At 40.3% G+C, this 72,089-nt stretch overlaps 2 protein-coding genes, 1 long non-coding RNA gene and 4 pseudogenes across 4 annotated transcripts; 3 read left to right on the plus strand and 4 right to left on the minus strand.

Moving 5' to 3' along the window:
* LOC102986945 (ETS domain-containing protein Elk-4-like) overlaps positions 1 to 1,335 on the plus strand; it is a 7,354-nt pseudogene extending 6,019 nt beyond the window's left edge.
* A 7,250-nt stretch (positions 1,336 to 8,585) lies between these two features.
* Positions 8,586 to 12,355, minus strand: LOC102984682 (zinc finger protein 709-like). The gene is made up of 3 exons (XM_024134397.3): positions 12,139 to 12,355; positions 11,873 to 11,933; positions 8,586 to 11,184 (listed from the first exon to the last, which is right to left on the minus strand). The coding sequence occupies exons 1-3, from the start codon at positions 12,170 to 12,172 to the stop codon at positions 9,708 to 9,710; spliced, it is 1,572 nt and encodes a 523-aa protein (XP_023990165.1). The 5' UTR covers positions 12,173 to 12,355; the 3' UTR covers positions 8,586 to 9,707.
* LOC129391603 (uncharacterized) lies at positions 12,351 to 20,895 on the minus strand. 2 transcript variants are annotated; one of them, XR_008616026.1, is made up of 4 exons: positions 20,543 to 20,895; positions 14,153 to 14,227; positions 12,620 to 12,746; positions 12,351 to 12,414 (listed from the first exon to the last, which is right to left on the minus strand). It is a non-coding gene; the product is annotated as an uncharacterized lncRNA (long non-coding RNA). The 2 variants fall into 2 exon arrangements; XR_008616025.1 differs by lacking the exon at positions 14,153 to 14,227 and having other exon boundaries at positions 20,543 to 20,791.
* A 599-nt stretch (positions 20,896 to 21,494) lies between these two features.
* On the minus strand, positions 21,495 to 30,240 carry LOC102987222 (ETS domain-containing protein Elk-4-like; annotated as a pseudogene).
* LOC102987511 (zinc finger protein 709-like) lies at positions 30,165 to 42,059 on the plus strand (annotated as a pseudogene).
* A 7,791-nt stretch (positions 42,060 to 49,850) lies between these two features.
* On the plus strand, positions 49,851 to 69,468 carry LOC102987790 (zinc finger protein 791-like). Its single transcript, XM_024134121.3, is given in 4 exon segments — positions 49,851 to 49,940; positions 64,958 to 65,084; positions 65,300 to 65,360; positions 67,587 to 69,468. Coding segments are annotated over 4 exon segments (2,001 nt in total). The 5' UTR covers positions 49,851 to 49,937; the 3' UTR covers positions 69,397 to 69,468.
* LOC112067663 (uncharacterized) lies at positions 60,711 to 60,804 on the minus strand (annotated as a pseudogene).
* Positions 69,469 to 72,089: the final 2,621 nt, after the last annotated feature.

Here is a 72,089-nt window from a genome sequence, read left to right on the forward strand (position 1 = left end):
TTTGAGGCAGAGACCCTGAGGCAGCCCCGCAAGTGGCCTCGTTCATTGCTCTTAACAATGCCATCACCCTGTGGCAGTTCCTCCTTCAGCCCCTAAAGGAGGCTCAGAACGATCACATGATCTGCTGGACCTCTAATGAAGGGCAGTTCAAGCATTTGCAGGCAGAAGAGGTGGCTTGTCTCTGAGGGATTCAAAAGAACAAGCCTAACATGAATTATGACAAACACAGCAGATCCCTCAGATACTATTATATGAAGAATATCATTGAAAACGTGAGGGGTCAGAAGTCTGTGTACAAGTTTGTCTCGCACGCAGAGATTCCGAATACGGTTCCTATGCCAGTGGGCAGGCTTGAGGGAGACTGAAGCTTTACGCATCAGTGAATTCAGCCGCGAGAGATCCAAAGATGAGGAGAATGGAGGAAAAAAGAAGCCACCGCAGCCTGGTGCCAAGACCCCTAGCTGCAGTGACTACAGATACTCTGGCTTATATTCTTCATTTACCCTCAGATCTTTGAACTCCTCCAATAGGAAGCTTTTCAAATCTATAAAGGTTGAGAATCCAGCTGGGAAATTGGCAGAGAAAAATTCCCCTCAGGAGCCAACACCATCTGTTACCAAATTTGTAACATCTTCCAAAAAGCCACCAGTTGAACTTCTTGCTGCCACCAGTTCAACTGACCCAAGTATTTCTCCATCTTCCAAAGAAACTACCCAAGCGCTGGAGACTTTGTCTTCCCCCAAACTGCCTTCGCGAGAAGCACCAACTTCTGCATCCAGTGCAACTGCCGGTTTTACCACCACACCTATTTCGTCCATTTGCCCTTTTCAGGAACCTCCTAGAACACCTTCACACCCACTGAGTTCCAACCCAGACATGGACCCAGACATCGACGCAGACATGGAGCCAGGATTCAGCTTTGCCAGAAAAAGACAAAACAAATAATTCATCAAGGTCCAAGAAACCCAAAGGGTTAGAGCTAGCATCATGATCACGGGCTGTGATCCAAGCCCACTGATTATTACGCTAGCATTATTTTCACAGACACCCTTCTTGACTCTGAGTTCCTTGGTCTCCAGTATCCACTTCTGGAGTACTCTCAGCCCTGTTGTTCCCCTAAGTCCAGCCAGACTGCAAGGTACTAACACACTTTTCCAGTTTCCTTCTGTGCTGAACAGTCATGGGCTCTTCACTCTGTCTAACCTGTATGGACCTTCCACCCCTGGCCCATTTTCCACAGATCTACAGAAAACAACCTATGCACTTGTGGAATGGGAGAAACAAGGAATAAACAGAGGCACATTAAACATGAATATATTTAAAGTGTGCGATTGATACTTCCACAATGATGATAATAGTCTATTGTGATTTCTGCCATTCCCCATTAAAATGCTTTTTTTAGGGTTCCCTTAAAAAAAAAGATCCACTCTCTTCATAAATTTCAATTATACAATACAGTATAAGTGTATCAGATCATCATGTTTTAATCTTTAAATGCAGTTTTATTAGTTAGTTATACTTCAATAAACCTGAGGGGAGGCAGGAAGACTTTTAAGGTATTTTCCAATTTTCAGTACAACTTTTTGTTTTTCTTCTGTCAGTGGAAATAGGAATACAATTGCCTTGAATGCTGACATTTCAAGGTTTTCTAGGCACACAGGGAACACTGATCTAAAATAAATTTCCTTCTAGTGTAAAATGTACAGCTGAAAATTTAATGCACACACCTCACAGCTTGTGGTTTGACTGAGATTTGTCCTGGCACCCAGCTAGGGCTGAGTGATTCAGACCTCCTACCAGAGCCAAGTGCTCTGGGATTCTTTAGCTTAAGTACCTAATGAGTGGGGATGGGGAGGGATGGGTGGAAGGCTCAGCGCTGTCAAGGCGCAAAGATGAAACTGGAGCCGGCCTCTTTATTACAAACCGTGAGTTCACATCTAAGTGTCTGCCTTTCTTAACAAGAAGCACAGATCCATGCCAGGCAATCCCAGGCCAGGGAAAAGTTCTGTTACAAACCTTAAGTACCAGGCGGGGACAGATTCAATCCCAGCGGCGCTAAGTGATTCTGCTGAGTCAGGCTTCCTCTCGCAGGTTGTCACTCAGGTACGAGGGGGCGGGGTATTGGGAATCTGTCCAAGCGGGAGGCCGCTGAGGCAGGTGGGTGGGGCGATGCTCCGCACAGGCGTGGATGTCCTCTTTTTCTCCAATTGCGGCTAGACAGAACTTTTCCCTGGCCTGGGATTGCCTGTGTTAAGAGGATGGCCCAGGCCAGTCCTGCCTGGAAGAAGAGGGTCTTATGTCCTCCAGGGATCAAGGGCTTGGGGTAAGGCTGTGTGGCCAGGCATGGAACTGACCCGCAGAATAGCTCTTAGTAGGGCTGGCAAGAACTCATGAAATTTCCAGAGCGCTCCCCGCCTTCCCAAAGTCAGTTTCCCCTCTCCGATTCACATCATCTAACAACTATTCGTCTCCCGTGGTGTATTTTAAACACACCCAGTATTTTCATTGTTTATCCTATTTGCGCAGAGTCGTGGATTGCATTGGGGAGGTGGGCGATCTGTGGATGTTTTACACGAGCGGAAAGCCGAGAATAACCACTTGGAAGTAGGTGTATGAAATCCCTTCTCCTTCCAATTTTTTTTCTTGGAAGAGACATCCTATGGGAAGTCATTTTGTGGAGGTTTTTTTTTTTTTTTTTCAAACTTTTCTGGACGAGCTAACCTGTGACCACTGCCCATCTCTGGGTTAGTACCCTTCAAGATTTACTCACTTATTTAAATTTCTTTTTTCAATAGTCTAAAATGTACGTAATTAATAGAGCTTGAAAGACCGTATAAAATATTTCCAAAGAGGCAAGAAGGGTAAATTTCAGGGGAAAAAAAAAATCCAGTGTTGCATTCCAGTTGTTAAGAATTTTTATTTCACAAGCTTCCCTGGTGGCGCAGTGGTTAAGAATCCATCTGCCAATGCAGGGGATATGGGTTCGAGCCCTGGTCAGGGAACTAAGATCTCACATGCCGCAGGGCAACTAAACCTGCGTGCCACAACTACTGAGCTCATGTGCCTCAAACTAGAGAGCCGGCGTGCCACAAACTACAGAGCCCATGCGCTCTGGAACCCATGTGCCACAGCTACATAGCCCATGCACCCTGGAGCCTGCATGCCACAACTAGAGAAGAAAAAAACCCGCATGCCACAACTAGAGAAGAGAAAAACCCGCATGCCACAACTAGAGAGAAGCCTGCAAGCCACAGTGAAAGATCCTGCATGCATCAACAAAGATCCCATGCAGCCAAAAATAAATAAAATAATAAGTAAATCTTAAAAAAAAAGAATTCACACTGGATAGAAACCCTATCAATGTCAGGAATATGGGAAATCCTTCACTTGTCTCTCAAGTATTCGGAGACACGAGACTGCACACTGCGTAGAAACCGTATAACTTGAAGAATGTGGGAAAGGCTTCTCTGATCTCTGGACTTCAGGAAAGGATGAAAGGATTCACTAGATAAAACATCTTGTTTTTAAACAGCCTCAGAAAGACTTCAATTGGCCCACATCCTTAGATGTGAAAACTCCCATGGAGAAGAAATATAAATGTAAGTAACATTAGATAGCTTGATGGAAAGTAATCCAAGCCTAATGTTCCAGAAAACATTCAGTATGAAAAAGTTGTTTTAAAAGTTCATAAACATGTTGTGTTTACTAGGAATCTTTCTTAAAGGGTATCCTTGGACAGTGGATTTCTGCTAATTTGAGAAATAAATATTAATGTGAGTTAATTCTGGAAGTTATCTTTAAACAGTAGTACATAAGTTATAAATGTAGTGATTTTTCGTTTAATCAAATAATAATTTGTTTCCATTTTGAAGTCTGTTGAATCCATGTGTGAGTTAAAGTGTATTTATAATATGCAGTTAGGCTTAAAATTTTATATTTTATTCATTCTCTGTTAAATGACCATTGAAAATAGCAGCTTGGTATTTGTTGGGATTTTCCTAGTGGCCTTGGATGGCAGTTCCTGGATGTCCCTCATATATTATATATAGTACCTTTTTTACTGAGAAATGTCCTTTTGGGGGGCTTGTGGATACAGGAGCTTTTTTCAGTTTTCCATTCTATTAAACACTTGGAATAAATTTTAATGCATGGCAAGGTTGTCAAAGACTACACTTTTATGTAAATTATGATTTTCCTGTTTGCTTTTTGTCTTTCCTTCTGACTGGTATTTGTTGAATAGAATTTCAATTAAGAAGAGAGACTTGCAATAGGATAAAAAAAATCTAGAGTTGGATATACTTTGCCCGTGAGTAACGTTAGGGCCTAGATTTTCGAGAATCGATCCTCTTTGTGGTTCCATGTTAGAATTTACCAACAGCTCATCTGTGTGTGATTTTAAAGCAGATGCAGAGAAGGCATTCTTCCGATTTTGGAGCCACCACACTGGGAGACAGACAGATACATAGAAGCTTCCAGGACACCATCTTCCAGCTTCTTTTCCAGATTCGGTGCCCTTGTAGTCAAGAGCATTCCCCAAACCGCCATCAACTTTTTGATTTTCATTTTCATAGAAGTGATTTTCCCCTGGTGTCCCACATGAAGATCCGTGAGAGTCTGAATTTTTTCTGGAAGGCTTCGTGTCTCCACCAAGAAAGTATTTCAGAGTTTTACGATTGGGAGTATTTTCTGATTCCACTGTTCTCTAGATTATACCTTTATAATGTCTAATTTGTGTGGGAAACACTTGATGCTGTTCACAGTGCTAGTGAATATGTTTTCCTGATTCACCATGATATTTACAATGGTGCAGCCAAAAAGAATTACATGGGAGTTTGATATTTGACTTTTAATTGGCTTTACATACCTAGTCACCCTTCCTGGCCCACAATGGATAAACACGTTAGGAAGGTTTACTCATGTTCCTTTTTCTGTGCCATTGTGTAAGAGGGTCAAACCTTTAAAACCTGTAGGCTCTACCCCTATACACCTTAAAGGGGCAACACATTAACTTTTGACAAGCCAGCTTAACCCACTTAACCTTGCCCTACTCTCCTTCAAAAGTATTTTTGTGGACTAATACTACTTCTACTAACTTAATGCATGTGTCAGCAACAGTCTTGACATCTGATCATATTTATTTTAGGTTGGGTATTAATCCTGTCTTCAAAGGGCAATGATAAAATGGAAGATAACCCATGGAAAATGCCTTTTGGGTATTGGACAGGTATTCAGCATAGGAAATTTTTAGAAGATGAGGATAAGAAATTCAAAAGTAGAAATCCCAGTATGATGTATTTAGGCACATTGGTCACAAAAGAAAAACTCTGAAACCAACTCCATGGGCACTAGCAGTAGAATCAATAATTGAAAGTGGTATAGTCTTAGAAAGGAAAAATAGCAAAAAACACGAATAGATGGTTTTTCTTCCAGTATGTAAAGAGCTCTGAGTGATTATTCTCATCCTCACAACTGGAAAAAAAACTGAACAACCAGAAGAGCAATATCTCTTCTTAGATCCATGAGAGATTGGAGATTACATGTGTTAAATGAAAGAAAAACACATGATGTGAGATCTGTGACTTTGTTTTATTTATGGATGTACTGAGGACTGTAGCCCAGGAGAGAGCCTCTCGGGTAGCTTTGAGGAACTGCTCCAAACAGTAAGTTTGAAGTTCCGTATACCAGTGATTTAGAGAAGGGGTATGTGCACTCAAGCACATATTTTTGTAATAGAAGGTTACTTTTAGTCATGAGGAAGAGATATCTTCATTGATGATTTTAGCGCTTTTCTAAGTGTAAGAAAATGCAAAATTGGGGTTCATAAAGTTTTTACTGACAATGTCTAACTATCTAAAGTCCTGTTTTTCCACTTTTCCCAGAGCACAGGGTGCCTCATTCCTGATCTCATCCCTGAATTCCTTTCATAGTGTGTTGGAAGTCAGCAACTGTATCAACTAATGGCTTACTTTTTGTAGGACTGGGTGGTGTTTATTACTTTTATTTATTTACTTGAAGCTTATTTTACTGAAGTATAGTTGATATATAGTATTATGTAAGTTATAGGTGTACAACATAGTGATTCACAATTTTATAGTCATAAAATACTGAATATATTCCCTATGTTGGACAAGATATGCTTGTAGCTTATTTATTTTATACATAATAGTTTGTACCTCTTAATTCCCTACCCGTCTTGCCTCTCCCCCTTACCCTGTCCCTACAAGTATGCACTAGTTTGTTTTCTGTATCTATGAGTCTTTGTCTTTTTTGTTATATCCTCTTTTTTTTTAATTTTTTAGATTCCACATATAAGTGATATCATACAGTATTTGTCTTTCTCTGTGTGACTTATTTCACTTAGCTTAACACCCTCTAAGTCCGTCTATGTTGTTTCAAATCACAAAATACACTCTTTTTTATGGCTGAGTAGTATTTCATTGCATATATATACCCCATCTTCTTTGTCCATTCTCCTGTTAATGGACACTTAGGTTGCTTCCATATCTTGGCAGTTGTAAATAACGCTGCTGTGAACATTGGGGGTGCATGTATGTTTTTGAATTAGTGTTTCCAGTTTTTTCTGGATATACATACCCAGGAGTGGAATTGCTGGGTCATATGGCAGTTCCATTCTTAGTTTTCTGAGAACTCTCCATACTGTTTTTCAGAGTGCCTGCAACACTTTACATTTCCACCAACAGTGTAGGAGGGTTCACTTTTCTCCACTTCCTCACCAACACTTGTTATTTGTTTTCTTTTTGGTGATAACCATCCTGACAGGTGTGAGGTGACATCTAATTGTGGTTTTAATTTGCATTACTCTGATGATTAATGACATTGAGCAACTTCTCATGTGCCTGTTGGCCATCTGAATGCCCTCTTTGGAAAAATGTATATTCGGGTCTTCTGTCTAGTTTTAAATCGATTGTCCAGTCGTGTGAACTTTTTACATGTTTTGGATATTATTAACCCCTTATCAGTCACGATTTGGAAATATTTTCTCCCATTCAGTAGGTGTTCTTTGTGTTTTGTCCATGGTTTCCTTTGCTGTGTAACAGCTTTTAAGTTTAATTTGGTTCAATTTGTTTATTTTTGCTTTTATTTCCTTTGCTTTCAAAGAAATATCCACAAAAATATTGCTATGATTCAGGTGCAAGTGTGTTCTGCCTGTCTTCTCCTCTAGAAGATTTCTGGTTTCTTGTCTTATATTTATATATTTTTTTAATTAATTAATTAATTAATTTGATTTTTGGCTGCTTTTGGGTCTTCGTTGCTGCGTGTCAGCTTTCTCTAGTTGCAGTGAGTTGGGGCTACTCTTCATTGTGGTGTGTGGGCTTCTCACTGCAGTGGCTTCTCTTGTTCTGGAGCACGGGCTCTAGGTGCAGGGGCTCAGTAGTTGTGACTCACTGGCTCTAGAGCGGAGGCTTAGTAGTTGTGGTGCACGGGCTTAGTTGCTCCGTGGGATGTGGGATCTTCCCAGACCAGGGCTTGAACCCGTGTCCCCTGAATTGGCAAGCGGATTCTTAACCACTGCCCCACCAGGGAAGCCTGCCTGTAATAATTCTTAATTGAATTCATTTTGCCCCAGTATTTGACTAGAGGTATGATCTTGTGGTCACTGGCAAGACGGCACTGAAAAAAACCCATGAGTAAACTTTTGCAGACGATTAAGAAATTAGATCCCTGACAAAACTGTAACTAAAAATAAGAAAATGGCCTGAGGATAAAATAGTTGACCTTCTATTCACAGGATAAAACAGACTCATATTGTATAATGATTAAATGAAAAAAACTGCAAGTTTTTCTGAATATTTATAAAATGGGTACTTCAATATATTCTTTGAGAAAATGAAAAACAACATGTGTTAGCTAACAAAAGCATCAAAGAGTTGGTAAAATATTTGAAATGACTACAAAAACTACTGTTTTACAAAAAAATTCAGTTTTAATTATATAAAATAAATAAAATAAAAAACATAGTGAGGGGTTATATTCAGCTACAATTAACAGGAAAAACCCACCATCTTCCTGAAGGAAGGCGCTTATTCTCACATGTAAACAATGGGTCAAGGAAGCCACTGTACAATGCAGCAGAGAAACAAACTCCCATGTCATTCTTTTTGGTGGCACCGTTGTGAATGCCGTGGTGAGTCAGGAACACATACTCACTAGCACTATTAACAGCATAGTGTTTCCTACACAAATTAGACATTATGAAGATATAATCCAGAGAAGAGTGGAATCAGAGAATATTCCCAACCATAAAACACTGGAATACTTTGACAGTGGACACAAGAGGCCTCACAGAAAAAGTTCAAACTCTGATGCATCTTTGATGTGGAAGGTATGAAGACAGCAGGGAAAACCATACATCCATAAAAATGGAAATCAAACATTTGTCGGTGGTGTTAACGATACTCTTGACTATAAGGACACAGCGTCTGGAAAATAAGCTGGAAGATGGTGTCATTGAAGCTCCTATGTATCTGCCTCTCTCCCAGTGTGAGGATTCCTGTATCTGAAGAATATCTTCTTTGTACCTGCTTTTAAATCACACACAGGTGAGCTATTGGTGAATGCTGATATGGAACCAAAAAGAGGATGGATTATGGAAAATCTAGGTCTTAATATTACTCACAGGCAAGATATCTCCAACTCTAGATTTTTTGTATTATCACAAGTCTCATAGTTTATTCACCAAATACCAGTCAGAAGGAAATACAAAGCATAATTTACATGAAACTATACTTTTTGACATCCTTCCCATACATAAAATTTATTCCAAGTGTTTAATAGAATGGAAAATGGAAAAAGGCTCCTATACTCACCACCATCAAAAAGTATCTTTCTCAGTGAAAAGGGTACTATATATAATAGATTATGAATATCCAGGAACTGCCACACTAAGCTACTAGGCATATCCCAACAAATACCAAACTGCCATTTTGCAATGGCTCATTAACTGAGAATGAATAGAACATTATAAAAATTTAAGACTAACTGCATATTAGAAATGCACTTGGGGACTTCCCTGGCAGTCCAGTGGTTAAAACTCTGTGCTCCCACTGCAGGGGGTACAGGTTTGATCACTGGTGAGGGGACTAAGATCCCACATGCCACATGGCACAGCCAATAAAAAAAAAGGAAAAAAAAGAAATACACTTAAGTTCACCCATGGATCCAACAGGGTTAAAATGGAAAGAAAAATAATCATTATCTGATTAAAGGAAAAATCACTACCTTTAAATCTTATGTACTATTGTTGAAAGACAATGTACACAATTACCTCACATTAATATTCATTTCTAAAATTAGGAGAAATCCACTGTTCAAGGATACACTTGAAGAAAGATCCTTACTAAACAACTTATTTATAAAACTTTTAAAACAACTCTTTCATATTGAAGGTTTTCTGGAACATTAGGCACGGAGTACTTTCCATTAAGTTATCTCATTTTATTTACATTTATACTTCTTCTTCATGGGAATTCTCATACATGATGGCCAACTGAAGTTGTTGCCCAGGCTGTTTACAAATGAGGTTTTATCTAGGGAATCCTTTCATCCTTTTAAACTACTGAGATCAGAAAAGCCTTTCCCATTCTCCACATTTTATATGTTTTCTATGCAGTGTGCAGTCTCATGTGTCTTCAAATGATTGAGAGATAAACGAAGGCTTTCCCACATTCCCGACATTGATAGGTTTTCTATCCAGTGTGAATTTTTTCATGCAGTTGAACGTAAGTGGAACGGAAGGTTTTCCCACATATTTTACATTCATAGGGTTTTTCTCCAGTATGGGTTCTTTCATGAACTTTGAAACCTTTTTGAGAACTAAAACGTTTACCACATTGTTTACATTGATAAGGTTTCTCTCCAGTGTGACTCCTTTCATGGGTTCGAAGAGAACTGTGGTATCTGTAGGCTTTCTCACAGTGTTTACATTGATACGGTTTCTCTCCTGTGTGAATTCTTTCATGTGTTTGAAGGCTTTCATGACAACTAAAGGCTTTTCCACATTGTGTACATACATAGGGTTTCTCTCCAGTGTGAGTTCTTCTGTGTACTCGTAAGGAACAGTAGTAACTAAAGGCTTTGCCACATTGTTTACATTGATACGGTTTCTCTCCAGTGTGAATCCTTTCATGTATTTTAAGAGAACTAGGATTAATGAATACTCTCTCACATTTTTTACATTTATAAGGTCCATCTCTAGTGTGTGTTATCATATGTTTTCGAAAGGTTTTTTGCCATGTGAAGGCTTTCCCACATTCTTTACACTTATAGGGCTTTTCTCCAGTGTGGATTCTTTCATGATTTCGAAGAGAACTGGCAGTACTCAGTACTTTAGAACATGTTTTACATACATACAGTGTCTCTCCTGTGTGATTTCTTTTGTGTATTTGGAAGGAACTGAAATAATTAAAGGCTTTACCACACTGCTTACATTCATAGGGTTTCTCTCCTCTGTGAATTCTTTCATGTATTTGAATAGTTTCAGGACTTTTAAAGGCTTTTCCACATTGTTTACATTGATAGGGTTTCTCTCCGTTGTGACTCCTTTCATGCATTCGAAGACAACTGGGATAAATGAATGCTTTCTCACATTTCTTACATTTATAAAATCCATCTCCAGTGTGTGTTACCATGTGTTGTTGAAAGCTTGTTTCCCACGTAAAGGCCTTCCCACATTCCTTACATTCATAGGGTTTTTTCCCAGTGTGATTACTTTCATGTATTTGGAAACGTTTCTGAGCACTGAATCTTTTACCACATTGCTTGCATTCATAGGGTTTCTCTCCACTGTGAATTCTTTTATGTGTTCGGAAGGATTTCTGATATGGAAATGCTTTTCCACATTGTTTACATTCATAGGGTTTCTCTCCAGTGTGACTCCTTTCATGTGTTCGAAGAGAACCAGGATAAATGAATGCTTTCCCACATTCTTTACATTTATATGGCTTTACACTATATTTTTGATACTCCCGTGTTTTGTGTTCAATGTGACATCTCATGTGTCTATTAAGGGATGAATGATCCGTGAAGACTGTTCCACATGCACTGCATTCACATGGTTTTAATCCAGGAATTTTCTTGTTCAGATTGAGAGTTGGAATAAGGTTGAAATTTTCTCCACATAAACTAATGTCTTTACTTTTACAGAATCTCTCTACCATAAAAGTTCTGTAACAAATGAGAATATTATTAATGACTTCTTTATTAATCATTTTACATTTATTATATTTATTATGAATTATAGGAACTGGTTTTCTATCATGTGTGAACAGTTAGAAATTGAATATACTGAATGTTCTCAATGGGACTTCACACTTTCTATTAAAAAGTGATATTCAAGTATAGGTTTTATTACTAATGACTGCAAGTGAACTATTTTGCAAATACTAAATATTTATATCCCATTTAAGAAAATATTTTTGGGAAACATTTTCTAAGAATAACTCAATTTGGGGCTTCCCTGGTGGCGCAGTGGTTAAGAGTCCGCCTCCCAATGCAGGGGACACAGGTTCGAGCGCTGGCCTGGGAAGATCCCACACGCCGTGGAGCAACTAAGCCTATGTGCCACAACTACTGAAGCCTGTGAGCCTAGAGCCCGTGCTCTGCAACAAGAGATGCCACCACAGTGAGAAGCCTGCGCAGCGCAACCAAGAGCAGCCCCTGCTCGCTGCAATTAGAGAAGGCCTGCACATAGCAATGAAGACCCAACGCAGCCAAAAATAAATTAAAAAAAAAAAAAAAAAAAAAAGAATAGCTCAATTTGAAGGTGGGGTTATTTATTATGTTGCTTCTTTTAAATTTTTCATATTACCGCAATTCTCATGAGACAATGCTTTGTATTTTAAGTGTGACTCACCTTAATTTTCTCCCCTGGTTTTTGTACTGATCTTCAATGTCATGATATTCCCGTTTTGCTCCTGAAATGCAGACCCAGAAAAATGATCCCAAAGTACTATAAATTATAGAAAAATTATTAGATTCTAGGTCCAGGATGAGCTCTGACCATTTCTAGTTTCTTTACCAATGTCTTCCCTTTCCACGTTCCACATCTTGTAACAATATTGACAGGTAAGAAATACTTCTTCTCTAATTGACAAAGTTAGGGAATTTCTTCATTCTTACCGACTGCAGCCAGATTCCTTAAGGTTTCCTGCATCACATCTCTGTAGAGTTTCCTCTGTGAAGGACCCAATAAAGCCCACTCCTCCAGTGTGAAGTCCACAGCCAAATCATCTATGGTCACCGAGTCCTAAAACACCGAAAATATGTGTACACCGAGATGCATGAGACTCACAGAACTAGACATTCACACTTCATTTATAGGAAGTTTGCGTATGATTCTGTTTCTCTCCTGGTTTTTGTACTGATCTTCAATGTCATGATATTCCCGTTTTGCTCCTGAAATGCAGACCCAGAAAAATGATCCCAAAGTACTATAAATTATAGAAAAATTATTAGATTCTAGGTCCAGGATGAGCTCTGACCATTTCTAGTTTCTTTACCAATGTCTTCCCTTTCCACGTTCCACATCTTGTAACAATATTGACAGGTAAGAAATACTTCTTCTCTAATTGACAAAGTTAGGGAATTTCTTCATTCTTACCGACTGCAGCCAGATTCCTTAAGGTTTCCTGCATCACATCTCTGTAGAGTTTCCTCTGTGAAGGACCCAATAAAGCCCACTCCTCCAGTGTGAAGTCCACAGCCAAATCATCTATGGTCACCGAGTCCTAAAACACCGAAAATATGTGTACACCGAGATGCATGAGACTCACAGAACTAGACATTCACACTTCATTTATAGGAAGTTTGCGTATGATTCTGTTATTTACAAAGTTATTCTATGACTTGATCATGAGAAACTTACTCTCCACACTTCCTCAATAATTTAGCAGCATTATGAAGAAATGAAAATTATTTACACATTATCATTTATATCACAATGGCAGAGCCCAGAGAATGCAGGGAAATGACAGAAATACTGTACAAATAAAACAAATATCATTTTAAGAACATCAATTTCTTGTGAAAAAAATTCTTTCATCTTCTTCCTATGATGCTCCATTTACAGCACTTCATAAGGCAGAGGATCAAGACTCATGAGGTTTCAATGAATAGAAACACTGTCAAGAACTGGAAGCTTTTTCCTAGTCCCATCATCTAACATCAGAGTCCAGGTGGCCTGGAGAAATCAAACTTTTAACAAATCCCAGCTGGCCACATTCTCCTAAAGTCCTCCAGGCCTTTAAAGAAACCAGATGCAGATGCCTGAATATATTCTTCTGGGGAACCATTGCCTTCTACTTGTGTAACAATTATCAAAGACTCTATTTTTCCTTTCTCTATATATATAATTCGATGCAGCTAGAAAATCTGGAACTTAGAGCTCACTCACGAGGAAGAAGCAATATTATATTAGACCACAAAATCCCTATACTCATGGGCCTCGGGGCTGCTTCCAGCCAAATTTTAGAACACACAGTGCAATTACATGCCAGAAAAACTCTTCTCATCACACCCTAACAGTATACCCTGGGCCTTACTGTCCTTAAGGAACAGTTTAAGAGCTATAGTTTGCAAGGGGGTTCACTGAGGTCCATAATAGTGTGATGGTGAATTTTCCCATGATTAGAAAATATGTATAGGTTTCATCAGTGGTTTTCTCCAACACAACATAAAGTCTCCATTCTGCAATTTCAGTTAAAAGTGTTGGGCATGCAGCCACACTGGCTACTGCCAGGTGAAAATCTAGTTCTGGGATTTATTAATTTAGAAGCTGTGATTCTTAATCTCACAAGAAGAGAATGAAAAAGCTTGAAATAAACAAGTCCCCATAAGAGCACTGACTTCAAAGGGCAAACCGATGTCCTAAAACTGGAAAAAAGAAAAGAAAGACGTTTTTTAAATATGACCCAAATATTCAGCTCTTAACGCCTATACCCAAAAGAGTGTGTTTCACCACAGTCTAATAAAAAGACCAAAAAGAACTAAAAGATACAACACAATATTTATGAAGCCTGGCATGACCTTCTTTAAGACAAGACTTAAGATACATATAATGAAATTAACTAAAGGAAAAGAAAGAAATAGAACATGTAAGTAACAAGAGTTTTCTAAAATTAATGATAGACAATACCTGTAGGTTCATGAAGCTCAGTGAACGGAAAACATGAAAACACAGAAATGGAGATCAAAGTATATCATATTCAAACTAGAGAAAAAATGAAGAGAATACATTGTAAGAAGCTAGAGAGAAAAATGTAAAATGCAAAAGTAATAAACTCTTGGAAAATATCACAGAACAAAATCTAGGTCACCTTGGGTTTGGTAACAAATGATCAAATATAACAACAATCACAAGATTTTATAAAAGGAAAAAAAAGTAAAATTTCACTTCATTAAAATGAAAAATGCCTCTTTCAAGAAAGAATGTAAACAGAGTGAAAATCACAAATAGGAGAAAATCCTTACAAAACATATACATGATAAATGACTGGTATTCAAAATATCTAAAGAAGTATTATTGTCAAAGTAAGAAGACAAACCACCAATGAAAAATTGGCTGAATATCTAACAAACAGCTTCCCAAAGAAGACATTCAGAAGGGAAACAGAAAATATGAAAACGTGCTCAACGTCAAATGTCAATGGGAAACTGCAAATGAAACAATGAGATATCGCTACACACTTATTTAAAGGCTAAAATGCAAAACACTCAGAAAAACAAATATTGGTGAAAAGGTGAAGAAAATCCTCATTCATTGCTGGGGGAAATGGAATTTGGTAGCCCTACAATGGAAGCCAGGAACTTTCTTTCAAAACACTACATACTGAGTAAGATCCAGCAATCACACTCCTTGCTATCTGTCCAAATGACTTCAACTCTTATAGCTCTTATGTTCACACAAAACCCAAACACAAATACCTGTAGGGGCTTTATTCATAACTGGCATAAGTTAGAGGTAAGCAAGATATCCTTCAAGAGTCAAATAAATAATGAGCGGTATAGCCATATGATGAAATACTGTTCACTGATAAAAAGAAATGAGGTAGAGCTATGAAAACACATGGAGGAAGTGTAAAAGTATATTGCTAAGTGAAAGAACCCAATCTGACAAAGCTATATATTACATGATTCCAAGTATATGACATTCTGGAAAAGACAAAAGCACGAGACAGGAAAATGATCTTTGGTTCTGCAGGATTTTGGGATTAGAGGAAGAGATGAATCAATCTGTGGAGCACAGAGGAAGTTTAGGAAAGGAAAATTACATGTGCAGAAATGATTAATACATGTTATTATACATTTGCGAAATCCATACATTATGCAACACAAAAAGTCAACGCTAATGTCACCTGCCCACTTTAATGAATCAGTATTGGTTCAGCAATTGTAACAAAAGGACCAGTCATACAAGATTTAAAGAATAATGACTACGGTGTGGATGCCGAGGCGTTATTTGGGAACTCTGTAATTTCTGATCAGCTTCCTAGTAAACCTAAAAAGAGGTGAAGTCTATTTTAAAAAAAGAGCACTGACTCATTACAGCTCATCCTGATGACTGCCTGATGTTTGGTGAGGTGTGGCGACAGTTGGTTTTGGTTCTTCATCAAGGCTGTCTCAATTAAGGGATGAAGGGCAGCAACTCTCCACTGAGCTCCATCATGTTCCAGGGTGTACTGTCATCTTTAGTCTATTCACTCCCCAGAGCTGTGCATTCAGTGAATCCCAAGCAGCTACCCAGGGAACCAAGGTGTTGGAGAGGGTGGCTCCAACAGCACCACAGCATCTTTCAAAGGACTGAAGAAAGAAATGTCATCTCTCCAAGGGAGCATAAGCCCAACGGCCAAGGTTTGGCTCCATCATATCACAAGTAGGTGTCGGTGGCTGAGCTGAGCTCCTGGGGTGCTACTTCTAGTACCAAAGCCATAATAGGTACCTGAGTGGAGTCCTCTGTTTTTAAGAGATCTCAGTATGGGGGGATAATTGCAGCTTCAATGGCATATTAATGTGAGACCTAGGACAGTGCCTTGCATCAGAAGCCTATGGAAAACTTAAGGCCCTCCTCAGAGAGCCTCCCATCACTGCTCGCAGGGCTAGAGGCCTCCTCATGACACTGATTGCCTTATAGAGCTTAAGAAACCCGAGTTCAAGTTGGGTTTGAACAAATCCCTTTGCTGTGCCAAGCTGAGACGGTGAGTGTTGTCGACCGTAACCGAGAGGGTAAGGATCTTTGTTGCAACAGATGCAGGGGCAACAGCCTCAGAGTCACTTAAAAGTTTTGGTGAGCCTTCTGGAATCTCACCACTTACAGGCTGCCTTTCCGTCTCTTCTCTTTCACTTTCGCTGAAATAACTGCTCTTTTGAAAACAGTGACTGTCTTTGGGGCTCACCTCATTCACAGGGTATAATCCTCCTCCTACTCCCCCAGTCCTCCCCTCAACACTAACGTCTGGGCAAACCCAGCCTCAGTCACACCTTCACTCTAAACACAGATAGGTTCCAGCTCAGACATCAACCCACCTTGCATCAGAAGCCTATGGAAAACTTAAGGCCCTCCTCAGAGAGCCTCCCATCACTGCTCGCAGGGCTAGAGGCCTCCTCATGACACTGATTGCCTTATAGAGCTTAAGAAACCCGAGTTCAAGTTGGGTTTGAACAAATCCCTTTGCTGTGCCAAGCTGAGACGGTGAGTGTTGTCGACCGTAACCGAGAGGGTAAGGATCTTTGTTGCAACAGATGCAGGGGCAACAGCCTCAGAGTCACTTAAAAGTTTTGGTGAGCCTTCTGGAATCTCACCACTTACAGGCTGCCTTTCCGTCTCTTCTCTTTCACTTTCGCTGAAATAACTGCTCTTTTGAAAACAGTGACTGTCTTTGGGGCTCACCTCATTCACAGGGTATAATCCTCCTCCTACTCCCCCAGTCCTCCCCTCAACACTAACGTCTGGGCAAACCCAGCCTCAGTCACACCTTCACTCTAAACACAGATAGGTTCCAGCTCAGACATCAACCCAAGACCACCGGAAGGATGGCCCCATTCTCATATTCCTGCTCCCAAAGTACAAGGGATTAACAGAAACTGCCAACTCGGAGTTCTCCGTATATACAACCCAGGCTTGGTGGGGTCAACAATGCAATACAGGGCAGCACAGGGCACAGGAAAATCTCCCCGGCAAACAGCAGCTCACAGAGCAGGAGCCTCCACACTTTCTAATCAGCCTGTCCAAGTAAGAGGCACTAGGGGAAAGGTAGGGGGTGAGGCTTAACTTTCAGTAGTGAAACAACAAATATGTGGGTCCCAAATAATCATTACTAGAATAAAAACTTTAAGAAAAATAGGCATTCGCACTGGACTGTTTTATATAAAGAAACACTAAAAAGATGATGAAGGCTTAATCAAAACTGGTTATCTGAGGGTGGCTGGCATTAAGAGCAGAGGAGTGGGGCAACATGTGGGCAGGGAGTCTTCTTAATTTCTTCCCTTAGGAATTTAATTTTAACCATTCTATATAGAAAACCACTGCAAGATTTGATCCTTTAAACAGTAATGGATATAAAAGTGTAAACCACAAAAAAAAAGAAAACTCCCTTTCTAACTAAAGGCATACAGGATATTATAGGTTTTCACTCCATTATAGTAAACGTTGGAGATATTTTCAGAAATAAGTGGCATATTACACTGTATTTTAGGTTTGCAATTAAGCCTTAAATGGACTAGGAATTTGAAAGATTGACATAAACTTTGAGGTGTTTTCCTCATATCAATTGAAAAAGAATTTGTTTCTTCTTTTCCCCCACATGCATTAAAATAGAAACTCATTTGCTTTAGGAATACTAGAGGACTTTTAATTGTTAAAGTTCTCTAGGCACAGGCACTTACAAACACTGACCTAAAAATGGAAAAGCACCTGAGAACTTAAATGCACCCATTTCACGTCTTGAGGTTCTCTTGTCTCAATGAAACAAAAATTCTACTTGACTTCACAATTTTCTTGCCTTAGATGGTATTTGCTAATCAATATAGATTTTAAAAGCCCAAGTGTTAATGGAAACTAGAATCAAAGGGCTGTAATCTTGAATGGATAAAGGAATCCAAGAAAAGAAACACAAATATTGGAATCAAAACATATAAGCAGGGCTTCCCTGGTGGTGCAGTGGTTGAGAGTCCACCTGCCGATGCAGGGGACACAGGTTCGTGCCCCGGTCCGGGAAGATCCCACATGCCGCGGAGCGGCTGGGCCCGTGAGCCATGGCCACTGAGCCTGCGCGTCCGGAACCTGTGCTCCGCAATAGGGGAGGCCACAACAGTGAGAGGCCCGCGTACCGCAAAAAACAAAAACCAAAAAAACATATAAGCAGATTGTGTCCCTACAATTTGCAAGAAAAGCCCATATTCAGAAAGTTGAACATCTTTACAGACTTGAGAGTCTAGATACGCCCGGTTGAGATAAAACTCCTGTAAATGGTCAGTCCCTCAATGAGGGCAGGGACACCTGGGCAGCCACAGGAATAAACTCTGGGAGCTCCACAAACGCAGGGAAGCTCTCCCTACCCCAGGCTTCCATTATCACAAGTCAGGAAACTCTAAGCCTGATTCAGGTTAAGGTTCTGATCCAAATGGACTCCCATATTCATAAACCCTTTGTCCACGGGACAGAACACCTCCTCCTCACAGACTTCTCAATGGGCACAAATAACACTCTGAGTGCACCTATTGTCATGGAGGGACCACTCAAATATAACATTTAAAATGCCTAGGCTAAAGGAAATCACAAGTACCACCCTGAAAGGGCAACATGTCTACACCCTTGTGAACTTGCACCCCCAGATTTCAGGGCTCTGCAGCTTCTCACAGTATAAGGACTACCATTGGTGGGTGTGAGCAGGTAGGATTGGGCAGGAGAAGGATGTCCAGGAAGATCCACTTCCCTGTGCAGGCTCAAAGGGGGCCTTAGTTTGAAGATACTGACTTCAGGCTCTGCTCCCCACTATAGGCGCTCTCGACCACCACTGATATTTTATGTGAGATACCCAGAAAGGCAAATATATAGAATCAGAAAATAGATTAGTGATTTCCTAGGCCTCGGGATGAGAAGGGAGAGTTACTGCTAATGGACATGTGGTTCATTTTGGGAGTGATGGAAATGTCTTAAAATTAGTGTGGTGATAATAGAACAAGTCTTTAAATACGGTAAGCACCAGTGATCATTTAACTACACAAACCCTGTTTGGACAATTCAGCAAAATCACTCAAACCCAATGTGTATGTGGAAATGAGAGAAGAAAATTCTCAGCCACTTTTATTAATTCACCCAGAAAACCCCAAGTATCTATTCTTTTCAGGAAAAATGTCAGTCATTTATTATTTCCAAGGCAAGTTTAATTAGTACGTAAGTAATCACATTTGAATACTTTTTGTCTCCAAGTCTAAATCCTGGCATTTCATTTGAAATCAACCAACAGTAAAGGAGAGTCCAAAAGAACTCACCTTATTCAGGGAATTTAAAAAGTGAAACAAAAATTCTTAACAACTGGAATGTAATACTGAAAAACTTTTTCCCCCTGAAATTCAACTCTCTTACCTCTTTGGAAATATTTTACATGGTCTTTCAAGCTCTATTAATTAAATACATTTTACACTATTGAAAAGAAAAACTTAAATAAGTGAATAAATCTTTTGAAGGGGAATAACCCAGGGATGGGCAGTGGTCACAGCATAGATCGTCCAGAAAAGTTTCATAAAAAACCTCGACAAAAGGACTTCCCATAGGATATCTCTTCCCAGAAAAAAAATGGGGAGGAGAAAGAATTTCATACACCTACTTCCAAGTAGTTATTCTTGGCTTTCCGCTCCTGTAAAATATACACAGACCGCGCCCCTCCCCAATGCAATCCACGACTCTGCGCAAATAGGAAAAACAATTAAAATATTGGGTTTGTATGAAATGGACCACGGAAGATGAACAGTTGACAGGCGATGTGAGTCGGAGAGGGGAAACTGACGTTGGGAAGACGGGGAATAACATGGAAATGTAATGATTTACTACAAGCCCTACAAAGAGCTACTCTGCTGGGCCGGGGTCTTTGATTTGAGACTTTGCTTCCCAAACATTTGGAAAACTCAGAGGAAAACGGGTGCCCCCTGGGCAGCAAGGAAGGGCTGGGACCCGTCAGGGAACAGGTAATCCCAGGACCGAATCCTGGAGAACGAGTCACGATTGTCACCTGAAGACGGCGTCCGAGTTCACCGCACAATCCGGGAGAGAAGAGGGGCTGCGGGCGCAGAGGCGCCGGGGCGGAAGTTCTTGCACAAAGTGACGCAACAGGACGCCTGCGGTCCCGGCTGCCGGGCCAATCCCCACGCTGCGAGCCGGAGGGGACAGAGGTACGAGCGGCGCCGCAGACCCCGCGTATCCGTAGACTCCAGCGTGGAGCGCTAGGAGGCCGTGTCAAAAAGATGGCCGGCTTCGGCCGGTTTCGACCAGTCCCTCCACGGCGGCCGCAGCCTGGGGCACCACACTCACCATTTCGAGGTTTCTTGAGTCTGAGTCCTTCCTAACGACTCTAAAGACCCATGCAGATCCGTGACACGGACGGGTCTCCAGGGGCAGTGAACCGCACACAGCCAGCGGCTCTAGACGCAATTGGAGAAAGAAAGGACGTCCACGCCGGTGCAGAGCATCGCCCCACCCACCTGCCTCAGCGGCCTCCCGCTTGGACAGATTTCCAATACCCCGCCCCCTCGTGCCTGAGTGACAACCTGCGAGAGGAAGCCTGACTCAGCAGAATCACTTAGCGTCGCTGGGTTGGACTCTGTCCCCGCCTGGCACTTAAGGTTTGTAACAGAACGTTCTGGCCTGGGATTCCCTGGCATGGAACTGTGCTTCTTGTTAAGAAAGGCAGACACTTAGATGTGAACTCACCGTTTGTAGTAAAGAGGCCGGCTCCAGTTTCATCTTTGCGCCTTGACAGCGCGGAGCCTTCCACCCATCCCTCCCCATCCCCACTCATTAGGTACTTAAGCTAAAGAATCCCTGAGCACTTGGCTTTGGTAGGAGGTCTGAATCACTCAGTCCTAGCTGGGTGCCAGGACAAATCTCAGTCAAACCACAAGCTGTGAGGTGTGTGCATTAACTTCTCAGCTGTACATTTTACACTAGAAGGAAATTTATTTTAGATTAGTGTTCCCTGTGTGCCTATAAAACTTTGAAATGTCAACAGCTATAATATATATAAGGCAATTGTAGTCCCATTTTCACTGATAGAAGAAAAACAGTAAGTTGTACTTAACATTGGCGTGTACCTGGAAACTCTTCCTGCTCCCCATCCCCAGCTCTACTGAGGGATAACTGACTAATAAAACTGCATTTAAAGATGACAACATGATGATCTGATACACTTATACTGTATAGTATAATTGAAATTTAGGAAGAGAGTGAATCTTTTTATTTTTTTGAGGGACTCCTAAATAAGCATTTTAATGGGGAATGGCAGAAATCACAATAGACTATTATCATTGTGGGAGTATCAGTTGCGCACTTTAAAAGTATTCTTGTTCGATGTTTGTCTGTTTCTTTATTCCTTGGTTCTCTCATTCCACAAGTGCATAGGTTATTTTTTCTGTAGATCTGGGGAAAATGGGCCAGGGGTGGAAGGTCCATCCAGGCTAGACAGTGAACAGCCCATGACTGTTAAGCACAGAAGGACCTTGAAGTCTGGCTGGACTTAGGGGAGCAACAGGGCTGAGAATACTCCAAAAGTAGATGCTGGAGAGCAAGGGACTCCAAGACAGTAAGATGGGTGTCTGTGAAAATAGTGCTGGCCTAAGAGAAGCTCTAGGGAGAGATGGGCTTAATATTATCGGTGGGCTTGGATCACTACTTGTGATCATGAGGGTTGGTGCCAGCTCTAACCCTTTGGGTTTCTTGGACCTTGATGAATTATTTTGTCCTTTACTGGCAAAGCTGAATCCTGGTCTTTAGGCTCCAGTGACAAGTTCTCTGGAAGTTCCATTGGCTGAGAAAGCCACTAATTCCATGTCTGCATCCATGTCTGTGTCTATGTCTGGGTTGGAACTCAGTGGTAGTGAAGGTGTTCTAGGAGGTTCCTGAAAAGGGCAAATGAATGAAATAGGAGGTGTGGTGGTAAAAGCAGCAGTTGCACTGGATGCAGAAGTTGGTGTTTCTAGGGAAGGCAGTTTGGGGAAATATAAACTCTCCAACGCTTGGATAGTTTCCTTGGAAAATGAACAAATACTTGGGTCAGTTGAATTGGCGGCAGCAAGAGTTTCTGCTGGTGGCTTTTTGGAAGGTGTTACAAATTTGATAACAGAGGGGATTTTTTTCTCTGCAAATTTCTCAGCTGGATTCTCAACCTTAGAGATTTGAAAAGCTTCCTATTGGAGGAGTTCAAAGATCTGAGGGTAAATGAAGAATATAAGCCAGAGTGCCTGTAGTCACTGCAGCTAGGGATCTTGGCACCAGGCTGCAGTGGCTTCTTTTTCCCTCCATTCTCCTCATCTATGGATCTCTCGCTGCTGACTTCACTGATGCGTAAAGCTTCAGTCTCCCTCAAGCCTGCCCACTGGCATAGGAACCGTGTTCAAAATCTCTGGGTGCGAGACAAACTTGTACACAGACTTCTGACCCCTCAGGTTTTCAATGATATTCTTCATATAATAGTATCTGAGAGATCTGCTGTGTTTGTCATAATTCATGTTAGGCTTGTTCTTTTGAATCCCTCAGAGACAAGCCACCTCTTCTGCCTGCAAATGCTTGAACTGCCCTTCATTAGAGGTCCAGCAGATCATGTGATCGTTCTGAGCCTCCTTTAGGAGCTGAAGGAGGAACTGCCACAGGGTGATGGCATTGTTAAGAGCAATGAACGAGGCCACTTGCGGGGCTGCCTCAGGGTCTCTGCCTCAAACATGATGCTTCTCTCCACCGGCCACCTCCTAACATTGAGAACTCAAGGACAGTGAGGCAGCCACTGACACCCCCGCGGTGGAGCCAGATATAAGACTTTAATTTATTTAAGAAAATGAACATCCTCTTAAATGACATTAAACACACAAAAAAACAGCATCACAAATATTTGTAGGCCAAATCAGTTGGAAGTCTCAGTCTCAGTTAACAATGTCAATACTCAAGCCCACATCATATATATATATATATATAAAATTTGTAATGGTTACAAAACTGAAGATGAACCATATCCATATTTTATCTTTATGGTGAATCTTTACTGATAATCAAGGAAAGGAGGACTTTCTATATTGCTACCCTCTATTTACTTACACAAGAAAGCAGATCCTGAAACAGTGTTTAAGGTATATTATGTGGTGGAAATACAAGTGATCATAGTGACATCTTCATTTACTGAGGCAGACTTTGATATAAGAGGGATGTGATAGGACCATAAAATGTAGAGTTGGAGATATCCTCCCTGAAGTTTAAATCAGGAACTAGGTATTCCAGAATTCATCCCCTTTATGGTTCCATGGTAGAATTCACCAATAACCTCTCTTGCATGAGATTTGGAAAGCTGATGTGAAGAAGGCATTAGATTTTTGAGCCATCATACAGATAGGGACAGATACATAGGAGTCAAGGACACCATCTTCCAGCTCATTTTTCAGATTCTTTGCTTTCCTAATTAAGAGTATTCTCAAACCCACCAATGATTTATTTGACTGCCATTTTCATAGAGGTGTAGCTTTCCACTGACGTCTTTATAAGATCCGTATGAACAATCCATTGGGGTTTAGATTTTTCTGTAAGACCTTTTGTGTCCAACAGGAAACTATTCAGACTTTACTGCTTGGGAATATTCTCTGATTCTCTTCTACTTTATATTCACATAAGTCTTAATTGCATAGGAAACACCTTGTTCTGTCAATAGTGCTGATGAGCATGTTTTCTTTTTTAAAAAATTTATTTATTTAATTTATTTATTTTTGGCTGCATTGGGTCTTCGTTGATGTGCACAGGCTTTCTCTAGTTGAAGCCAGCGGGGACTACTCTTGGTTGCGGGCTTCTTGTTGCTGTGGCTTCTCTTGTTGCTAGGCGCGCGGGCTTCAGTAGTTGTGGTGTGTGGGCTCTAGAGCACAGGCTCAGTAGTTGTGGCACATGGGCTTAGTTGCTTCACGGCATGTGGGATCTTCCTGGACCAGGGCTCGAACCCATGTGCCCTGCACTGGCAGGCGGATTCTTAACCATTGTGCCACCAGGGAAGCCAGAGCATGTTTTCTTGATTCACCGTGACATCTCTAAGGGTGCATTCAAAAAACGACAACATGGGGCTTCCCTGGTGGCGCAGTGGTTGAGAATCCACCTGCCGATGCAGGGGACACGGGTTCGTGCCCCGGTCCGGGAAGATCCCATATGCCATGGAGCGGCTGGGCCCGTGAGCCATGGCCACTGAGCCTGCACGTCCGGAGCCTGCACTCCGCAACGGGAGAGGCCACAACAGTGAGAGGCCCTTGTACGGGCAAAAAACAAAACAAAAACAAAAAAAAACGACAACATGGAAGTTTCTCTACTGTGAACACTGGCTCATTTACCTGGTCCTTCCATATGAGAATAAGCACCTTCCTCAGGTCAAAAAAGACTGTGGGTGTGTTCTGTTCCTTGTAGCTGAATGTAATCCCTCAATCTGTTTTCAGTTGTTGATTGTGTGTGATTAAAAGCATATGCATTTTTTTGTTAAACGAACACTTCTGTAGTTGTTTCATAGAAAAATTTTATTAACTTTTCTAAGCCATTGTATTCTAACAAATACTGTGTTTTTATCACCAGAGAGGATAAATGAAAATGCCCCATTATAATTATGAATTTTTAGATAGATTTTGCAGTTTTCTTCATTTAATCATTCTACATTATGAGGCAATATTGTCATGTACTACAAGTTGAGCCTTTTTTTCCTCAGGAAATTTCCTTTTTATTGTTTATTGTTATAATTTTAGTCGTGAAACTAATTTCTAATTTATCCTTAATAACGAAAATGTAATTCATGTTTTTCTTCAGTGCCTTCTTGCCAGTGACCCTCAGGATCATGCCAGTGGTCTAGAAGAGGGGTGTAATGAATTCTAATAAGCATGATTGCAAATCATATAGGGACTAGGAGGTAGAACAGTAACAGGGTGCTGAAATGGACTTCTTCCACAATTTTGGCTTGTGACAGAGGATTTGATTGCTATTCAAGGAGGCAAGACATTTTTCTTTATTGAATGCTGTGAGGAGGTAAACTTTATTCCCTCTTCATAAGAAGCTCCAGTCAGTCATATTATTAAGAAAAGGAAAATATGAGTCATTTTTATGATTTGGGACTTTTTTACCATTTTCAGAGATAGCACTACAAAATATCCTTACGAATGCCTTGGCCCATTATGGCCACTGAGTACCTTTGATGAAGGATGTGTGTGACATTTTTCTCTTCAGCAGGAAAAGACTTGGCCTTGCCATGAATGCAGGCCAACTCTCGGGCCTCTGGGAAAGCTTTGATGTTTCCTACTTGTTATCCAAACACTGATGCATTTCCTATGGTATATTAGATACCCTTTACCATGAAGTAACTCAGTGAAAATATATAAATTTAATTCTTAGTATACTATGTAATATTTGTAATATCTCCTTCACGATGAGACTATACTCTTGATGCTAAGGTTTCACAGCTCTCATTGGCACGCACTTTAGGGTCAACATATCCCATTCAGCACTGATAATCAAGGCACAAATCAAGGATTTGTGTATTTTGGCAGGAGACAGGTTCTTGCAGTCCTGGTGCTTATATTTAGTAGGAAAAGAGAGATGGTTAACAAATGGTAAAGCTTTGGTTTATGAAATGCAAATAAGGGCATTGAACGAAAGTAAAAAATGTCATGTGATGTAATACAGAGGCCGGGGTATGTATATGTCTTTTATTTGAGGGTAGGTGCCTCAGTAAGTGAAGATATCATTATTGATCACTTGTATTTCCACCACATAATACACTTTAAACACTGTTTCAGGATCTGCTGTCTTGTGTAAGTAAATAGAGGGCAGCAATATCGAAAGTCCTGCTTTCTTTGATTAACAGTAAAGATAAAATATGGATATGGTTCATGTGCAATTTTATAATTATTACAAACCATATATATATATATATATATATATATATATGATATGTGGTCTTGAGTTTGGACATTGTTATCTGAGACTTGAGACTTCCAACTTATTTGGCCAACAAATACTTGTGTTGTTTTTTTGTGTTTAACATCATTTGAGAGGATATTCATTTTCTTTAAAATTTTAAAATATTATATTATTGAGCACTTTCATTTTGCTACTGTTCACATTGAGTGACACAATGTATACGCCATTAAGCCATGGAATTCCTCCCAATTGGAAAAAGAGTTGGGTTCATCTGCACTGTTCTAACTCATCCCGAATTCATGAGTAGGGTGATATGTATGCAAGACTACTTTGATTTCCCATTGGAAAGACCAAAAAGATGTATGGATATTTAAAAGTAATAATCCAAAGAATAATTGAGCTGACCTATAGAAAGGGGATATCATTTTGAGTAATATCATTATTGAGTATAAAAGGAGAGATGGGAAATTTTTAATGTTCTTTTTTAGCAGGAGCTGGAAGCCTTTTGTTTCCATGATCCACAAAGCCCACAGTGCATTTTGCTCTTCACAGGTTTCATTTCCATATGCTTATACTTCCAGCACATTTTCTGGAAGACTGGAAAATAAAAGTAACAACTTCAATTTATAGTAAAGAGCAGAGGAAATAAAATCTTTTCCATGTTTTTTAGTGTTAGGTAAAAACCAGGGGAGAAATATACAAGGACAGTTGTATGCACATAAGGAGTAGTAAAAGGGAAGTTTAGAGTGATATACACTTATGATATACACCATGATTAAAACACTCAGAGTAACAAGAATAGTTAGCAATTTCTTAGCCTCATAGTGAACATCTATGGAAAACCTAAAGCTAATATTTTTTATTTATTTATTTATTTATTTATTTATTTTTGGCTGCATTGGGTCTTCGTTTCTGCTTGCGGGCTTTCTCTTGTTGCTGCAAGTGGGGGCTACTCTTCGTTGCAGTGCGCGAGCTTCTCATTGCGGTGGCTTCTTGTTGCAGAGCGCGGGTTCTAGGCGCGCGGGCTTCAGTAGTTGTGGCACGTGGGCTCTAGAGCACAGGTTCAGTAGTTGTGGCACATGGGCTTAGTTGCTCTGTAGCATGTGGGATCTTCCCAGACCAGGGCTCGAACCCATGTCCCCTGCATTGGCAGGAAGATTCTTAAGCACTGTGCCACCAGGCAAGTCCCTAAAGCTAATATTTTTAATGATGAAAGATTGGATGCTTTCACCTGAAGATAAGGAACACAACAAGGATATGTGGTCTTGCCACTTCTACTTGAGAATGTACTGGAGATTTTAGCCAAAACCGTTATACAAGAAAAGGCAATAAAACGCCTAAAGGTTGGTTAGGAAGATGTAAAATTATTTCTACTTCCAGATTGGCTATCTTCTATTCACATAAATGTAAAGAATCTAGTTTAAAAAAACAAAACAAAACAAAATGTATGAGAACTCATTATTGAGTTCAGAAAAGTGATAATATACAAGATAAAAATATAAATATTAATTGTATTTCTATACACTGTCAATGAACGCTTTTTAAAAAAATTTTTATTGGAGTATAGTTGATTTACAATGTTGTGTTAGTATCAGGTGTACAGCAAGGTGAATCAGTTATACATACACACATATCTACTCTTTTTTTTTTCTTTTCCCATATAGGTCATTACAGAGTATTGAGTCGAGTTCCCGGTGGTATATAGTAGGTCCTTATTAGTTATCTGTTTTATATATAGTAGTGTGTATATGTCAATCCCAGTCTCCCAGTTTATCCCTTCCCCTCCCAACAATCTTCTAATGAAACTAATACATGCCTTTCTAATAAAATGAAAAGAGAATGAAATCATTGGGAATAAATTTAGCAAAGAAGTACAAAAAGAATATTCCGTATGTGTATATTACTACAATTAAAAGTAAAATTTCTAGGGCAAGAGAGTGAAAACAACCCACAGAATGGAAGAAAATTTTGCAATTCATATATCTGAAAAGGAACTTGTATTGAAAATACGTAAAGACCTCATAAGATCATTATAAAAAGTCAAATAACTGCGAATTCCCTGGTGGTCCAGTAGTTAGGACTCGACACTTTGACTGCCCTGGCCTGGGTTCAATCCCTGGCCCAGGAACTAAGATCCCACAAGCCGCATGGCACAACCAAGAAAAAAAAGTCAAATAACAATTTAAATTTGACAAAGAATCTGAATACACATTTTTATAAGTCAAATAGACAAATGGTCAAGAGCATATGAAAAGATTCTTGACATTGTTAGTCATCAAGGAGATGCAAATCTAATCCACAATGAGATACCACTTGACAACAACTAGGACGGCTAAACATTTTTTTTTTTTAGAATGGCTAAAATTAAAAAATGAAGTAGTAAGTTTTATGGAGGATATATGGAGAAATTTGAACTCTCATACACAGGTTGAATCAAGATAAAATGGCGAAGCCACTCTGGAAAAAGATCTCAGAGATCCTCAAATATTAAACCTAGAATTATCATAATTGCCCAAGAAAAATGAAAACGTGTTTCACCTAACATATATGAATTTTATAGTAATGTGATTCCTAGTAGCCAAAATTAAAAACAATCCAAATGTCCATTAATGGATGAATAGATACACACAGCATGTTTTATCCAATCCATGGACTATTATTCGGTCATAAAAGGAAATATTGATTCATAGTTGTCCCTTGAAAAAGTATGTTGAGTGACTGAAGTCATTCAAAAGACCATATATTATAATATTCTTTTCATATGAAAGACCAGGATAGGGAAATAAAAGTAGAGTAGTGGTTTTCTAAGTGGAGGGATTGGAGGAGGATGGGAAGATTAGTAGTGACAGCTAAAGGGTAGAGGAGTTTCTTTTTATAATAACATAAATCTTCAAAAATTGACTGCGGTGATGATTGCATGTATCTACAAATATAATAAAAGTGAGAAAATGTATACTTAAGGGCTACCTTCTACAGTATGTGCAAGACAGCTCAATAAAGCTGTTCAAATAAATCAATGCAAGAAGTGTTTTGCAATGCAAAAGAGTTTGTAATGCAATCTCCTCGGAATATGAGTGTCCACGTTACATAATACACCCATATCTTCCCTTAGTTACCTTTATTATTGTTTGTGTAGTCAGAATGCTTAAAATCCAGTCTCAGCAAATTTCAGTTATACAATACAGTATAAGTGTATCAGATCATCATGTTTTAATCTCTAAATGCAATTTCATTAGTCACTTATACTTCAGTAAAGCTGCGGGCAGGGGGCAGGAGGAGTTTCCAGGTGCATTCCAAGTTTACATAACAACTTATTGTTTTTCCTCTATCATTAAAATAGGAATACAATTACCTTATATATATTATAGCTGTTAACATTTCAAGGCTTTCTAGGCATACAGAGAACACTGATCTAAAATAAATTTCCTTCCAGTGTAAAATGTACACCTGAGAAGTTAATGAATACACCGCACAGCTTGTGGTTTGACTCAGCTAGGGCTGAGTGATTCAGACCTACCAGAGCCAAGTGCTCTGGGATTCTTCAGCTCAAGTACCTAATGAGCCGGGGATGGGTAAGGGATGGGTGGAAGGCCCAGCGCTGTCAAGGACCAGAGATTAAAATGGAGCCAGCCTCTTTATTATAGACGGTGAGTTCACATTTAACTTTTTGAGTTTCTTAAAAAGAAGCACAGTTCCATGACTAGCCACACAGCCTTACGTCAAGCCCTTGACCCCTGGAGGACATAAGACCCTCTTGTTCCAGGCAGCTTTGGCCTGGGCCATCCTCTCATCTGTACTTGCTCCCTCTTGAAACTGAATCAGGAATTCCAGTGCACGAGGAGCTGCGGAAGACAGCAGAGGCAATCCCGGGGCAGGAAAAACTTCTTACAAACCAAAAGTGCCAGGGAGGGGCTGTTCCCATATCGCCTCCCGTAGGTCGTCACTCAGGCACGAGGGGGCGGGGTATTGGGATCTGCCCAACCAGGAGGCAGCTGAGTCAGGTGGGCGGGGCGACGCTCCGCACGCGCTTAGTCTTTGGTTCTCCTTCCCGCCGCGTAGGGCTGGCGGGTTGCCTTACCCATCAGGGCCATTGATAGCGCTTCAGTCTCTTCTGTCGTGCGCTGACCTGCACTGGTCGTTGGAGTCGAGGGAAAGACACAGAAAGATCCAGAAAACTTCGCAATGGTGAGTGTGCTGCCCCGGCTTGCGGAGAAGTGCCAGAGGCTCTGGTCGGGACCGCCCGGAACCGGCCTGCTCGCGGTCAATTCCGGGAGTCTGCGGACCCGAGTATATCTGGAGTGCCGCGCGGACATCAGTCGCCTCCAGTTCGGAGCTTGGGAGCTGAGCCGACAGCCGGGACCCCGCTCGTCCTGTCAGGTCCCTGCTGGTGGCGTGTTCGGCTTAACCCAGAGACTCTCTGGGCAGCTGTGCACGCATAGCCCCGTGTCTCTCCCAGAGTGGTCGTTGACCACGTGGAGGATCATCAGGGGACCATTCTGTTTACTGTAGTAGCGGGACAAACTATTATGCCCCTTGTCCTTTCAGTTTGAAAGGAGGTTTTCATTTTTTAATGATTGCAATTTTATATCCATTACTGTATAAAGGATCAGTTTTTTTATTGCTATTGCTGATTTATTACAAAGGATATTTCAAAGAATACAAATGAACAGCTAGATAGAAGAGATGTGTAGGGCAAGGTATGGGGGAAGAGGCACAGAGCTTCCATGCCCTCTCCAGGCCTGCAGCCGTCCCAGCACCATGTGTTCGCCAATGCTGAAGCACCAAATCTTTTGGTTTAAGAGGTTTGTTTTTTTCTTTTCTTTTTTCTTTTTTATTAAAGTATGGTTGATTTATAATATCGTGTTAGTTTCAAGTGTACAGCACAGTGATTCAGTTATTTATATATATATAAAACTATATATAGAGAGGAGCTCTATAGGTCTATAGCTCGCGTGCTCTCTATGTATGTATATATATTCCTTTTCAGATTTTTTTCCCGTGTAGGTTATTACAAAATAATAAGTATAGTTCTCTGTGCTATACAGTAGGTCCTTGTTGCTTATCTATTTTATACATAGTACTAGTGTGTATATGTTAATCCCAACCTCCTAATTTATCCCTCCCCCCGCCCCCAAAGGATCAGATCTTGCAGTAGTTTCCTTTGTAGAAAAGTGTAAATTCCTAAGGGAAGAAAGTATCTCAGGACTCCCTGCCCACATATCCTCCTCCACTCTGCTGTTAAGTCCAGCCATGCTCAGATAACCAGTTTTGATTACTACTTCGTCATCCTTTTAGTGTTTCTTTTTATACAAAGAATCCAGTGCGAATGCCTGTTTTTCTTACAGTTTTTATTCTTGTAATGATTATTTGGGATCCACATATTTGATGTTTCGCTACTGAAGAAGTTAAGCCTCACCCCTTCCCTTTCCCCTAGTGCCTCTTACCTGGACAGGATGATAAGAAAGCCTGGAGGCTCCTGCTCTGTGAGCTGCTGTTTGCTGGGGAGCTTTACCTGTGCGCTGTGCTGCCCTGTGTGGCATTGTTGACTCCACCAAGCCTGGGTTCTCTACTCGGAAGACTCCCAGTTGGCCGTTTCTGTTAGTTCCCTGTAGTTTGGGAGCAGGAATATGAGAATGGGGCCCTCCTTCCAGTGGTCCTGGGTTGATGTCTGAGCTGGAACCTATCTGTGTTTAGAGTGAAGGTGTGACTGAGGCTGGATTTGCCCAGACATTAGTGTTGAGGGGAGGACTGGGGGAGTAGGAGGATGATTATACCCTGTGAATGAGGTGAGCCCAAAAGACAGTCACTACTTAGAGAGCAGTTACTTCAAAGAAAGTGAAAGAAAAGAGACAGGGAAAAGCAGCTAGTAGGTGGTGAGATTCCAAAAGGCTCACCAAAATGTTTAAGTAACTCTGGGGCTGTTGGCCCTGCATCTGTTACAACAAAGATCCTTACCCTGTGGATTATGCTGGACAACACCCACCGTCTCAGTTTGGCACAGCAAAGAGATTAGTTCAAACCCAACATAAGTGAGTTCCTTAAATTCTGTAAAGCAGTCATTGTCATGGATGAGGCCTCTAACCCTGCTGGCAGTGACTGGAGGCTCTCTGGAGGGGGCCTTAAGTTGGCCATAGGCTTCTGATGCGAGGCACTGCCCTAGGTCCCACATTAATATGCCAGTAGAGCTGTAATTATCTCTATGTGTTATGGAACCAAACTTGGGTCCACTTGCCAGCGGGCAGTAAAGCCAGTCTACTGACACTGGGATGTGGTGAAGGAAAGTGCATCATTTATTGCAGGGCACCAAGCCAGGAGTCCATGTAGCTAGTGCTTAATAGGCCTGAACTCTCCGAAGGGTTCTGAGAAAGGTTTTTAAAGACAGGGTGGGGGAGGGGGCTTGTGGGGTATGTGATCAGCTCGTGGACATTCTTCTGATTGGTTGGTGGTGAGGTAATCTGGAATTGACATCATTAAACTTCTGGTTCCAACCAGTGTGGGGTCTACCTGCTTGTGGGAAGCATAGAGTTAACTTCTTCCACCTGGTGGGGGTTTCAGTCTCTGCAAAACAGCTCAAAGGACGTGGCTCAGAATATTATCTATAGCCCTTGAGGAGGAACTAAAAGTCCTTGACTTCGTTTAATAGCTAAACTATCATTATTTTGTCTTGCTTGACTGTTTTCCTTTTTTTCTGCATTTTCTCTCATCTCTGATTAAATTTATTCTGTGTAACTCGATGAAGACCTAGAAGGCTAAAGTTTTTCTACAGACAAGAGGCAGGCAGAGGACATTGATGGCGGGGGTCGGGGGTGGTTAGGGGGTTGTCTGTTCCCGGAAGGCCCTATAGGGTCCTGCTCAGTTACACATGTTCTGGGTTCTCTAGAAAATAGAGGCCTCCTATAAGCACTGATCATATGGTGCTCCACTGAGGTGTCTGTTATGGCTCTGGTCCTGGAAACAGCACCCCAGCAGCTCAGCCTGGCTGCTCACACTTACTTGTGGTATGATGGAGCCAAACCTTGGCCCTTGAGCTTATGCCTCCTGGTGGAGATATGACATTTCTTTCTTCAGTCCTTTGAGAGATGCTGTGGTGCTGGAGGAGCCATCCTCTCCAACATCTTAGTTCCCTGGGTACTTGCTTGGGATTAACTGAATGCACAGACAGCTCTGGGGAGTACATAGATTAAGGATGACAATACACCCTGGTACATGATGGAGCTCAGTAGAGAACTACTGCCCTTCATCCTTTAATTGGGACAGCCTTGATGGAGAACCAAACCCAACCGTCACCACACATAACCAAACATCAGGCAGTCATCAGGGGTGAGTTGTACAGATCTTTCTTCATCTTTTTTTTTTTTTTTTTATATACTTCAGCTTTTTTTTTTTGTTGTTCGGTACGCGGGCCTCTCACTGTTGTGGCCTCTCCTGTTGCGGAGCACAGTTATATACTTCAGCTTTTTTTTGTTGTTGTTCGGTACGCGGGCCTCTCACTGTTGTGGCCTCTCCTGTTGAGGAGCACAGGCTCTGGATGCGCAGGCTCAGCGGCCATGGCTCACGGGCCTAGCCGCTCCGCGGCATGTGGGATCCTCCCGGACCGGGGCACGAACCCGTGTCCCCTGCATCGGCGGGCGGACTCTCAACCACCTCGCCATCGGGGAAGCCCCAGCTTTTTTTTTTTTTATAAATACACTTTCCTTGTTGGTTTTATTTATTTTTAAAATTTTATTTATTTATTTATTTATTTTTGCCTGCATTGGGTCTTCATTTCTTTGCGTGGGCTTTCTCTAGTTGCGGCGAGCAGGGGCTACTCTTCGTTGCAGTGCGTGGGCTTCTCCTTGTGGTGGCTTCTCTTGTTGTGGAGCACGGGCTCTAGGGACACGGGCTCAGTAGTTGTGGCTTGCAGGCTCTAGAGCGCAGGCTCAGTAGTTGTGGCGCACGGGCTTAGTTGCTCTACGGCATGTGGGATTTTCCCGGACCAGGGCTCAAACCCGTGTCCCCTGCATTGGCAGGCGGATTCTTAACCACTGTGCCACCAGGGAAGTCCCCCAGGCTTCAGCTTTTTTACATCAGTTTTAGATATAGCGAAAAACTGATCAGAAATTATAGAGAGTTCTCACATAACCCTTCTCTATCCACACAGTATTCACATTTTTAAAAAATCTTGTATGACTGGTACATTTGTTACAATTGCTGAACCAATACTGATGCATTAAAGTGCACAGATTACATTAGTGTGAGCTTTTTGTATTGTATAATATAATGTATGTAAAATGTATGGGTTTGGCAATTACATGTGTCCATCATTTATGCACATGTAGTGTAGTTTCACTTCCCTAAAAATACTCTGTGCTTCACCTATTGATTCATCTCTTTCTCTGACCCCCAAATCCTTAAGAACCAAAGATCATCTTACTGTCTCATGCTTTTGTCTTTTCCAGATCATCATATGCTTGGAATCATACAGTATATAGCCTTGTTAGATTGGCTTCTTTCAGTTAGCAATGTACTTTTTAAGCTTCCTCCATGTGTTTTCATGGCTTGATACCTCATTTCTCTTTATCACTGAATAGTATTTTGTCCTAAGGATATACCACTGATTATTTATTTGAGTCTTGAAGGATATCTTGCTTAACTCTAACTCATGTCATTTATGAATAAACCCCCTCCAGATATTCATGTACAGGTTTTCTGTGAACAGAAGATTTCAACTCATGTGGATAAATAGCAAGGAGTGTGATTGCTGGATCTTACTGTACATACTAAGAATATATTTTCTTGATAGGAAGCTCCTGTTTTTCATTGTAGGGGTCCCAAGTTCCTTTCCCCTCAGCAATGAATGAGGATTATCTTCATATCTTCACCAATATTTGGTGTTCTAGTGTTTCGAATTTTAGCCATTTATAACTGTGTCCTGATACCTCATTGTTTTATTTTCCATTCCCCATTGACATTTGATATTGAGTATGTTTTCATGTAGCCTATTTCTTTTCAGTATATCTTCTTTGGGGAGCTGTTCAGACATTTTGCCTATTTTCAATTAGGTTTTTTTCTTCTTACTGTTGCACTTCAATAGTTCTTTGGACATGTTAAATACCAGTCATTTATCAGATAAGTGTTTTGCAAAGATTTTCTCCTACTCTCTGACTTGCCTTTTCATTCTTTTAACGCTGTCTTTCTCAGAGCAAGGTGTTTTCCCTTTCAGTGAAGTGAAATTATACCTTTTTTTCTTTTACAGACCTTGCATTTGGTGTTATATTGAAAAATTCATCACTAAACCCAAAGTCACCTACATTTCCTTCGATATTATTTTCTAGGAGTTTATTCCTTTTGCATTTTACATTTAGATCTGTGATGTGTTTTGAGTTATTTTTTGTGAAATGTGTAAGGCCTGTGTCTACATTTGTTGTGTTTCTATGTGCGTGCATGTGTTTTATGTGAATATCCATTATTTCCAGTGCTATTTGTTTAAAGGATTTCCTTTTCATTTGAATTGCCTTTCCATCTTTGTTCAAGTTTAGTTGAGTACATTTGTGTGGGTCTGTAGGAAAGCAATTGATTAACCCTCAATCTCAGTCTCTTATTAATTCCAGGAGCTATCTCTGTCGTTGTGGATCCTTTGAGATGTTTCACAGGGATAATCATGTTATACAAACAAATGTTATAGATTTAGCTACAGGATTCATGAAGATGTTCATTCTCAAGAACTGAAAGTTCCCTCTATTAGTAGTTTGTTTTCATAAATGGATGTTGGATTTTATCAAATCCTTTTTCATTTTCATTTCCCCCTCTGTTCCTTTCTGATATTTGTACTTTTTCTCTTTCCTCTTTTCTTAGTTATCCTGACTAGATTTTTATCAATGTTATTAATCTTGTCAAAGAAACAGAGTTAACATTTTTTTCTCCATCGATATCTCACAATTATGTTGTTACTTTTTTCTAGGTTTTATTATTTCTTTTATTCTGCTTACTTCACATTTTATATGCTCTTCTTTTTATCATTTCCTAAGGTAAGGTACATGCTTTTACATTGTTGTTTATACATCTTGGTGTTTTCCAGTGTATTTGTTTTATGGCATAAATTTCCCTCTAGGCACTGCTTTCGCTGCATCCCACATCCTTTGAAACACTGTGTTTTCATTTAGTTCTAAATAAATTTCATTTTTCTTGAGACTTCTTTGATCTTATGTATTATTTCAAAGTGTGTTGTTGAATCTCCACGTATTGAGGGGTTTTTCAACTCTCTTGCTGTTATTGATATCTATTTCTTTTTTATTGTTGTTGTTATGTTATTTATATCTAGATTAATGCCTTTGAAGTCTAAGAGCAGAGTTTGTATGATTTTTGTTTTTTCACATTTGCTAAGGTATGTTTTATATTCCAGAATGTGTTCTGTCTTGGTGATTGTTTCATAAGAACTTGAGAAGAATGTGTATTCTGCCCTTGTTGCATAAAGCATTCCATAGATTACAGTTAAATCGAGTTGTTTTATAGTGCTTGTTCAGTTCAACTCTGTCCTTCCTGATTTTCTGCCTGCTGAAATTTATAGCTTGTGATAAGAGGGTGTTGAAGTATGACTATAATAATGTATTTATGTATTTCTACTTGCATTCTTTCAGGCCTTGCCTGAAATTTATCGCTTGTGATAAGAGGGTGTTGAAGTATGACTATAATAATGTATTTATGTATTTCTACTTGCATTCTTTCAGGCCTTGCTTTATTTATTTTGCCCCTTTGTTGTTATAAATGTACACATGAAGGATTCTTATGCCTTCTTGGAGAATGGACCTTATTGTTATTATGTAAAGCTGCTTTTTATCTCTGAGGTTACTTTGGTCTGAAATCTGCATTGTCTGAAATTGATATACCAATGCCACCTTTCTTTTGATTACTTTTGGCATGGCACATTTTTCTCCATCCCTTTACCTTTCGTCTACCTGTGTCTTCATATTTAAAATGGGTTTTTTGTATACAACATATAATTACAGTTTTTAACATCTGATATTACTGTATTTGTCTTTCATTTGTTTTGAGACCATTGATGATTGAAGTGGTGATTAATACAGTTGAGTTAATATCTACCACACATTATCCTGTTTCTATTTGTTGCCCTTGCTCTTTCTTTCATTTGCCTTCCCCCTTTTTTCTACCTTCTCTGGCTTTAATTGAGCATTTTACCTGATTCTTCATTTTATCCTCTCTTAGCCTATCAATTACATGTTAAAAAAAAACACAACTTTTAGTGGTTGGTCTTTTTTATATATATATAAATTATTTATTTATTTATTTAGGCTGCGTTGGGTCTTCGTTGCTGCGTGCGGGTTTTCTCTCTAGTTGCGGCGAGCGGGGCCTACTCTTCATTGAGGTGCACGGGCTTCTCACTGCAGTGGCTTCTCTTTGTTGCGGAGCATGGGCTCTAGGCGTACGGGCTTCAGTAGTTGTGGTGTGTGGGTTCAGTAGTTGTGGCTCACGGGCTCTAGAGGTCAGGCTCAGTAGGTGTGGTGCACGGGCTTAGTTGCCCTGCGGCATGTGGGATCTTCCCAGACCAGGGCTCGAACCTGTGTCCCCTGCATTGGCAGGTGGATTCTTAACCACTGCGCCACCAGGGAAGTCCCTAGTGGTTGGTCTTCAGTTTTCAGTATACATTTAGAACTAACCCACATCCTCTGTCAAGTAACTATACTTCTTCAATGGTTGTGTAGGTATCTCATACCACACTATTCTTCATTCCCCCCCTTCTTATTTCACTTATCCATGAGGTTTGCATTACCAATGTCATTGTTGTTAATATTATTTTATATAAAGTGCTATCTGTTATATATGATAATATAAAAAATGTCTATGCCTCTTCTAATCCAGCTTCATTTGTATTCTTTCTGATGAATTTTGAACGTTTCTTTCAAAGTAGGTTAACTAATGACAAATACCCTCAATTTTTGTTTCAGAAAGTCCTTATTTCTTCTTTATTTTTTAGAATAATTGTGTTTGATATAGAATTCTAGATGGTTTTTTAATTTCAAAACTTTAAGTATTTCAGTACACTCTGTTCTTGTTTGTTTTCTGAAAACAAGTCCAATTTAATCTAATTGTTTTGTCTATACCTGAGGTGTGTTTCCTCCTCTAGATTCTTAAAATATACTCTTTGTGCCTTTGTTTTTCTCTAGTTTGAATATGATATACTTTGGTCTCCATTTCAGGTGTTTTCATGTTTAGTGTTCACTGAGCTTCATGGTCTACATTTGTTGTTTATCATTAATTTTAGGAAAATCTCAGTGATTGTTACTTATATCTTCTGTTTCTTTCTGTGTTTCTTTTCTCTCATTTTATAACGTGTATTTAAAATCTCGTGTTACAGAAGGTTATGCTAAGGTTTATGGATATTGTATTCTATCTCTTTTTTTTCTTTTGTTTTTGCATTACACTCTGGTAAAACTTTTTTGTTCCAGTACAGGCCTTAAGAACAATATTTTGGACATATTTCGAAAACATCTTTATTTTTTCTTTCCTAGTTTTGGAGACATCAGTTTGCCCTTTGAAGTCACTGGTCTCGTGGCTCTAGGAAAACTTTATTTCGAATTTTTTCATTCTCTTCTAGTGAGATTGAGAATCACAGCTTCTAACTTCATAAATTCCAGACTGGAGGTTTGCCAGACAGCAGATAGGGTGTCTGCTCAGGAAACACTAGGTCCTGTAATTGCAGAATGGAGACTTCATGTTGTTTTGGAGGACTCCACTAATGAAACCTTTACATATTTTATAATCATGGACCAATTCACCATCAACACATATGGACTTCAGTGAACTCTTTTGCAGTCTATAGCTCTTATTATCCTGTTCCTCAAGGGAACAGGGTTTGACCAGAGAAAGCTATTCTGGCTATTATCTCAGTATGTATTCTACAATTTGGCTGGAAGAAGCCCTGAGGCACATGAGTGGAGGGATTTTGTGATCTAAGTTGTTATTCCTTTTTCCTTGGGTCTGAGCTCTAAGTTTAGAATAACTTTGTAGCTGCATGAAATTATACATAGAGCGAAAGGAAGAACATGGTCTATGATTATTATTAGACAACTTAAAAGCAGTGCTTCCCCACAAGATTTACATCCAGTCAGGTGCATCTAATTACTTCTAAAGGCCTGCAGGACTTTGGGACAGTGTGGCTAGCTTGGCTTTGGTAAAAGTTTGATTTCTACAGGTCCGTTGGAGTCTCATGTTTGGTGATAGAACTAGGGAGAAAAGCTTCCTGAATTTTCTTCTCAGGAAACTCATTCATTGAAAACTCATGCAGACTTGACTCTCTACCTCATGGAGTGCTGTAAATGGTGGATAATAAGGAAGAAGGTGAAATAATTTCCACACACAAAACCAACGTTCTTAAAATGATATTTGTTTCATTCATATAGCATTTCTGTCAGTTCCCTATAATCTCTGGGCTGTCCTATTAATGAGGTAAAAGGTATAATATGATCACAGAAATAATGTGTAAATAACTTCCATGTGTTTGTAATGTTGTTAAATTTATAAGGAAGCATTGAGAGAGTAAGTTTCTGATGATCAAGTCATAGAATAATTGTTTGCAGACAACAGAGTTACACGTAACCTTCCTGTAAATGGAGTATAGATGTCTGGTTCTGTCAGTCTCATACATCTTACTGTACACTTATTTGGGATGTTTTAGGATTCAGTGACCTTTGAGAATGAGGCTGTGAACTTCACCCTGGAGGAGTGGGCTTTACTGGATCCTTCACAGAAAAAAGTCTACAGAGATGTGATACAGGAAAACTTCTGGAACATGGTCTCAGTAGGTAAGGATGGTGACTTCATTTCACCTAGTCACTTAGAGAACAAATGCGTTGTGCTAATTGACATTGTTCTGAGATGTGGAATTGGGGAAGGGAGGATGTTGGTATATAAACTGGGCTTGATCACTATAAACAGTGGACACAGAATCAAATAATTCTTATTAATTCTAATATTTTGGAATAATTTTTTTGGGTCTGCATTTTAGGAAAAACATGGGAAGATCATGACATTGGAGATCAGTACAAAAACCATGGGGGAAACCTAAGGTAAGTCACACTCACAATACAAAGCATTGTCTCAAGTGAGAATCCTGGTAAATTATGAAATTTTTAAAACAAGCAAACAAAACAAATAGCCCCTTCTTCAAATTTAATTTTTAGAAAATTTTTACCAAAAACATTTTCTTAAATGTGACACAAATGTTAGGTGTTTGCAAAATAGTTCACTTGCAAATATTATTAATAAACCCTATATTTGAATATCACTTTAATAGTAGGAAGGGTAAAGTCCTGGTCCTGTTGCAGAGCATTCACTTTATTCAATTTCTAACAATTCATACAAGGTGGGAAACCTATGCTAATCCTATAAATTATAAAAAATACAATAAATATAAGATCAATAAAGAAATCATTAAAAATGTGCTTCTCATTTTTCACAGAAGTTCTATGGTAGAGAGACTCTCTGAACGTAAAGACAGTAGTCCATGTGGAGAAAACTTCATCCTTATTCCATCTCTCAATTTCAAGAAGAAAACTACTGGATTAAAACCATGTGAATGCAGTGCATGTGGAAAAGTCTTCATGGATCATTCATCCCTTATTAGACACATGAAATGTCACATTGAACATGAACCGGGAGAGTTTCAAAAATATGGTGACAAGCTATATAAATGTAAGCACTGTGGTAAATCCTTTAATCATTTCACTTCCTTCCTATAGCACAAAAGAAGTCACAATGGAGAGACACTGTATGAATGTAAAACGTGTTCTGAAGTATTTAGTGCTCTCAATTATCTTCAAATACATGAAAGAACCCACACTGGAGAAAAACCCTATAAGTGCAAGGAATGTGGGAAAGCTTTCACGTGGCTCATAACCTTTCAAAAACACATGATAACACACACTGGAGATGGACCTTATAAATGTAAGGAATGTGAGAAAGTATTCATTAATCACAGTTCTCTTAAAGTACATGAAAGGAATCACACTGGAGAGAAACCCTATCAGTGTAAACAGTGTGGTAAAGGCTTCAGTTATTTCAGTTCCTTCTGACTACACAAAAGAAGTCACACTGGAGAGAACGTATATGTGTGTAAAACATGTTCTAAAGCATTGAGTAGTCTTGGTTCTCTTCGAAATCATGAAAGAATCCACACTGGAGAAAAACCCTATGAATGTAAGGAATGTGGGAAAGCCTACACATGGTACAATAACTTGCAATATCACATGATAACACACACTGGAGATGGACCTTATAAATGTAAAGAATGCGAGAAAGTGTTCCTTAATCCCAGTTCTCTTAAAATACATGAAAGGAGTCACACTGGAGAGAAACCCTATCAGTGTAAAAAATGTGGTAAAATTTTTTGTTCTCAAAATGGTTTCCAAACACATGAAAGAAATCACATTGGTGAAAAACCCTGTAAGTGTAAGGAATGTGGGAAAGCCTTCACATGGCAAAAAGCCTTTCAAAAACACGTGATAACACACACTGGAGATGGACCTTATAAATGTAAAGAATGTGAGAAAGTATTCATTAATCCCAGTTCTCTTAAAATGCATGAAAGGAATCACACTGGAGAGAAACCCTATCAGTGTAAAAAATGTGGTTTAAGTTTTGGTTCTCGAAAAGTTTTACAAAATCATGAAAGAAATCACACTGGACTCTACTCAATACTCTGTAATGACCTATATGGGAAAAGAATCTAAAAAAGAGTGGATATATATATATATAACTGATTCCCTTTGCTGTACAGCAGAAACTAACACAACATTGTAAATCAACTATACTCCAGTAAAAATTTTTTTTAAAAAGGAAATCACCCTGGACAAAAACCCTATGAATGTTAGGAACATGGGAAAGCATTGTGTCTTACCAGTTCTCTTCGAAAACATGAAAGAATTCACACTGGAGAGAAACCCTATCAGTGTAAAAAATGTGGTTTAAGTTTTGGTTCTCGAAAAGTTTTACAAAATCATGAAAGAAATCACACTGGACTCTACTCAATACTCTGTAATGACCTATATGGGAAAAGAATCTAAAAAAGAGGATATATATATATATATAACTGATTCCCTTTGCTGTACAGCAGAAACTAACACAACATTGTAAATCAACTATACTCCAGTAAAAATTTTTTTTAAAAAGGAAATCACCCTGGACAAAAACCCTATGAATGTTAGGAACATGGGAAAGCATTGTGTCTTACCAGTTCTCTTCGAAAACATGAAAGAATTCACACTGGAGAGAAACCCTATCAGTGTTAGGAATGTGGGAAGGCTTTCATTTCTCTGTCAAGAATTTGAAAGCACATGAGACGGCACAGTGGAGAGAAACCATATAAATGTGAAAAAGGTGAGAAAGCAAAGATGTGAAAAGATTCACTAGGTAAAACCTCTTGTTTGTAAACATCTTGGGAAACACTTCAATTGGCCCACATCTTTAGATGTGAAAACTCCCATGAAGAAGTATAAATGTAAGTAACATGAAGTAACTTGATGGAACATAATCCATGCCTAATGTTTCAGAAAACCTTCAGTATGAAAGTTGTTTTTATTTTATTTTGTTTTGTTTTATTTATTTATCTATTTGGTTGCCCCGGGTCTTAGTTGCGGCAGGCAGGCTCCTTAGTTGCAGCTCGCAGGCTCCTTATTTGGTCCTTAGTGTGGCTTGCCAGGTTCTTAGTTGCAGCACGTGGGCTCCTTAGTTGCAACTCCAGGGCTCCTTAGTTCCAGCTCGCCAGCTCCTTAGTTGCAGCATGCAGGCTCCTTAGTTGCAGCATGCATGTGGGATCTAGTTCCCTGACCAGGGCTCGAACCCAGGCTGCCTGCATTGGGAGCACTGAGTCTTATACACTGCACCACCAGGGAAGTCCCAAGAGTTGTTTTAAAAGTTTATAAATATGTTGTTTTTACTAAGGATCTTTCTTCAGGTGTACCCTTGGATGGTGGGTTTCTACTAATTTGAGAAATGAATATTAATGTGAGTTAATACTGTAAGTTGTGTTTCAACAATGGTACATAATGTTTAAAGGTAGTGATTTTTTTCTTTAATCAGATCATGACATTTTCTGTTTCCATTTTGAAGCTTTTTGGATCCGTGGGTAAATAAAAGTGTGTTTCTAATATGCAGTTAGGCTTAAATTTTTATAATGTGCTATTCATTCTCTGTTAAAGGGCCATTGAAAATAGCAGTTTGGTGTTTGCTGGGATTTACCTACTGGCCTTGGGTGACAGTTTCTGGATATCCCTAATCTACTATATATAGTACCTTTTTGACTCTGGGGGTGGTGGGTACAGGAGCCTTATTCAGTTTTCCATTCTGTTAAACATTTGGAATAAATTTTAATGTATGGCAAGGTTGTCAAGGCGTACAATTTTATGTAAATTATGTTTTTCCTGTTTGCTTTTTCTTTCCTTCTGCTTGGTATTTGGTGAACAGAATGTGAATTAAGAAGAGAGACTTGTGATAGGACAAAAAAATCTAGAGTTGGAGATATCTTGCCTGTGAGTAATGTTAGGGCCTAGGTTTTCCAGAATCCATCCCCTTTGTGGTTCTATGTTAGAATTCACCAACAGCTCACTTGTGCATGATTTAAAAGCAGATGCAAAGAAGACAATTTTCAGATTTGGGAGTTACCACACTGGGAGAGAGACAGACACACAGGAGTTATGAGGACACCATCTTCCAGCATATTTTCCAGATTCTGTGCCCTTGTAGTTAATAGTAGCCTCAACACCACCAACAAATGTTTGGTTTCCATTTTCTTATAAATGCAGTTTTCCCCTGATGTCTCCACAAGCTCCAGATCAAAATCTGTCAGTTTGAATTTTTCTATAAGGCCTCCTGTGTCCACTTGGAAAGTAATTCATGTTTCATGGTTGGGAGTACTATCTGATTACCATCTTCTGTAGATTATATCTTTATAATGTCTAATTTGTATAGAAACACCTTATGTTCTTAATAGTGCTGGTGAGTATGTTTTCCTGATTCACCATGACATTCAGAATGGTGCAGCCAAAAACAAGAACATGGGAGTTTGCTTGGGTTTTTTTTTTTTTTTTAAGTCTATTTTATTTATTTATTTTTTGGTTGTGCTGCAAGGCTTGCAAGATCTTAGTTCCCCAACCAGGGACGGACCCAGGCCCTTGGCAGTGAGAGCTCGGAGTCCTAACCACTGGACCGCCAGGGAATTCCCTCTCTGCTGCATTGTGAAGAGGTTGCCTCGACCCATTGTTTCACCTTGACCTATTGGCCTTCTGTCAGGAAGGACATCCTCATTTGTGTAAATCAGCATCATTTCCTTCCATCGTCATGCATAGACTATTTCCAGCTCTCAAGCCTACTCTGTGCCTGTTTACATGGAAACATCTTTAGAAATCCATGCATATCCCACTCTGGAAAATTTCCTGAGGCAACACCAGTGACTGAGTTGAGAGGGCAGTTGAAGCAGTTGGCAGAACCTATGTTATGGACACATTCCATCGGCCACAGTAATCCCAGCTGTCTCATATTTGTAAAATATGTTTGCTTGCTTGTTCACACAGCACTTCAATTTTTACTGAGTTTGAATGGGGAATCATACGCTCTGGAATTTCTCTGAGTAACAATTACTCCATTATCATCTTCCTCCCCACACCCTTTTACCAAAAGGCTTTAGCAGCCTCTGTTTATGCATCCAGGTGTCTCTAAACCACCCATGGTGGACACAAGTTAACCAAGGCATTCTTGTACCAGAAACTAGTCTCCTCAACTGTTACTGCACACAATTAGAGCAGCTCTGCTGGCAGCTGACAGAGTTGTTCTGTAAATGGAGGCCTTCCCATGGCCAGAGTTGAGCCTCCACAGCCAATTTCCCATTTTGCCTTGGGTCATGAATGTAGGACCCCTCAGTTTTGCTAACCAGAGTCTTCCTCTTCCCTTCCTAACCAGTGGCTCCTCGTTAAAAAGGCATTGGTACTTGAAGCATAAAGGAAAAATTGGCACCTCTGTCACATCCCACTTACTGAAGGAACTGTGTTCCCCCCCCGAGTTGATGCCTTTTGTTCTGGAGTAGGTCACGTCTTTCTGGACACGTGGCCACTTGAGGAGTCACTTGGGATCATAGGAGAGACCAGGGAGTCCACATACTTTATATACAATGTGTTGCTGCCACACCTGATGGGGTCCACTGTAGAGATGCTGTGTTCTGTCACTAAATCAGACAGGCCATCTGGGATGAGATGGATTAGCCAAGCATCAGATGGATTAGTCAAACTTCAGGCAATTGTGCTAGCAATAGAGAATTACCTGGCCAAGAATGGAACTCATCTGCACATTGTTACAGATCCTTTGGCCACTGCCAATGATCTAATTGTACCAATCACAGCTCCTTATCCAAGGTTGCCCCCTTTGGCATTAAGAACTCTGAGGGTAACTTGCCTCACAATATCCAAGTGCAAATCAATGCTGGTCCTTACTCTGTGCATATATTAAACCTCAGTCTGCAGAGGCTCAGTGTTCAGAGCAATAAATTGACTTCTGGGCACACTCTCACCTGGGATCTGATGGTATTAACCTTGGTCCTGTGAGCCCCCGCAATCCATAACCATTTAGGGGCCTCTAACTTCAATGTTAGGCAATATTCATGGGACATCCCTTCTCTGCCATGGCTGCCTTAGTGACTGATGTGAACAAACACACCACTGGTAATAAGCTCAACAGACATAGCTTCCCGACCAAGGAAGGGGTACCTACAGCTGATGTCAAACAGACTTTGTAGGGCCCCTCACTCTGGCTACTGGCTACTTGCTATGCTGATCTTGGTAGATAACTCACATACAAAAATTACTTATCCTATCACACATAACCCTTTTGAAACCAAAATGCAATCACTCACCAACACACTGTAGAAATTATTGATATCCACTCAATTCTGAACAACCAGGCTCTTGAAAAAGGCATTCAGTGGCAGTCTTAGGACCCCAATCTACAACCCTCATAGGATGTCCTGATGGCTTACTTAAACCTTGCTTTCTTCTATACATAGGTCTTCTGCTGTTCAGGGCATTATTCAGATTCAATCCACAGTCTTTGGGGCCAGTTACTTTGTTCTGGTCATCAGGCTTACTGTTATCTTATGGGTAGAGCCTTTATATACTAGACATTTCTGTCAGACTGGTCACTTCTGCAGGTCTTTGGTTTATTGTCATAGTACATCCTGGCCACATGTATATCCCACTCCCAGTTCCTCCTCCTAACATCATCCATAGACTGGGTAACCTACATGTCAGTATTTCATTTTGGGCACCCTCCTTCAAACCCCTCTGGCCCATCCAACACAAATGTCCTCTCTTCTTACAGTTTACAATCACAGACTCATCGTCGTTGGAGCCCCTGGCACTGACCTGGTCACACATGATGTCATTCAACAAACATATCATTAATGCCAATCAAGAAATGTCAAAAACTTTCAAAATACGTGTAGTAAACAGCTAATGCCTCAGGTGTGTTCCATGAAGGACAACTCTTTAGCAGACATGGTAGCTGATGACCACTTGGCTTTGCACTATTTATGAGCCAGGGAGGGAGAGTTCTGTTCCCCAGGAGGGCTGCTTGCTGCACATGGGTGGAATACACTGGCAAGGTGCCACCAGCAACACAAATGAGACAGCAAATTAAAATAAACAACAACGTTATTGAAATATTTGAACAGAATTCCAGAACCATACTGACACACTTTCCTGGATCCCTCAAAATACCAGGGGATGACAGGATTCCAATGTTGTTTTGAAGCTTCATCATCTTTATTATGTTGCTTGTGTCACATGGCTTTTCAATTAATATTCAAATTCATTTCAATGAGATGTGGCAGCATTCAGTCTATAAACTTAAGGAGTGAAAGAACTGACCTCATTTTTGATATTTGACTCTTAAGGCTTCGGGTATCTGCTCACCTGTCTGGCCTACAGTGTATAACTAAGTTAGGAAGGGTGACACCTGCTCCTTTTCTTTTTGTGTCAGCAGGTGGGAGGGTCAAAACTTGAAAACCTGCAGCCTCCACTTCTACACACATTAAATAGCCAAGCCATTCTTTACACAAGGCACCTGAACCGGCTTACTCTTGCCCGACTCTCCTTAGAAAGTACCTTTGAGTAATAAGCATCTTTCTATTTTTAAAAATAAATTTATTTATTTATTTATTTTTGGCTGCGTTGGGTCTTCATTGCGGCGCACAGGCTTTCTCTAGTTGCAGCAAATGGGGGCTACTCTTCTTTGAGGTGAGCGGGCTTCTCCTTGCAGTGGCTTCTCTTGTTGCAGAGCACGGGCTCTAGGTGTGCGGGCTTCAATAGTTGTGGCATGCAGGCTCAGTAGTTGTGGCTCGCGGGCTCTAGAGCTCAGTGTCAGTAGTTGTAGCACATGGGCTTAGTTGCTCCGTGGCATGTGGGATCTTCCTGGACCAGGGCTTGAACCTGTGTCCCGTGCATTGGCAGGTGGATTCTTAACCACTGCGCCACCAGGGAAGTCCAACATCTTTCTTTTGAAGCACTTGAGAACATCAGTGTTGACATCTGATCCCATTTGGGGTAAGGTGTTAATCCTGCCCCCAAAAGGGCAATGATAAAACAGAAGGTAACGCATAGAAAATGTCTTTAGGGTGACAAACATGTATTCAGGGTAAGATATTTTAGAACATGAGGAAAGAAATTCAAATACAGAGATCCAAATATGATCACAGAAGAAAAACTTTGAAACCACCTACATGGTCACTAGCAGAGGAATGAATAAGTGAAATGATAAACAGTCTTATAAAGGAAAAATACAGAGCAGCACAACTGAACGGATGGTTTCTTCTCGGATATGTAAAGAGCTCTGAGAGATCACTGTTATCTTCACAACAAGAAAGAAAAACTATAAACAACCTGAAAGGCAACACCTGTTCTTAGATTCATGAAAGATTTGAGTACATGGCAATCAATGCTCCCCAAATCAGAGACAGATAAATAGAACTGTCAGTTACCTGGAGGTGAAGCAACTGGAGCCAGTAACCTCTAGAAACATTTAAACTGGTAACTTGAATTTGCTAGAGACACAGATTGGACTAGCTTGAGATTTAAAACATTTAGGGAGGGCTTCCCTGGTGGCACAGTGGTTGAGAGTCCGCCTGCCGATGCAGGGGACATGGGTTCGTGCCCCGGTCTGGGAAGATCCCACATGCCGTGGAGCGGCTGGGCCTGTGAGCCATGGCCGCTGAGCCTGCGCATCCGGAGCCTGTGCCCCGCTACGGGAGAGGCCCGCGTACCACACACACAAGAAAAAGACCCAAACATTTAGGGAGTCCAGTCTCAGGGAACCCCCCAAATTTATGAATTTTTCCTACAGGAGCCCAACCAGGTTCCCATCATGAATGATGGAAAAACACTACCTCATGCTTCATTCAGGAATCAGGAAAGCCATTTTGATAAGCACACAAAGCATTCTGTTCCCTGTAACTCAGGCTCTCAAAGAAAATTAACTTGCCAAAACCTTATCTGAAATGGGGCAGAGCAGTCAAACAGCTTCCTGACCCTTCAGGTTTCCTCTGTGTCAAAAGGGAAGGAATGAATACCAAGAACCTGTTCTGAGGTTCATAGTCCAGGGATTCTGTCCTGCCAAAACATTACAGGTTAAATCATAAGAGAACATTTTTCCACACTAGTACCTTCCTACCATATCAACAGGGCTCAGTATAAAAAGAGTGGATTAAAACAGAGTTTTAAGACACAGACTATTTAACATTGAGTTTCTAGGGATACCCAAACACAGCAGGGGAGATAAATACAAGGAGACTTGTATACAGCATAAGGTATAGTAAAAGCGAAACTTATCAACACCTATATTAAGAAAGAAAGATATCAAATTAACAACCTAAATTTACACCTCAAAAACTAGAAAAAGAACAAGCTAAACCTAAAGTATAAAGTGAGTACTTTTCAAACTACAAAACATGGTGAAAAGAAATTAAGACAAGTGTAAATAGAAAGCATCCCAATTTCATGGTTCAGAAGAGTTAACATTGCTGAACTGGCACTACTTCACAAAATGATCTGAAGATTCAATGTAATACCTATTATAATGCCAGCTATAATCTTTGTAAGAAATTGGCAAGTTGTTTCATAATTTTATATGAGTGGGGAAGAGGCAGGGATGGATGGAAGGCTCAATCCTGTCAAAGGACAAATATTAAAATGGAGCCAGACTCTTTATTACAGATGGCGGGGTCACCTTATGTGTCTGTTTCTAAACAAAGGTCACAGTTTATAATGGTCTGACAGACTTAAGCCAAGACCCTGCCCCATATAGGAGGTAAGACCCTATTGTTTCAGTGTCGCCTGATCTGGGCCATCTTCCAGTGCTGTACTTACTTTATTCATTTGGGAATTCAATCAGCATTTCCCTGTACCTCCACGTTCATAAAGAACTGGGCGAAAACAACACAGGCCGCCCCAAGCCGGAAAGAAGCTCTGTTTAAATGCAAACATCCTTTGCCGGGTCAGGTCGCCGCCCACCCGCAGAGTCTGGTTCCACAGACATGCATCTTCCTGCCCCGCTGTCACTCAAGCGTGGTGGGGCGAGGCCTCTCAAACTGTCCAATCAAGAACCCCGCTGGGGAAAGTGGGTGGGGACACGCACTGCCTTGGCGTAAACATCCCTACTCACCCCTAATCGTCTCTGTGGCTTTGCCGCACTGTCCCTGGCGCTGTGCTTTGCAGCGGTCGTGGGAGTCATAGGAGGGACTCAGGGAAACCTAGAAATGGTAAGTGCGCTGCCCAGCGATGTGGAGACGCGGTGGAGGGTCTGGTCGGAACCGGCCCTGGCAGGACCCGGGTCTGACCGCGGTCAACTCTGGGGTATGCGGACCCGAGCCGCGTGTGTCTCCGCTCGGACCTCAGTCCCCTCGGTCTGGCAGCGTGGGGGCGGGGCCGGCAGCCGAAACCCCGGGCGTCCTGTCCCGTCACTGCGCGCGGAGACTTGGGCCCTGACCCCGGAGCCTCTCTGGGCAGCTCTGCGCCCGCAGTCTATCGTCTCCCCGAGACTGTGCGGTGACCACAGGGAGGGTCATCAGGGAACAGTCGTGACTGGGTCTCTGGGGATCGTGCGTGGGAGGACCTGTGCTCTATGGAGTCCACAGTCTCTCCTTTCACGTCAGCGGGACTCGTTTTCTTCTGAGTTTTACGAGTGTTGTGGTTTTTAGAGCAGGGTTTCAAATTCACAGCTGTGTTTCCCCAGCCTAGCTCTGGCAGTAAATACCTCCTCTCATTCCCAAAGCCAGCTTCGCTTTTCCGATTCACAGCATCACTGTCAACTGTTTGTCCCCTGTGGTGCATTTCAAAGGGACCCAATATTTTAACTGTTTATCCTTTTCCCACAGAGCCATGGATGGCCCTTAAAGATTTATTTTTTTTAATCTGTGGATGTTTTACATGAGAAGAAAGACGAATACCCACACGGAACCATGTACATTGTATGAAAACCTTGTGCATCTCCCCCAGAATCCTTACGGGACACATACATCCTATGGGAAGTCCTTTGGGTGGAGATTATTTTTGTGGAAACTGTCAACACTGCCTCTCCCTGGGTTTGTAACTTTAAAGAGATTTACTGACTTAGTCTGCATTTTTCAATAAAGGAAAAACGTATTTATTTAATCAATAGAGCTATAAGGACAGTATAAAATAGTTCCAAACAGGCAAGAAAGAGGTGACTCTGAGAGAAGATAAAATATTCTTGTATTACATTTGTTAAGAATTTTGGTTCCACACTTTCTTTTCCTGTACGTGTGCAGTAAGTTTCTGAGGTCTGTACTTACTTTTGGGTATTTTCAATGAAATTGCAGGGCTTAGACCAAAAGTGTTCAAGTATAGTTAATTATTTACAAATGAAATTCTTGCCATGGAAATAATAATTAACTGGCATCTTTTATTCTGGATGGAATAGATATTTGGGGTTTTCTGCTTGAACTACTGAAGTGCCTTACCATTTTCTTTCCTCCTTCCCACATAAACACTGGATTTAAGTTATTCTGCTGTATTGTTCAAAAACTGGCTTTGTGTCATTTAAAATCTCAGGGATCCAAAGCAAGTCCAGGGAGAGTAGAGGCCTGTGGTCAGTGAGCCTCACTAAGGCCCCCTTGAGGTTGGAAAGGGAAGTACTGCAAAACCTAGTTGGTTCTTCCTGGGAAGCCTTACCCTTGCAGGTGTCCTCTCTGTTCGCATCCACCACAGAAGGAAACTTTATAGTGAGAGAAGATGCAGAGCTTTGGAAAGCTGGCAGTGCACCTGCACGTGGGGGTGGGGATGATGCCTTTTTTAGGTTGTAGTTGTAGTTCCATAGGCCTAGACACTTTTAGAGTGTTTGAGTTTTGCATCCACAGTGTACGTGCAGTTAGTGTAATTTGTACACACTGAGAGTCTGTGAAGATCAGGTGTTCTGTCTCATAGACAGAAGGTTTATGAATTGGGGAGTTCCTTTGAGTCAGAGCCTTAAACTGAATCAGGCTGCGAGTTTCCTGACTTGTTTCAAGAGAAGCCTGGGGGAGGGAGTGCTTCCATGCTTACAGGAGAGGGAAGGACGTGTAGAGCTCCCAGAGATCATTCGTGTGGCTGCTCACCTGTCCATACCCTCCTTCACCAGGGACTGACCCACTCTAGGGGTTCCATCTCAACCTGGAGTGTTTAGACACCAAGTCTGGAATATGTTCAACTTTCTGATAATGGGGTTTTCTTCTGAATTTGAGGGAAGCAGCTCGCTTATCTGTTTTGATTTCAGTATTTGGATTCTTTTATCCTAAATATTGCAGCCCTTTAACTCTAGTTTGCACCAGCATTTGGGATTTTAAAATGTAAGTTGATCTAGAGATACGATGTAAGGCAAGAAAATTGTGGAACCAAATAGGATTTTTTTTCCATTTAGGCAAGAGAACCTCAAGATGTGAGATGGGCGTATTTAAGTTCGCAGGTGCTTTTTCCATTTTTTGGTCAGTGTATGTGCCTGTCCCTAGAGAAATTTGACATTTAAAAGGCTATTATACTATTCCTAAGGTAAATGAGTTCCTATTTTAATGGATGTGAGGAAAAAACAATTGAATTTCTATTTTCATCGATATGAGGAAAATCCTCAAAGCCTCTGTAAATATTTGAAATTCTTAGTTTACTTCAGCTCTTACTTTGCAAGTCCTAGTGTATTAGACTATGCCATTCGTTCCTGAAAACATCACCAGTGTGAAATATAGTGGAAGGACAAACTGTAAGGCCCCCAGTCCTTTTCGTTAGAAAGGGATTTGTAAATTATTTACAGTCTGCAGTCTTATACACCTTACTGTTTAAAGGATTAAGTCTTGGTGTGGTTTCCTATGTAGAAAAGTTAAAATTAAATTAATTTTTAAATGTAAAAGTTAATATAAAATAATTATTAAGCATAGCAAAACATGGCATATAAATTTTTTTCTCCTTCTTTTATATAAATAATTCATGGGAAGGTTAAAAAAAATCCCTAAGATAGGAAACTAACTTAAGACAACTCCCTGCCCACATATCCCACTCCACTTCTGTACAAAGAACCAGTTTTGATTACTTCCATCATCCTGATAGTGTTTCTTTATATAAAACCAAGTCATTGTGAATGCACATTTTTCTTTTGTTTGTTCTTGGGTGGGGTGGTGGGGATCCACATATTTGATGTTTAACTACTGAAAACTTAAGCCTCACCCCTCCCTTTTCCCCTAGCTCTTCTTACCTGGGCAGGCTGATAAGAAAGCCTGGAAGCTCCTGCTCCATGAGCTGCTGTTTGTTGGGGTCTCCTCCTGTGCTCTGTGCTGTCCTGTGTGGCAGTGTTGATCCCAGCAACCCTGGGTTCTATATACAGAGGATTCTGAATTGGCAGTTTCTGTAATTCTTTGTCCTTTGGGAGCAGGAGTATGGGAATGGGGCCCTCCTTACAGTGTTTCTGGGTGGATGTCTTGGGTGTAACCCATCTATGTGTTTGGAGTGAAGATGTGTCTGAGGCTGGTGTCTCCCCACCTTTAGGAGGGGTCTTAGTGTTACCAAGTTCAAGCTCATACTGCTCACTGTGTTACCCAAAAACTGGGTTCACCTCTTGGTGGGTGTTGAACCAATAGACACAACCAAGCCAAAGGTCGGGAGAAGGAAGGATTTATTATTACTTGCAGCAAGTAAGGAGAACACTGGGGATCTTTCCCAAAGCATTGTCACCCTGAACAACAAAATTGGGGAAGTTTTAAGCTAAGTGTACATGCATATTCATGAAGGGGATTTAGCAGAGGAGAATTGAGCATAAAATTGGGGCAAAGGTCAACAGAGTCCAAGCTTTGGTTTATGAAGTCAGGAGGGTCAATATCATCATTCCGTCCTCCACCTCGGTGGGGGCCTTAGTTCCTGCAGAACTCAAAGATATATTATTTTTATATATATATATATATATATATATATATATTCCTTGAGGAGGAACTAGGACTCTGCTATATCACTGCACTATTGTTTGACTACTTTTTCTCTGTTCTTTCATTCCCTTGTTCCTTAAGGTCATTGGTTACTGAGATCTGTTCAAGGGCAAGCATTGTGGCCAGGCTTAAATCACAAAATGGCTTAGGCCAGAAATGGCTTCTCTTATGTCAAGAAAGCCAGGGTTCTCTTTCACTGGGGTTCCCCCAACTTATCTGCTTACAGCTTCATGACAGGCCAATAAAATGAGAGGTGAGGTGTTGGGGCAAGAAGTAGCAACTTTATTCTGAAAGTCAGCAAACCGAGAAGGTGGACTAACTTCCTGAAGAACCATCTTAATTCAGAAAAGAATTTAGGTTTCTTTTATGCTAGGAGGAGAAGTGAGAGGGCGGTTTTTCATCTTCTTGTGGCATTTTCCCAGGAGGCAGGAGGTCCCAGCTCCTAAGTCACCCTTATCTGTAGATACCATCTAGCCCTGCAAAACAGCGAAAGCGCTGTTATTCTTAGGAATTAGGGTTTGGTTAATGATTATCATGCTGTGGGGGATGAAGGTTAGGAGGACAAAGTAAAATACTTTAGTGCATTCTATGACGTTAGTACAGCTTAATCAGGTCAGTTAATAAAATATAGAAGGCCTGGGAATTCTCTGGTGGTCCAGTGGTTAGGACTCGGTGCTTTCACCGCTGTGACCCAGGTTCAGTCCCTGGTCGGGAAGCTAAGATACTGCAAGCTGAGTGGCTCAGCAAAGAGGGGGGGGAAATATACACACACACACACACACACACACACACACACACACACACACACACACACACATATACACACATATGTGTGTATGTGTGTATGTGTGTAAAAGGACTTTTGTAACCAGGCAAGAGAGCAAATAGCCCCGGTTACGTTAGGGTGTTATGAATATGATTATACCCCGTGAATGAGGTGAGCCTAGGGGTTACTTTTTAAAGAGCAGTTATTTCAAAGAGAAAGAAAGAGAAGAGAGGGAAGGGAGCCATTAGATGGTGGACTGAGTATACTCTCCAAATACCAGAGGGCTCATCAGCAGCACCTCTGCTGCAGCTGCTTCTCCCTCTACTGCAACAAAGAACCTGACCCTCTGAGTTATTAGGGACGACACCATAACCTCACTGTGACACAGCAGAGGAATTGGCTTTAACTGATTTAAGCTTGGGTTATATGTCATGGAGGAAGAGACATGATACATCTTCACCTGGTTATCCTCAGGAAACCTCAGCAGCCTTGCCATTTCACAGTCTCTGCAGGTAGGATCTGCACTGCATGCACTTTGCTCCAGGAGCACAGGTATGACATCACACTAATGACGTCCTCCTCTGAGGATATTCGTTTCACACTCATTCAGAACTAGTATTGGAATGGGAGCTCATACGAGGTGGATGGGCCATTAACCCATGCATAAGATAAGACCCTTATGCCTTGGTCAAGTTCCTGAAAATTCTTTGACAATCAGATGGCTGCTCCCTCTCTGACACTGTGAAGAAATAGTTATATAGTCTTTTTCAGTACCCACAAGATCTGCTGGGTCCTTTTGGTGTTGGGAGGCAACGTTTTCCTTGTTTACTAATTTTACTTGAGCCCATATTTGCTATTGCTTGGAAATTTGCCCACCTTGAGGTCATCCCTCAAGAAGGCTCTAGACTGTGTTTAAATTGCCGTACAACAGCCATACATAACACTAACTCATGTTAGAGTCCTCTTAGCCTCCTTCACTTTAGAGTTTTCAGTGACCTTTCATACCTCCTGGAGTTACCCACGATGGCCTTAAATTGTCCATAGGCTTCTGATGCAAGAAACTGCCCTGTGCCTCACACTGTTTGCCATTAGAGCTGCAGTGACTGTCACACACTGAGCTCTCTTGAAAATAAAGGGTCTCGGGGCTTCCCCGGTGGCACAGCGGTTAAGAATCTGCCTGCCAGTGCAAGGGACACGGGTTCGAGCCCTGGCCTGGGAAGATCCCACATGCCGCGGAGCAACTAAGCCCGTGCGCCACAACTACTGAGCCTGCGCTCTAGAGCCCGTGAGCCACAACTACTGAAGCCTGTGCTCCTAGAGCCCATGCTCTCTACAAGAGAAGCCAGCGCAATGAGAAGCCCGCGCACCACAATGAAGAGTAGCCCCCGCTTGCCACAACTAGAGAAAGCCCGTGCACAGCAACGAAGACCCAACGCAGCCAAAAAAAAAGAAAATAAAGGGTCTCATAAGCACTGAGCTTGTGACCCTCTTCTGAGCTGCCCATTGTGCCTTTGACCCTAGAACTAGCACCCCATCGGGTTGGCATGCCTACCAGCACCACCGCGTGCAATGATGGAGCGAAACCCGTCCTGGTTTATGCCTCCTGCAGGAGGGTGGCCTTTTCTCTCTTCAGTCCATTAAAGGATGCTGTGGTCTTGGAAGAGGTCACTACTCCCCCAGATGGAGACTTCCCTCGGGAGTTTCTTGGGATTAACTGAATGCATAGCTCTGGGGTGTGCATAGACATTAAGGATGACAATATGCATTCGTGCATGATGAGTTCAGTGGAGAGTTGCTGCTCTTCATCCCTTGTGATATCCCTGATAAATGACCAAACCACACAGCTAACCAAACATCAGAGAGTCATCTTGATACTGGCCAAAAATTGGACCCATCTACATGTATTCACAGCCTTTTGGACGATGTCTAAGAATTGCCCCGTTGTGTTAAAAGAAATGTTGGGATCTCTTGATTTAGAGATACCCAAAATAGAAATCAAGGTTATTCTCATCTGTACATATACTAGGTCCACAATATAGGGACTCACCAGGACACTCTTATCCATGTTGGAGTCCCAGACATGACTGGTAGTAACCGTGGCACTTCTCAGAAAATACAGTGCTGCTCTCCAACATGACATTCAGTTGAAGTTTCACTTCCGTTAACAGGTCTCAGGCTCATGGAGCACCATACTGGCTTATTGAAATAAGTTCAAATCAGTTGTATGAAAGGTGTCCCGTTTTGGTCATCAGTCATCAGGGGTGAATTGCAATGAGTCTGTCTTCAACTTTTTTTTTTTTTTCTAATTCACTTCAGTTTTCTTTTAGAGCAATTTTAGGCTTACAGAAAAAGAAAAATAGAGAGTACAGAGAGTTCCCACATAACCACTCTGCATCCACACAGTTTGCACTATTTTTAAATCTTGTGTGTGGAACACTTGTTAAAATTGTTCAGTGAATGTTGATACATTAATGTATACAGTTTATAGTAGCATTGACTCCTTGTGTTAAAAGATCTATAGATCCTGGCAAATGTTTAATGATATATATCCTTCATTTCATTTCTGTATCCTATAGCATGTTTTGGTCATCAGTCATCAGGGGTGAATTGCAATGAGTCTGTCTTCAACTTTTTTTTTTTTTTTCTAATTCACTTCAGTTTTCTTTTAGAGCAATTTTAGGCTTACAGAAAAAGAAAAATAGAGAGTACAGAGAGTTCCCACATAACCACTCTGCATCCACACAGTTTGCACTATTTTTAAATCTTGTGTGTGGAACACTTGTTAAAATTGTTCAGTGAATGTTGATACATTAATGTATACAGTTTATAGTAGCATTGACTCCTTGTGTTAAAAGATCTATAGATCCTGGCAAATGTTTAATGATATATATCCTTCATTTCATTTCTGTATCCTATAGCATAGTTTCATTTCCCTAAAAATCCTATATGCCCAACCTATTCATTCATTCTTCCCTTGAACCCTCAAATCCTTCACAATCAGAGATTTTTTTTTTTTGTGGTATGCGGGCCTCCCTCTGTTGTGGCCTCTCCCGTTGCGGGGCACAGGCTCCGGACGCGCAGGCTCAGCGGCCATGGCTCACGGGCCCAGCCGCTCCGCGGCATGTGGGATCTTCCCAGACTGGGGCGTGAACCCGGTTCCCCTGCATCGGCAGGCGGACGCGCAACCACTGCGCCACCAGGGAAGCCCCAGAGATTTTTTTCTTCGCTCATAGTTTTGTCTTTTCCAGATTGTCACATACTTGGAGTCATACAGTGTGTAGCTTTGTGAGATTAGCTTCTTTCACTTAGCAGTATACTTTTTTTTTTTTTTTTAATTCGGCCGCACGGCATGGAGAATCATACTTCCCCGACCAGGGACTGAACCCATGTCCCCTGCATTGGGAGCACGGAGTCTTAACCACTGGACCACCAGAGAAGTCCCTTTTGGGTTCCTCCATGTGTTTTCATGGCTTGATACCTTATTTCCTTTGGTATCCTTCAGCCTTGCTCTGCTCTTATTAATTCCAAGAGTAATCTCTGTTGTAGATTCTTTCAGATATTTTACATAGACAATCATGTCATATAGAACAAAGACAGTTTTATTTCTTGCTTCCCAATCTGTATATCTTTTATTTCCTTTTCTTTTTTTACTGCATTGACTAGGGCTTCTAGTACAATGTGTTTTGTTTTTATTTTTTTCTGTGTGTGTGTTTGTGTTTGTAGTACAGTGTTGAATAGGAGTGGTGAGAGGAATCTTCTTGCTCTGTTCCATTCCTTTCTTACCAGTAAAGCATCTAGTTTCCCACCACTAAGTATGATGTTAGCGACAGGTGTCATGTAAATGATCTTTCTCAAAAAGAGAGAGTTCCCCTCTATTATTAGTTTGTCATCATAAACGGACATTGGATGGTATCAAGTCCTTTTTCATGTTCATTTCCCCCTTCTTTCATTTCTGATATGAGTAATGTCTGTCTTCCCTCTTTTCTCTGTTATGTTGACTAGATACTTACCACTTTTATAAATTGATCTCATCAAAGGACAGCTTTTGGTGTTGAAAACAGGAGAGTGTTTTTTTCCAATATATTTTAAATAATTTCAGATTCTTTGCTCCTTTAAATATTTCCACATTCTTTGATCTTCCAATCAAGCTTACCCTCAAAAGCACCACCAACTGTTTAATTTCTATTTAATGAGAGGTTTAGTTTTCCACTGATGGCTTCACAAGATCCACATCAAAAATCCACCAGCTTTCCATTTTCCATTACCACCAGCTCTTCATCTTTGCCATTATTTGGTGTTCTGAAGGTTTGTAATTTTAGCCATTGTAGGAAGTATCGGGTGATATCTCATTCTTTTATTTTCAGTTTCCTGGTAATATATTAAGAATTTTTTCGTGTGCTTATTTACCATCTGTATATTGTCAATAAGATGTGTGTTCAGATCTTTTGCTCGTTTTTAATTAGGTTGTCTTCTTTTTGTTCAGTTTTAAGAGTCCTTTGGATGTCTTGGATACCAGTGCTTTATCATGTAGATGATTTCTAAGGATTTTCTGCGGTCTGTGGCTTGTGTTTTCATTCTCTTAGCACTGTGTTTCACTGAGCAGGAGTTTTTCGTTTTAATGAAGTCAAAGTTACTTTTTATCTTTTGGATCTTGCATTTGCTTTTATCTAAAACTTAATCACCAAAACCAAGGTCACCTAGATTTTCGCATATGTTACCTTTTTGGAGTGTTGTAGTTTTACATTTTACACTAAGTACTCTGATCCATTTTGGGTTAATTCTTATGAAAGGTTTTAAATCTCTGTCTAGATTCATTTCTTCATTCTGCATGTGGATATCCAATTTTTCCAGCATTATTTGTTGAAAAGACTAAATTTTTTCTATTTAATTGCCTTTGGTCCTTCGTCAAAGTTGAGTTCACTATTATGTGTGGATCTATAGGAAAGCACTTGACTTGTGCATGTTAACATTTTAATCTTCAATCTTCCTCTACTCTCTTAGTAGTTCAAGGTCTTTTTTTTTTTTTTGCTCTTGGAATTCTTTGAGGTTTTCTCCAAAGACAGTCTTGTCATTTGCCAGCCAAGGCAGTTTTATTTCTTCTCATTTTTTATCCTTTTTATTTACTTTTCCTGTCTGATTGCATTAGCTAAAAATTCCAGTATAAGATTGATAAAGGAATGGTGAGAGGGGACATCCTTGCCTTCTTCTTGATGTTACCGGAAAGCATCTCGGTCTTTCTGTATAGTCCATTTATATTAAACAAGAGGCCAGTTGATGTAGAAGTAGATGTGGGCAGAGGGGAAGCATTCTCTAGAACACTGATTTGATCTTAATCTTGTAGTGATCCTGTATCTCTGGGTTTGGCTTTCTGTGATACAATGAGAAAGATGTTTGGTCTTTGTCCCGCATTCCTAGCAAAAACCTTTTGAAGTCCTTGGAATGACTTGAGTAATGAGGGTGATAGAGTGTCTTTTGTTTTAAGTAAATTACGAAACCTGATGGTGAGTCAAGGAAATCTATGATTTGTAGACGGCTGAATAGAAATGTTGGTAACCAAGGCACGCCATTTGTGTCTGGCATCTGAAGTAGAGACACTGTCTAGTACTGAGCGCTTAAATCTATAGAGTGTAACATTTGTGAGTTAGTGTTAGAATTGAATTGAATCGTTGGACATCTATTTGGTGACGGAGAGTTGGAGAAATGGCATTGGGACACCACATATTTGTTGTTAGGAGGGGAAAAAAGCACTATTATCCTCAGAGGTGCCCCCACCTTTGAGAGCAGAAAATGCTAAAAGAGACTCACGTTGGCTATTTCCCTACACCCACAGGTCAGTTAGGCTCTAGCAAAATCCCAGTTAGTTGTGCGCTTGTGAAATAGATTGTTTTCAGGACAGGCCTTGTTAAAAAGAAGAGACTATTCTGGGTATATTTTTATTTATTTATTTATTTTTATTTGTTTATTTTTACAGTTGATTTACAGTATTATATTAGTTTCAGGTGTACAGCATAGTGATTCAGTATTTTGAAGGCCCTCGCACAGAAACGAAGACCCAACACAGCAAAAAAAATAAATTAATCAATTAAAAAAATATATTTTATTGCAGTATAGTTTCTTTACAATGTTGTGTTAATTTCTGCTGCACAGCAAAGTGACTCAGTTATACATATACATATTCTTTTTCATATTCTTTTCCATTATGGCTTATCACAGGATACTGAATATAGTTTCCTGTGCTATACAGTAGGGCCTTGTTGTTTATCCATCCTGTATATACTAGTTTGTTTCTGCTGTATTTTTATAAAAATATGGAACACTTCATTAATTTGCATGTCATCCTGCTGATCTTCTCTGTATTGTTCCAATTTTATTTAAAAATTTTTATTGGAGTACAGTTGATTTACAATGTTGTTTTAGTTTCAGGTGTCTGGATATACTTTTTTGTTTCTATTTCTAATTTGGAGACAGTAGTTTACCCTGTGACCTCAGTTCTCTGGTGGAAGAGTTGTTGCTTTTAAGTTTCTTGGCTTTTTTTCTTCTGAGGACTAGAAGGTACCAGAAGCTGACTTCCAAGCTCCTTAGATACCAGACCATAGATAAGAAGTCTCTGGGGCTTCTCTGGTGGCGCAGTGGTTGAGAGTCCGCCTGCTGATGCAGGGGACACGGCTTTGTGCCCCGGTCTGGGAAGATCCCACATGCCGCAGAGCGGCTGGGCCCGTGAGCCATGGCCGGTGAGCCTGCGCGTCCGGAGCCTGTGCTCCGCAACGGGAGAGGCCACAGCAGTGAGAGGCCCGCGTACCGCAAAAAAAAAGAGGTCTCTGACTCCTTTTTTTGATGTTTGACTGCTAACAACTTTAAACCTTACTTCCTCTTTCTTTCATCTACTTGTGCCCACATCTGTACATGGTGATAAGAAAGCCTCAGTGTCCCTTCCTTTGGTTCTGGCAAGTGATTGAATCTACAGAAGGCCTTGCTCGTGTACTTGAATTCTCACCCGAGCCTCTCCCCTAAGCTCAATAAAAAACCCAGGGCAGTCTCCTTTCCTTCTTTCCTTGATGTCTCAAGGCATTTTTCACCTTCTTGAGAGGCTTCCTTTCCTTTTCCCAAACACTTCCATTATAGAAGTAAGAAACCCCTTTTATGCTCTTTAGGTGTGTATATGTTATCATCAGTGCAGACATCTGAACTAAATCTCGGGCGAGGCTTCATCTGTCTATGCAGGAGACCATAATAGTTATAGAATAGGTAACATGCTGCACGTTTTGCAGTACTCTTTGCTTTACTGTTTTATTGATAAAACCTTCAGATCTGTTGATATTAGTGTATGTCACCCTTGTATATCTCTCCAAGTGCAACTATGCAATAAATTCTGTGGACATTGTTGGAAATTGCTGGGCTGTAAATAGTGATCAAGTTCATATTCACAGGAAATAGCAATGGAGTGTATCACTTGGCCATTCCTCCATTTGTGCATAATTTAATGATTTTTTTCCCCAATGGTCTTCAACACTTGGGATTTTCTTTTTCTTTTTCTTCTTCTTTTTTTTTTTTGGCTGCATTGGGTCTTCGTTGCTGCGCGCGGGCTTTCTCTAGTTGTGGCAAGCGGGGGCTACTCTTCGTTGCAGTGCACAGGCTTCTCATTGCAGTGGCTTCTCTTGTTGCAGAACATGGGCTCTAGGGTGCGCAGGCTTCAGTAGTTGTGGCATGCAGGCTCAGTAGTTGTGGCGCACAGGCTTAGTTGCTCTGTGGCATGTGGGATCTTCCCAGACCAGGGATTGAACCCGTTCCCCTGCACTGGCAGGCAGATTCTTAACCACTGCACCACCAGGGAAGTCCCAACACTTGGGATTATTAAATTGACTAAGTTTTGTTCTAATCACTGTGAAATGGGATTTACTGCACATATTAGTGTCCTATTACCCAGTTGCCAAGGTGATGGACATTTTTTCATATATTATCCTTTCCATATCTGTTAAATATCTTTTGCTTCTTTTTCCATTTTAAAATTGTCTCTGTTCATTTTAACTCTACAAAGTACCCCTTTCCTATTTTTATATCTGTGTGCATTGCAGATATTTTCCTTTTTATGTATCTTTTAACTACCTTAATTTTAATATATTTGAATTTATCTCTGGCTTTATAGATCATTCTTTTGCTTATATGAGATACTCTTTCTATTCTTCTATCAATAAAACATTTACCTGTGATTTCTAAAAGTGGCCTAGTTTTATCTTTCACATTTAAATCTACAATGAGTAGACTATTGTCTATGGAATGGAGGGAAATACGCTGCATTTTTCCAACTGGATAATAGTTTGTCCCTTATGTAGTCAACTGTTTATGATATTTGCCACTACTCTCCTGTTATGTCCTTGAACAACTTTCCATATTAAATGCTTGTCTATGGAAGGCACTTTTCCTTTCCTTAGTTCTATTTGTTTTTCTTTCTGCTAATACTTGTATTGTCTGAATTACCATAGAGGTGTGTTAGGTAGACTGCCATGTTTTTCCATAGAAGACTTTGTCCATTTTTGGACATTCCTTCTTTGTATTAGGTTTGGAGGAGTAGTTTTTATCGAGTCCTAAAAACTTTTAGGTATTTGCAAAATTTAATAAATGTATCATTTGGGAGAGATGACATCTGGGTGACGCTGAATTCTTTCTAAGAACACATGCCATCATTTTACTTACTTCAGTCTACTTTAACATTACCCAATAATTAAAAACAATTTTTTTACATGAGGATCATTAAATATTTTGTATTAGTCTTGTTTAGTATTGAATTAAATTTGGTGTGGAGGAAACCAGAAGCAAGCTCTCAAATGTTGTCTCTTAGTGTTACCATGTAGGGTGGACTCAATTCTCCAAGTAACAGATTAGAGACTCAGTGCCCATAGTTTTTTAGGGAGGGGGGTGCTGATCAGGTAGGCACCTTCTGCTGAACATGACACAAAATTACGACTCTCCAAAGGAAAACAGGAGTTTACCATATACACTTTAGGCTCACTGAGGCACTTTTATCTGTAAGGTTGGTTGGCTTACTCCCAAAATCACAGATCCCAGATACTAGTGAAAGATGAAATTTGTGAGCAAGCATTTCTAAGGCTAAGCAGTCTTGGGCCTGCTAATGTTCACTGTTTTTGGCACACTAGGTAGTTGGACTTTGTTATGAGCAAGTGCTGTTGTTCCAGTGAAGAAAGAGTAATTAGGGCTGCCCTAGGCAGCTCCTCTTACTCCCTGGACCCACAACAAGAGGTGTTCCTTCGTTGATGTTGCTCTACCAAACAAGCTAATTCTAGCATCAGAATTGATGGATGGGAGCCTTTTTTCTGTTCTCTTCACATGGACATCAATGGGTAATTGGTCTCTTTCAGGGACCAGCATTTAGGAAATTATGCCACTGGGGAATCCCTATACCTAGGATGGGCTGTCATGCTGCTGTGCCCCACCTGGGAGCTCAGAAATGAGAGAAGGTGGGAGGACAGCCTCTAGAGTGGCTGGTCAGGTATCACTTGCTGATATAAGAGAAAAGGGTTTTGTGGGGGTTTTTTGTTGTTTTTTTTTTTTTGAGGAAAGCACTGTTGAACTCTTTATGTATTTTTATAATTTGTGCAAATTCACCATGAAACCATTGAAGATTTTAATGAAGCCCTTGCAAACTTTAAGTCTTAACCTGTTCCTCAAGGTCATCAAGGCCCAGATTATAGTTGTATGATTCTGCTGAAAAGAGGTCTTCTGTGATCTTATCATCTCAGTATGGGTGTTCTAAAAATTGTTCAGAAGCCATCCTGAGGCACATGAATATAGGGATTTTGTGGAGGTGTGAGTTGTCCTGTTTTCCTCCTCATGCGTCGGCTCTGACTCTGAATAACTTCCTAGCCCCATGAAATGAGATAGAGAAAGGAAAGCAAAACTGAGTATGTGATAAATATTATATAAATTTTAATTCATACTCCTCCACAAGAATATTTTCATTCAGCCACCTGGATCTGACTACTTCTGTTAGCCTGGAGTACTTCAGGACAGTATGACTAGCTGGATCTTGCTACAGGTTGGATTTCCACAGGTCTTTTGGCCTCGTGTTTGATGATGAGAATAGAAAGAAAACCTTCCAGTTCTTCACTGTGTTGTTATTAAAACCTCATGCAGATGTGAACCTGTGCTCGTATAGTGCTGCACGATATGGTGGGTACTAAAGAGGGAATGAGAAAGTTTTTATCAGAATGAACTGGTGTGCTTAAAATGGATTATTTCTTTCATCTGTATAGCAAGTTTCTCTTATTTCTCCAAGGTGCTCTATGTCTTGACAAAGAGAGGAATAAAGACTTGAAGTGAGCACAATACAAATGTAGCCATAAATTCCTTGTGTTCATGATGCTCTTGAATTCATGAGGGAGTGTCACCATAGAGTGAGAGTTCTAACGACAAAGTTATAGAACAGATGTTTGGAGACTGCAGAGTCATATGTGAACTTCCTATGAATTGAGTATAGATTGCTGGTGCTCTTCATTCTGTCCATTCTCTCACATACGTATTTGGGATGTTTTAGGATTCAGTGACCTTTGAGGATGTGAGTGTGAAGTTCACCACAGAGGAGTGGGCTCTGCTGGATCTATCCCAGAAGAAACTCTACAGAGATGTGATGCAGGAAACCTTTAAGAACTTGACCTCAATAGGTAGGGATGATGACATTCTTACTTAATTACTTAGTCAATTAGAGAACCAGTGTTGCTTGCTCATCAACACTTTAAAGAGGTGAAATGTGGAAAGGGACTACATTAGTAAATAAACCAGGCATGGTCATAGTTCATCATGGACCTGTCATGTAACAACTTTTCTCTGATATTTTATAACTTATAATGATTTTTGTTGGTGGTGGTCTGCATTTTAGGAGAAAAATGGGAAGACCCTGAAACTGAAGATCAGTATGAAAATCCTGGGACAAATCTAAGGTGAGTTATACTCACATGAGAAAGCAATGTCCCGTGACACAATGTTAGTATGCCATGACATTTTTTTTTTATTCAAGTACAGTTGATTTACAATGTTGTGTTAGTTTCAGGTGTACAGCAAAGTGATTCAGTTATACGTATATATATATCCATTCTTTTTCCAATTCTTTTCCATTATAGGGTATTCCAAGATATTGAATATAGTTCCCTGTGCTATACAGCAAGTCTTCGTTGTTTATCTGTTTTATATAGAGTAGTGTGTATCTGTTAATCCCAAATTCCCAATTTATCCCTCCCCCACCCTTTCCCCTTTGGTAACCATAAGTTTGTTTTCTATGTCTGTGAGTCTATTTCTGTTTTATAAATACGTTCATTTGTATCATTTTTTTGGATTCCACGTGTGATACCACATTTTCTTTATCCATTCATCTGTGATGGACATTTAGGTTGCTTCCATGTCTTAGGTGTTGTAAATAGTGCTGCTATGAATACTGGGTGCATGTTTCTTTTCGAATTAGAGTTTTTGTCTTTTCCAGATATATGCCCAGGAGTGGGATTGCTGGATCATATGGTAATTCTATTTTTACTTTTTTATGGAACCTCCATACTGTTCTCCAGAGTGGCTGCACCAATTAACATTCCTACCAACAGTGTAGGAGGGTTCCCTTTTCTCCACACCCCCTCCAGCATTTATTGTCTGTAGACTTTTTTTTTTTTTCGGTATGCGGGCCTCTCACTGTTGTGGCCTTTCCCGTTGCGGAGCACAGGCTCCGGACGCGCAAGCTCAGTGACCATGGCTCACGGGCCCAGCCGCTCCGCGACATATGGGATCTTCCTGGACCGGGGCATGAACCCGTGTCCCCTGCTTCGGCAGGCGGATTCTCAACCACTGCGCCACAAGGGAAGCCCTGTTTGTAGACTTTTTAATGATGGCCATTCTGGCTGGTGTGAGTTGATACCTCATAGTTTTGATTTGCATTTCTCTGATAATTAGTGGTGTGGAGCATCTTTTCACATGCCTTTTGGCCATCTGTGTGTCTTCTTTGGAGAAATGTCTATTTCAGTCTTCTGCCCATTTTTTGATTGGGTCCTTTGGTGTTTTGATATTGAGCTGTATGAGCTGTTTGTATAGTTTGGAAATTAATCCCTTGTCAGTTGCATCGTTTGCAGATACTCTCTCCTATTCAGTAGGTTGTCTTTTCATTTTGTTTATGGTTTCCTTTGCTGTGCAGAAGCTTTTAAGTTTCATTAGGTTCCATTTGTTTATTTTTGCTTTTGTTTCCATTACTTTAGGAGACAGATCCAAAAAAAATATTGCTGTGATTTATGTCAAAGAGTATTCTGCCTATGTTTTCCTCTAGGAGTTTTACAGTATCCAGTCTTACATTTAGGTCTTTAATACATTTTGAGTTTATTTTTGTATATGGTGTTAGAGGATGTTCTAGTTTCGTTCTTTTACATGTGGCTGTCCAGTTTTCCCAGCACCACTTGTTGAAGAGACCTTCTTTTCTCTATTGTATATTCTTGCCTTTTTTGTCATAGATTAATTGACCGTAAGTGCATGAGTTTATTTCTGGGCTTTCTATCCTTTTCCATTGATCTGTGGTCTGCTTTTGTGCTAGTACCATACTGTTTTGATTACTGTGGCTTTGTAGTATAGTCTGAAGTCAGGGAGCCTGATTCCTCTAGCTTCTTTCTTCTTTCTCAAGATTGTTTATGCCATGACATTGTAAAACAAAGAAATAAAACAAATCAGCCCAGCCTTAAAATTAATGAATCTTAGAATTTTTGCATCAAACCTTTTTTCTCAAATGTGTCCTAAATGTTGAGTGTTTGAAAAATAGTACACTTGGAATCGGTATTCAGAATCACCATTTATGAATATTACTGTTTTGATAATTGCTATGATTATCTTGCAGAGCTTTAGTAAATTCACTTTCAATCAGAATGTGCAGAAAATGTGCACTTTCCTTTAAAATGGTAAAATTTTCATTGTCATAACTATTACTAAATATAATTAATAAACAATTCATTAATAATATGCTTCTTATTTTTTACAGCAGTCATATGGTAGAGAGACTCTGTAAAAATAAAGAAGGTAGTCAGTATGGGGGGGGAAACATTTAGCCAAATTTCAAATCATAATCAGAAAAAGAAAACTGGAATAAAACTATGTGAATTCAGTGTATGTGGACGAGTCTTCATGCGTCATTCATCCTTTAATAGGCACATGACATCTCGCACTACACCCAAACCACGTGAGTATCAGGAATATGAGGAGAAGCCATATAAATGCAAGGAATGTGGGAAAGCCTTCAAGCATCGTCAATCCAGACATACCCATGAGAAGATTCACACTGGGGAGAAACCCTATGATTGTAAAAAATGTGGGAAGGCCTTCAAGCTTCGCCAGTCTATTCGAAGGCATGAAAGGATTCACACTGGAGAGAAACCCTATGAGTGTAAAAGATGTGGAAAAGCCTTCAGATATCACCACAACTTTCAAAAACATGAACGAACTCATACTGGAGAGAAACCCTATAGATGTAAGCACTGTGGTAAAGCCCTCAGTTCTCTCAGATACTGTCGAATTCATGAAATAACTCACACTGGAGAGAAACCTTATAAATGTAAGCAATGTGGTAAAGCTTTCAATTGTCCCAGTTACTTTATAAAACATGAGAGAACTCATAGTGGATTAAAACCATATGAATGCAAGCAGTGTGGTAAAGCCTTCAGTTGTGCCAGTTACATTCGAAGACATGAAAGGACACATACTGGAGAAAAGCCCTATGAATGTAAAAAATGTGGTAAAACATTTAGTTGTTCAAGTTCCTTTCGAAAACATGAGAGAACTCATACTGGAGAGAAACCCTATGAGTGTAAGCAATGTGGTAAAGCCTTCAGTTATTCCAGATCTTTTCGAAGTCATGAAAGGAGACACAGTGGAGAAAAGCCCTATAAGTGTAAAAATTGTGGTAAAGCTTTCAGTTGTCCAAATTCCTGTAGAAAACATGAGAGGACTCATTCTGGACAGAAACCCTATGTATGTAAGGAATGTGGGAAAGCCTTCAGTTCTCTTGCCAAATTTCAAAGACACATGATGAAGCATACTGGAGATGGACCTTATAAATGTAAAGACTGTGGGAAAGTCTTTGATTGTCCTAATTACTTTCGTTGTCATGAAAGGACTCACAGTGGAGAAAAGCCATATAAGTGTAAGGAATGTGGTAAGGCCTTCAGTTTTCTATGTTGTCGTCAAATACATGAAAAAAGTCATACTGGGGAGAGGCCCTATGAATGTAAGCAATGTGGTAAAGCCTTCACTTATCTCAGTTCCATTCGAAAACACGAAAGAACTCATACTGGAGAGAAACCCTATGAATGTAAGGAATGTGGAAAGTCCTTTATTTATCCCTCAAATGTTCAAAGACACATGATAACGCATACTGGTGATGGACCTTGCAAATGTAAGGATTGTGGGAAAGCCTTTGATTGTCCCAGTTCTTTACAAGCACATAAAAACACTCACACTGGAGAGAAACCCTATCAATGTAAAACTTGTAGTAAAGCCCTCAGTTGTCCCAGTTCTTTTCAAAACCATGAAAAAACTCATAATGGAGAGTAGCACTATGAATGTAAGGAATGTGTGAAAGCCTTTATTTGTCCCAGTTCATTCCAAATACATAAAAGAGCTCACACTGGAGAGAAACCCTATTTTTGCAAACAGTATGGTAAAGCTTTCAGCACTCTCTGTTATATTCAGATACATGAAAGAACTCATACTAGACAGAAACTGAATGTGAGGAATGTGGGAAAGCCTTCATATATCACATGTTTCCAAGGACACATGAGAGTGCACACTGGAGAGAAACAGTATATATATAAGGAATGTGGGCAAGCCTTCAGTCCCATTTCCTTGGAAAGCCACAAAAGAACTTGCACTGGAGAGAATTGTATTGAATGTAAACTATGTAGGAAAACCTTCACTTGCCCCACATCCTTACAAAACCATGTGAAAATGTACATGCGATAGAAACCTTGTAACTGAAAAATATGGGAAACTTTTCAATTTTAACAAATATTTTCAAAGTCTTATGAAAATTGCACTGGAGAGAAATTATCTCCATGTAAGTACTATGGGTCTGCTGTCTGAAAATTCACAACATGAAAGAAATGTTATAAATTTTCTTTGTAATTGACTCATTTTTAAAGTGATTCTCTATAGTATGGATTTCTAATTAGTTTTCAAAGTACACATTGAAGTGAGATAATTTTGTAGGTACTCATTAAGCAAGAGTTCCTAAAAAGTTAATAGGTAGTTTTTTCTTTTAGTCATTTAGTAATTTTTTGTGTGTCTATTTTAAAGTCTATTGGAGCCATGAATTGAAGTTTATTTCTAGTATGCAAGTAGGTTTAATTTTTACCTTATTTTGTAAGTTACATGTAAGGAAAGGGACATTGAAAAATGCCAGTTTGTTTTTTTTTTCCTACTGGCTTCCTGTGGCAAGTACTGGATATGCCTTATTCATTTTATATATATATATATATATTCCACCTTATTTAGCAGAAAACTATCTTTTTATTGCCTAAAGATCCTTATTCTATTTTCCGTGGAATGTAAGCATGCAAAGTTTATCATAGTGCAGTCTCTTGTGAATTATCTTCATCTTTTGTCCTTTACACTTTGTCATTTCTTTTGGCTGGGATTTGGACTGTGGAATTTACATTAAGAAGAGAGATGTGTGAAAGGACAATAAAATTTAGATTTGGCAATGTCCCTTCTTGATCCTGTTATATTAATGTGAGTAATGTGAACTACATTTTCTAGAATGTGTTGCCTTATGATCCCATGTGAGAAGTCACCAAAGCCTAACTTACATGAAACTTGGAATGCAGAAATGAAGTATGATTTAGTCAGGTTTTGAAGTCACCTGTATGGAAGGAGACAGAAGCATATGGCCTTTGTAGACACTTGCTTCCAGCCTGTTTTCCACATTATTTTCCCTATCAGTCAAGTATATCCTCAAAACCACTGTAGACTGCTTTACTTCCACTTGATCTGAGCGTTGGGCTTCTACAGTTGTCCCCAAATTCAACATTAAAGATCCAATACGGTTTGGATTTTCCTGCAAGCTCTCATGTGTCCACCTTGTAAGAAATTTAGACTGTCGTGGTTAAGAATATTCTCTGAAGCACTGAGTGCCCTGTTCTCTTGATCTTATTTGTATAAGGTCTAATTTGTAAACACCTTATTCTGTTTATACTGCTTCTGACTATGTGCTCCCCATTCCACTATGACAGTTACAGTGGTACAGTCCAAAAGAACTACATGAGAGTTTGTTTCTCTACTGCACTGTGCAGTGACTGCTCTGATGCAGTCCTTCTGTGTAGCATCAGCACCTTCCTCATATCAGGCAGGTTCTGTGTGTTTCCTGTTATTCATAGCTGAGTGTAATCCCTAATATGTCTTCAGTCATGTTTTATTGTATTTAATTTAAAGTGTGTACATTTTCATGTCAGGACTCAGCCCACCCACCAGCAGTGTTGCCAGTCATCTCCACAAATTAAAATATCATGGGTACAAATTAGACACTGATGTCAATGAGAAACGGTTCAGTTAAGAAGGTGGAGCCACCATGGGAGGAATCAATGAGGTCTAGGGAGTATGATTCCACAACTGGAGAGATTATAAAAATATCTAGCAAAATAGACTTTTTAAAAAAATTTATTTAATTTATTTACTTTTGGCTGTGTTGGGTCTTGGTTGCTGCGCATGGGCTTTCCCTAGTTGCGGCAAGCGGGGCTACTCTTGGTTGAGGTGCACAGGCTTCTCGTTGTGGTGGCTTCTCTTGTTGTGGAGCATGGGCTCTAGGCACGCGGGCTTCAGTAGTTGTGGCACGCGGGTTCAGTAGTTGTGGCTTGCGGGCTCTAGAGCACAGGCTCAGTAGTTGTGGTGCACAGGCTTAGTTGCTCCGCAGCATGTGGGATCTTCTCAGACCAGGGCTTGAACCCGTGTCCCCTGCATTGGCAGGCGTATTCTTAACCACTGCACCACCAGGGAAGCCCCCAAAATAGTCTTTAAACAAAAAAATATAATTAGAGGTAATGAGGAACATTATATCATGCCTAAGGAGTCAACGTTTTTGGCAGGCATATTCTTAACCACTGCACCACCAGGGAAGCCCCCAAAATAGTCTTTAAACAAAAAAATATAATTAGAGGTAATGAGGAACATTATATCATGCCTAAGGAGTCAACGTTTATAGTTTGCATCTAAAATAGTACATAGAAATGTTTCTATTTGCAATTAATGCCTATGTTAACAAGAGATCGCAAATCAATAACCTAACCTTTTACCTTCTTGACCTGAAACAAAGAGACTACAAGATACTTCTCTAGCAAAGGTGAGTTTATTCAGGATCAGCGGAGAACTGCAACTCATGGTCTGCAACATGGCGAGTCACATTGCAAGTCCCCGCACAGCAAGGGAAGGTGAACACTTTTATAGAGCAGAAAAGGAAGTTGGAAGGGCTGTAGTAAACAGAGCGTCAGTGACTTTTCATTGGCTGAGTCCTTGCCAGGAAAGAAGAGGTATCTTTCTTCTTTCCTGTTGGCCCTACTATCATTGCAGGATGTGAGAGCTCCCCCTTCTGGTCTGCTCACTCTGTGTGAGGTTTCTGTGTATTCATTTTTTACATTTTCCCCTTTTGATGAAGATCTTTCTCT

The sequence above is a fragment of the Physeter macrocephalus genome, chromosome 2 (assembly GCF_002837175.3).
Source record: "Physeter macrocephalus isolate SW-GA chromosome 2, ASM283717v5, whole genome shotgun sequence".
Taxonomy (NCBI): Eukaryota; Metazoa; Chordata; class Mammalia; order Artiodactyla; family Physeteridae; genus Physeter; species Physeter macrocephalus.

What these genes read in the sequence shown, in the direction of transcription:
- LOC102984682 (XM_024134397.3), bottom strand. Translation starts at nt 12,172, where the DNA reads ATGCAGGAAACCTTAAGGAATCTGGCTGCAGTCG. An exon ending in AAGGAATCTGGCTGCAGTCG is followed by an intron (nt 11,934 to 12,138) that starts GTAAGAATGAAG and finishes TCTGCATTTCAG; the next exon opens with GAGCAAAACGGGAATATCAT. An exon ending in AACCAGGGGAGAAAATTAAG is followed by an intron (nt 11,185 to 11,872) that starts GTGAGTCACACT and finishes CATTTGTTACAG; the next exon opens with AACTTTTATGGTAGAGAGAT.